This window comes from Apodemus sylvaticus, chromosome 23, assembly GCF_947179515.1.
Source record: "Apodemus sylvaticus chromosome 23, mApoSyl1.1, whole genome shotgun sequence".
Classification (NCBI taxonomy): Eukaryota; Metazoa; Chordata; class Mammalia; order Rodentia; family Muridae; genus Apodemus; species Apodemus sylvaticus.
The window spans coordinates 2881076-2953164 of record NC_067494.1 but is presented as its reverse complement, the minus strand read 5'-3'; positions in this window follow the sequence as shown (position 1 = coordinate 2953164).

The window sequence follows — 72089 nt, the reverse complement described above, 5'->3', positions numbered from 1 at the left end:
TTCCCCCAGAAGTTTTATTATTATTATTATTATTATTATTGAGAATACTTTTTGCTATCCTAGGGTTTTTTTTTTTGTTATTCCCAATGAATTTGCACATTGCTCTTTCTAAGTCTATGAAGAATTAAGTTGGTAATTTGATGGGGATTGCATTGAATCTATAGATTGTTTTTGGTAAGATGGCCATTTTTACTATATTAATTCTGCCAATCCATGAGCATGGGAGATCCTTCCCATCTTCTGAGATCTTTGATTTCTTTCTTCAGAGACTTGAAGTTCTTCACATACAGATGTTTCACTTGCTTGGTTAAAGTCACACCAAGGTATTTTATATCATTTGTGACTATCGTGAAGGGTATCATTTCCCTAATTTCTTTCTCATCCCCTTTATCCTTTGAGTAGAGGAAGGCTGCTGATTTGTTTGAGTTAATTTTAAGTCCAGACACTTTGCTAAAGTTGTTTATCAGTTGTCGGAGCTCTCTGATAGAAATTTTGGGGTCACTTATGTATACTGTCACATCTGCAAATAGTGATAACATGACTTATTCCTTCCCAATTTGTATTCCATTGATCTCTGTTTGTTGTCTAATTGGTCTGGCTAGAACTTTGAGTGCTATATTGAATAAGTAGGAAGAGAGTAGACAGTCTTGCCTAGTCCCTGATGTTAATGGAATTGCTTTACATTTCTTCCCATTTAGTTTGATGTTGACTACTCATTTGCTATATACTGTTTTTATTATATTTAAGTATGTACCTTGAATTCCAGATCTCTCCAATACTTTTAACATGAATGGGTGTTGTATTTTGCCAAAGGCTTTTTGTGCATCTAATGAGATAAACATGTGTTTTTTTCCCCTTTGAGTTTGTTTATATATTGGATTATATTAATGGATTTGCATATATTGAATCATCCCTGCATCCCTGAGAAGAATCCTACGTGATTATGGTGAATGATCATTTTGATGTGTTCTTGGATTTGGCTTGAGAGAATTTTATTGAGTATTTTTGCATCAGTATTCATAAGGGAAATTGGTCTGAAGTTCTCTTTTTTTGTTGGGTCTATTTGTAGTTTAGGTATCAGTGTAACTACGGCTTCATAGAAAAAAATTGGGTAGCATTCCTTCTGTTTCTATTTTGTGGAATAGTTTGAAAAGTATTGGTATTAGATCTTCTTTGAAGGTATAATAGAATTCTGCACTAAACCCATCTGGCCCTGGTATCTTTTTGGTTGGGAGACTTTCAATGATTGCATCTATTTCCTTTGGGGTTATGGGGTTGTTTAGATGGTTTATCTGATGGTGATTTAACTTTGGTACCTGGTATCTGTCTAGAAATTCATCCATTTCATCCAAATTTTCTAGTTTTGGTGAGTATAGACTTTTGTAGTAGGATATGATTATTTTTTGATTTTCCTCAGTTTCTGTTGTTATAGAACACCCTTTCTTTTCAGAATTTGTTAATTTGGATACTGTTTCTGTGCCCTCTACTTAGTCTGGCAAAGGGCTTATCTATCTTGTTGATTTTCTCAGAGAACCAGCTCCTAGTTTTGTTGATTCTTCGTATAGTTCTTTTTATTTCTACTTGGTTGATTTTAGCCATGAGTTTATTTCCTGTATTCTCCTCTTGGGTGTATTTGCTTCTTTTATTCTAGAGCTTTCAGATGAGCTACTAAATTACTAGTGTATGCTCTCTCCAGTTTCTTTTTGGAGGCACTAAGAGCTATGAGTTTTCCTCTTAGCACTGCTTTCATTGTATCCCATAAGGTGGGTATGTTGTGCCTTCATTTTCATTGAATTCTTAAAAAGTCCTTAATTTCTTTATTTCTTTCTTGACCAAGTTATCATTGAGTAGATAGTTGTTCAGCTTACACGTGTATGTGGGGTTTCTGTTGTTTTTGTTGCTGTTGAAGACCAGCTTTAGTCTGTGGTGGACTGATAGCATTCATGGGATTAATTCTCTGGTTATATTTGAGAGTTGCACTAAACTATGGGTAGAATGATGAGAACTTTTCTACTGTGTCCAATAGGCAAAATAATGGAAGTAGGTTCTCCCCTGGGTTCTGTGAACTTACCAACCATGGGTTCTTGACCCAATTTGTACTAATAGGCATGTGCCACCTCCTGTAGCCGTCATAAAGTGGTTGGTTATTCCACAACACTCATGTCACTATTGTACCCATGGACATATCATACTACATACTACATACTACATGCATAACACAGTAGTCATTGCTTCAGCTCATAGGGTTTGCAGCTGGTTAAGGCTGTAGATGACTGTTTCCTACAGCAGTTTGCAGATCACCTTCCCATACTATGACATCTAGCCAGCAGAGAGGAAGCCTCAATCAGTGCTGACTTGATTTCTCCATGTACTATGGTCAATGAGTATGATGTCTTAATCAGTAGGATCTTGACTATAAAGCTATGGTAAGCAACACTCACTTTTTGTTTTAATGGTTTCTATTTATCCTGCAAAGTACAATTTTCATAGCACTACCTTTGAGAAACCATTTCTCCTAATTCTAGTAATAAGCAACCATTTTTTGGGCTACCATTTAGCTCATATATATTTTCATTTTTTTGCACTCACAATTGAAGTGTGTGTGCATGTCTACAGGGTAGCTAATTGCTTAGAAGTTGGGATAATATCCTTGTTTTTGAACTACTGTCTCTCATTATCCTGAGCTGTCAAACACATAGTAGGGTCTTCAAAAACATCTCATTAAATTGAAGTAAATATCAAGTTCAAGTTCTTTACAGGAAAATTGAATTCAGCCTCAAAGTTCATGCAGTCTTTCTCTGCTGTGGTTTGCTTTTGAATCAATGAAATAGAAAGGCATGCTTTGGCACAGCTGTCTGGCACACCTGGGTTAAGTTCTAAGTCAAACAGCTGCATTGCTGTAACTTGCTGTAAAACACCCACTTCACACAGAGACGTGTTCTGTGGTACCTATGGAGAGCAGCCAGGCCTGGGGCTGGCAGTCACCTGAAAACACTTGGGTTAAGTTTCTATGGTCATGGCCATTAGGAAGCCACTTATAATTATTCCCTTCAACTGGCAGGCCTACTGCACAGAATATATTCTGACAGAACAGTATGCTTTTGCCTTCTCAAATACTTCATTCCTGAAAGCTGCCCTCAGGTCACCTGGGAGCTGCCTTGGAAAGAGTTTAGGCCATGCTGCAGGACTGCAGGCTGTAAATTACTAGTCAAGAAACCATGGAGGAGAGCTACAGTTGGAGTATATGCTTCTATTGTTCTCAGGAAGCTACAGAGTTCTGGGAAATGAAACATCGAATTCTTATAAAGAGCTAGGCCAGGGCATGGCAGCAAAATAAAAGGGTAAGCCTTGGATACTGAAGAGAATGTCAGAAGAGGGTGGTAGCAGTGCCAGGGGTGGAGGATGCCTGGGAATTGTGAATCTTGTTTTGGCCTTAAAGGGGCAGTGTGTTAAATGAGGACAATCTGCAGCCTTGGTTGCCTGAAGGGCAGATGGAATCATACCGTGTCAAATGTCTTCATCCTATTCTTCTGAATGTCCTGTGTGACAGCACTTCCGAAGGCCACACTGGAGATTGACAGAGGTTTTGTCAATGTGATCAGCTCCTTTGCACACCTAAATTGAAAGTTTCATATAACACCCTATCTGTCTTGCACAGCATCTTAGCCCTGATATCAGAAAATAATGTTTTAACTTCCCAAACTGGAGATTTGTAAGTGCCATTGCTATAGTTATGAATGCTTACAACCCAGCATTCATTCAAGAAATGGGTTTCTTAAGTGCCAGGAGACAACACTGATTTTGAAGGAGAGTGCTAACTTGGTAGGTAAAAGGTACCTTGCCTTTGCCTTATTTCTGCTTTGGACAATGAAAATATATTACACACACTCCAGAAGCTATGCTGTAAGTGACTAGACATTGAAGTAGAATAAGATAAATTACAGTGAGGAAAAGTTTCATTAGAGGGTATGATACAGAGAGTGTAGTTTCTTTAATATTTATCAGTTGATAGTGAAAAGAATTGTATGGGAATCTTTTATAATATTTTCATTATGTTAGGTGTCATAAAGCATTAAAGAAATAAGCTTACAGCAGAGCACTCCATACTTCTAAAAGTCTATATGGAAATGTTACACTACAGAAAGAATCATGGGCCAAGCTTTGTTCTCAGATCTTGACAAGTAGGGTAACTCAGGTGGGCAGCACGGCCATCTGTATACTAACGGGTCCCCATGGAAGTGTGTCAAGTAACAAAGCTGACATGTCAGCTTTATGGGATGTTGCAAACATTTTTTTCCTGTTATAAGAGATCAATCAACATGTCTGCTTCCTGCATACAGCAAATTATGCAGGCACTCCATCTTTTTAGGAAGCCTGTGAATCAGAAGGGCCCATGAAATCCTATGATATGCCAAAAAAAAAATGAAGTAAATACTAGTTATCACTAATCACAGCTTCCTCTGAAGTGTTGGAGGTTTAGTTTGGGTAGAGAGGCAACATTTTGCTAACTTATATAAATATTTTTGACACCAAAAATTTGGTCTGCTAGTCATGCAAGAACAGGCTCTCTACTAACATTTGTGGTGTTACTTTGGCTTGGCTTACCTGAAACAGGCTTTATTGCTGTCATTGTGGTGGTGGTGGTGGTGGTTTTAAGGGGATGGTGTATTTTAACACTTACTTTTTTGCTTTTAATATTCTAAATAAAATGCACCGAGACATATGCATTGTTTAAGAAAGTGAAGACTGGGGTGAGGCTTAGGGGTAGAGCACTTGTCTAACAAGTACAAGCCCCTGTATTCAGTCTACCAAAAATATTGATTTAATCTGATTGATTGTATTAAAATAGACAAACTATTAGACTTTGAAACCTAGAGGTGGAAGTATTAAGAGAGAATATATAATATATTAGATATGTATAAAATCTCAATGAGAATTTTTAGAAAACTGTCATAAAGATTACCAAATCTGGGAACTGAAGAAGATGACTCAGAAGTTCAGCATGCCCAATAGTCTTGCAGAAAATTATCTTTGTACTGGATGGCTGAAACTATCAATTATTCAAGCTCCACCCTCTTATGACCTCCCCATGAACCTGTATGCACATTCACATGTGCAATAAACACATGCAAGTAAATAAGAAATAAAAGAAATAATTTTTAAAAATCATAAAATCCAGCTGTACATTTCAGTTTACAAGGAGATAAGGAAAACAAAAGGTAAATTTGACCCCCAGTTCCTATGAAGATTAAGAACTTTTTTTTTATTAGATATATTCTTTATTTACATTTCAAATGTTGTCACCTTTCCTGGTTTCCCCCTCCCCCAAATCCCATAACCCATGTCCTCCTCCTGAATCAACCCTCTCCAGCTTCCCTGTCCTGGTATTCCCCTACACTGTGGCATTGAGCCTTCCCAGGACCAAGGGCTTCTCCTTCCTTTGATGTCCAACAAGGGCATCCTCTGCTGCCTATGCGTCTGGAGCCATGGGTACTCTCTGGTTGATGGTTTTGTCCCTGGGAGCTCTGGGAATACTGGGTGGCTTATCTTGTTGCTCTTTCTATGGGGCTGCAAACACCTTCAGCTCCTTGGGTCCTTTCTCTAGCTCCTCCATTGGGGACCAGTGGCTGGATGAGAGTGATTAAGAACTTAACCCAAGAAGAATTAGGTTATCAAGATTTTAGGGGGTTCAATAAGTGATTTACAGGGAGCTGAAGCAAACAGCCATGAATGTGTTCAGCATAACCCTCACCTGCTGGGTGCTACAATTGTATGGATACTGTTCCTTTCCATTCTGCACCTGTAGGAGTCTAGAAGCACTTGCCTTAGTTCCTGTACTGTGGCTATTGCTGGACTCCTTTCCATTCTATTTAAGAATAAATGACTGAAACACCTTGGGTGTTTCAGGGTGTGTTTCACAGCACAAAAACTCCTGCATGCTTCCCAAGTATGACTAACTTTAAGGTAGCTTATTTTATGGCAGCTAACTTTAAGGTAGCCCTCCATTTTGTCCAGTTTCACAGAAATTGACTCTTGAATATAAATGTATTACATACACAGGTAGGGAAACACCAGACAGCTGAAGATCCATATTCCCCCCAAAAGAATTGAGCTTAAAGGCACTGAAATGTGGCAAGCAGGAAATATGAGAGAGTTGAGCTGTCACATAAATCCAGCATCCACATTATGCAGCAAACCAATGCTTATCACATTTGGGGGAAGCACACAGAAGCCTGAAACTAAAGAATACTGAAGAAACAGAAAGAATGTTGACAACATTTGTGGAATGGCAAGCAGATACTATCAGTCAGCCATGCAAACAAGAGAAACAGCTCCTTTCATTTCATACCTAGATGTAAAGATCATTAAGATAGTAAGACTATTTCCAGAGATAAAATGCCATTGCTACAGAATGCCCGGAAAAGTCATGGTAGAAACTAAAGGGTGCTGGCAAGGCCAGTCAGTAACAGGTTTTTTTCCTCCCTCTTGGCCACACCTAATGATAGCCTCCACAGTGTGGAAAGCCGTGCCTGTGGTGTGTTATAAGTCTCTTATCCATACAATCATAATCAAAACAACTCTGCCAGAGTGTCAGGGCAAACATTAGATAGCTGAGAACACGGCCATCAATCACAGACATTCTGATCAGCTCCCAGGTCTTGTCTAGGTCATGTTATGACTCCTTTATTAGTGTTTAAGGTCACCAAGAGATAGGCAAGTGCATCCTATAACAGGAAGTGTAGTGAGTCTCTGGAGTGAGATGTTTGGCTTTGGTAAGTCACTGTGGCTGTGAGTCGGAAATCCAGGGAAATGAGTTCAGCTCACTCAGACTCCAGGCGCCGCACTGCCTCGCAGCAGATAGAATGAGGCAAAATAATAGATGCCTTCCTGCAATTCTCCACATTCAGCTGAATTCCGGTCAGCCCTTCCAGTCTGAATGGTAGAAGGCTCTTTTCTATTCAGTCTTCATGCTGCAAGTTGTAATTCACGGGAAGGGGCTCCAGAGAAAGGCTGGCCCCAACTTCGAGCCAGGCAGTGCCAGCAGAGCCCTTCTGTAGGAAGACAGATTAAGGGGCCTGTTTACCACACAGTGGGTAGAACAAAATTTAGTGCCCACTTTGGGCTCTCCTCAGAATTAGTGTCTGGATGCTTTAGACCTTGCAGCCACATACAAACCAGATACTTACACTGCTGCACTCTCCCTTGCGCAGTGACTAACTGAATCTGCTCAGAGCAGTGGAGAAGAAAAGGCAGTAGCCCCCCACCTCCACCACAACTCTCTCCCCACTGTGGAACCCAGGCCTGGAAAGAACCCAGGCCTTTCAATCTTTCTATTGTGTACTAGGTTCACTCTTTATCCAGCATGATTCCTACCAAAGATATCGACAAATTCAGGTGGATTGGAAAATGATTTGTGGAAATTTTTATTACTGGTATAAAGGTGAGATTGTTAAGGGGAGTAGAATTGCTAGGAAAAGAAAGTTCTAAGAAGGGGCACTTCCCGGGTCCTTAAACTAATACAAAATTACACTGGCTCAGTTGTGGAATGGGTACTTAATGTCATGTCTAAGAATTTAATCTTCACACAAAGACAAAGCCATTTGCTGCCAAGCCTGAGAACCTGAGTTCAGTAACCAGAATACAAGTGGTGGACGGAGAGCAACACATCCTACAGGTTTTCCTCTGACCTGTACACGTGTGCTGTGGCAGACCCTGCCCTGTTATATACATACATTCATACATACTTTGATTAATTTAAAAAGACATAGAAGCACCAACAGACCCTTCCATGCAATGAAGGTTACATGTAAAGTTGCACTGTGATATTTAAGCACCTAGATATATGTGTGTGTGTGTGTGTGTGTGTGTGTGTATGTTCATGCATTTTGTCATTGGTATTGGGAATAAAGCTTAGAGTATTGTTGATCTTGTAAATGGTGAGCATAGCCTCTTGTCTCTGTCAACTTTGGCTATAGCTACACAAACAAGACATTTAAGAAAGGTCCAGCACTTATCAGCTAGTGTTATGTAGGTAATGCATAGGCAGGCTTTTACTCTAAAAGACTCTTCTGGGATTATGGAGCAATGTCTGACATAATATTGGTGGCCAGTAGATATTTATTGAGAGGAGAAGCCATCTTAGACCATAGCCACAGTCACCAAATGTTTAAAAGAAGAATGAACTCAGACAGAAAATGAATAATGTAATATTCACAAGAATGTGTACAGTTAACATTTTTAAGATCACGTTATCTTAAGGAACACTACTGGTGCTAAAACTTCATGACTTCTTTGGAATGGCAGACTGAATATTTTCTGTCATGAGAAAGAGTCATGCATTTAGTAGAATTTGGCACAATTTGTCTACCTGTGTCTGTTCTCTGTCTAAGAAGCCAAAAACTTGACTGATTTAAGAACTCATAGTTTAGTCACCACAAACAACAAACATGACCGAGCTTTGCCATGGGCCTGTTTATCCTGTGTGTGCCATAGCATGGGGAAGGCTACAGTGCCACATATGTGGATAAAAGAAATTTCAGATCATGGTGTTTGGTGGGTACAGATCCCATGCAAGGCGTTCCTCTGTGCAGGGGTAGCTGGGCCTTTGGGAGCAGACATGGCCCCAACAATGAACCATAAGGGCCTTGTACTTACCACACTGCAGATCTGGAACTACATGAGGATGAGAGCATTGATATTTAGTCAAGTACATGTTTCTGGTCATTCGTAATTATGCCAGATAAATAAAATACATCATCTTGATTATGGCTGGAGCTGCAGAGAGACCGAGTGGCAGGCAGGGAAGTTCTATGAAGCCTTAAAAACCCACCAGGCATTTTGGACATCAAACGTCAATTACAAAGGACTGCTTTGATGCATTAAGAGTAAGGGAATCAGAACCAGATGGACTAAATTTTCCTTGAAATACACACAGGATTAAAAATTAAGAGGGTACACAACACAATGCATTGTATCCAACACTAGCCAAAGCATTTGAGAAAAAAATTACTACAGATATTTGACTATTAAGTAACCATTTACATTCTAAATTCTAGTTTGGCTATGTGCAGATCTAGAGAAAGAGCTTTATGGGTAAGGGAAAGAAAAGTATTTCCTGGAAAACCAAGAGGGAAGGAAGAGAGAAAGAATACGCTCAGCATGTGTTCTGTTTACTTGTTTAGGTAAATCAATTCATGTGAAATCCCACTGTGAAGATTTACCAGGTTACAAGCGGGAGTGAATGAAGAGTTGCATATGGCTGCATATAGACTGGCCAGGCCTTTCATTTAAAAAGCCTGATTGTGTTTGACAGATCTTAATAAGGGCTTAAAATACACTATTCCCTTAATACAGGCAAAAGCTTTACATCTTGCGTCATGATCCCCCTGTGGACCGGCCTACCAGAGAGCTCTTTTTCTGGTGATTTACTCAGGACACTTGACTCCAAGGCTGCCCATCCTGTGAGTGACAGCAGGCAGGACTGTGCTCAAGTTCTCAGCAGCTTCTGGTTTCCATGATAATGAATGAACAAACAAGGTTCAATTCTGTGCCCAGTAGCAACTTCTCTTCCTGGGGCCCATGCGTATTTACTCAGAGCCCTTTAGAATGTCTGACGCCATGGATCCCAGATGATCTGTAAATAGTGGTGATTTTAGGAAACCTGTTACCTTGTCCCATGTCCTCTTTATGTTCCCATGGTACTGCCCTCAAGGGTCTCTCTCTCTCTCTCTCTCTCTCTCTCTCTCTCTCTCTGTGTGTGTGTGTGTGTAAAAGCAGACATTACAAATGTAAGGTGCAGGCATACAGATTTGACCTAAGTCACAATTAACCATTTGCATGTCACTATGGCTCAGAAAAATGTTTCCTAATGGCCCATGAATTTAAAAGCTTGGAAACCAGTCAGAGATGCTATTAGGAAATGTTTATGCCTTAAAAAGCAGAATCTCAATAAAGGAAATTAAGTCCCTGGGGATGTGCCTTAAGGGGAATGTTAGGACCCTACCTCTTTATGTCAACTGTTCATTTTCTGGCTGCCTTGAAGGGAGCCACTTTCTTACTATGTGCTCCTTTGATAATGTATTAAATCACCAAATGGACCAAAACCACCAAAGTGCTAATCGACCATAGGCTGAAACCTCCAAATCTGTAAAGCCAAAATAAACCTTTCCTCTATTTAAGTTGATTTGTCTAAGATGTTTACTCCAGCAATGGAAAGCTAACTGATACAATATGACCTCATCATTTTCTTCAGACTCTCATCTTAATTTTTATTACAGAGGGTTACATAAGGCCATGCTCTTACAAATACGACCTCATCTTTAAACCCCAGTTTCTATACTATATATAGGAGCTGAGCAGAGCCTTACGTCCAGAGAGGTTAATGGCAAGAGGGTACATAAAAAGTGCTCAGCATGCAACTCTTCTTCAAAATGGACACTGTCCGTTTTATTAAGTAGAATAATCTCCCCCCTCCAAGATTTTGTTTATAAAATGTGGTTGCTCAAGCACAAAGCCTTGCTCAGAGCCTATTCTTCAGCCACTGAGGCAAACACAGTAAACTCTAAAGTAAACTCTGAGTTCAACCCCTGAAATCACAATGTTCTGTCACCTTGCTATCATTTTTGCTATTTCTGAGAACATGTGCTATCCCTGAGCACAGGTATAGTTTCTATTCATAAAGTATGTATTTATGTTATCAATCATTTAGAAATGAGTCGATGAATATATATGGATATGTGTGAGCTACTTGAAAATGCTTTCCATTCCCACAAGATACTCAACTCCATGAACTTTTGTGCCTTAGAAGGTACTGGAGCCAATTCTACAAAGATACTAAGAGTAACTGGGAGATTCTCTTATATGCTGTCATGATGGAGACATTTTCTAATACTGTATTTGGTTTCTTTGCTTTGCTTGTTACCCTAAGGTACAGAATGATATATGTGTTATAAGTTGCTCATGTTATATGTTGCATATGTTTATTCTGTTGATGCACATGCATTTACTTCATTAGAGACCTTAAAAAATAAAGGTCCATATGTGTGATAAATTTCTAACAGTGGCCACAGAACAATGTCTGCAACTTGTCTGGTTTTGCTATGTACTAGCAACGATTTCAGTATAGTATATGCGTTGATCTTTTAACCTTTGAGTCACTTCTGAGAACGAAGCATTTATTACTCATATTCTGCAGCTAAGCAAGCAAGACAACATGTTAAGAAATTTTCCTAGGTCACTGAATTTCTGAGAAATACAGAAAGTAAACCTGGGCCGTCTGGCTCTAGAGTTCACATCCATGGCCCAGACTGATCAAATATTTTAGAAGGTAGCAGCAATAAATGATGGTGGTGGGACAAACATGAGTCTGTGTGTGTGTGTGTGTGTGTGTGCTTGTTTAAGTGTTTAATTTACATTTGCTAATAACTACTAAAAAAGAATAAAAGTTTGGAAACTTAGCAGTGTCATAAAGCTCTTTTAATATTGTTTGTTGCTCTTTTTTTTTTTTTTTTTTTTTTTTTTTTTTTTTTTTTTTTTTTGGATTTGGGTTTCTCGAGACAGGGTTTCTCTGTGTAGCCCTGGCTGTCCTGGAACTCACTCTATAGACCAGGCTGGCCTCGAACTCAGAAATCTACCTGCTTCTGCTTCCCAGAGTACTGGGATTACAGATGTGTGCCACCACCACCCGGCTGCTCTTTAATTTCAAAAGTAATATTACTTAGTAATATTGCAACTATCATATATTACACTTTTCATTGTGTCTCAGAAACTATATTAGGCATTTTTACATGACATGAATTTATTATACTATGTAGTACAATAACACTTCAAGTCATACTTAATTACTTTGATTTGCATTGAGGAAACTGAAGCCTGCAAAGTTTAAAAGCCTAGTGATTTTTGGATTTGGTCTGAGATTCCTTGAGTCATGAATCCTTAATCTACCTGTTCTACTTATTACCACCATATTCAACAATCATTGGCAGGAGTTTGAATGAATTCAGAAAGCAGATTTATAATCACAGAGAAAATTTGCACAATGAAAATTTTGATTATTCTAACTTTAAAAAGCATCAGTGAAAATAAAATGCTCCTATCCACTTGTAGTCAGAACAGAAGAACCACTCAACTGGAAGATCTCTTCAAGCAATGGATTACAATTCCACTGCAAGAGCTGCAGTGAATGTGGGTTAAGCGTACATCTTGTGTAATGCTGCCAGATCCTGGGGCTGTAAGGTTCTAATTCTTCTCTTTAAAAATCCACTTTGCCATGTCTTCCTAGCTGTGTTCACTCTTCCTAGCAGTGTTGGAACCAAACAGTAATGAGACCTATTCTTTGTACCATCCAAGTTTATCACTCACAGTTTGGTCTTCTTATATAAGTCAAAGCAATAATTCCTGGCATGGTTAGTGGTAGGGACATATAGAGAAGAGAACTCAGGTTTTACTGTTAGAAATTCTGTTAGGATTCTGGCTCCATGACTCAAGGCTTTTGCATTTCTAGAAGTGTTTCATCAATGTCCACATCTTCATAAAGATCTTACAGTCCTGTTTTGGAGGAGGTTGGACTGAGATGAAGTCAAATGCTATGGTACAGTATGTGCTCAATAAATACTGGCTCTTACTTTTAGAGAAACATCTCTGGTAAAACAGACAACAAAACTTATGAATTTTGATAGCCTGAGTTATTTTTAGAACAATAGCCAAGAGTTCCATAACATGGGATACATGGACATGTTTCTTCTTGTTTGTGTCAAAGTCTTGGGTTTCTACTCTTTTTCTCTTTCTCTCAAGATTGGGAAGATTACTGTGGCCATGGAGGTGTCTCAGAGTAGATGGCAAAATTGCCATCAACCTAAGTCCTTAAAGAGCTTCATAGATAAGAGCTGCCCACTTGCCTGAAATACTGGCCTTGACGTTATTGCTAAAAGAGAAACATAAGAAATCTTCTCTGGGCTATACTCATATTACATCTGTTTAAAAGCATATGCTATCTCTAGTGGAGCTCTGAGATTTTATATAAATGCTGAAATAGTGACACGCAATTGTTTCCTTTTATTCAAAAAGAATTGTCTTATTATCCCCAAGAGAAGAATAGAGAAAAACATTGACTCAGTGGGTCTTTAGCTCTGGCAATAGTAGCACTCAGAGAAGATCTTGGGATTTTCACTGAGTTCACCCTCTGAACAATGTCAGTCTGGAGTCCGTTTCCAGATTTGGTTAAGATGAAGCCAATATAGTGAATGACAGCTAGTTAATAATGTCTTTGCTTTATTCTTTTTGTAGTCCTCAAAAATAACTCACCTCAGTTTTTGCTTAAACTCCTAGACTCTCTTGAACGTTAAACCATAGGCATATGCAAAACATAGACCTATCCAATGAACTATTTCATCCAACTGTGAACCCTTTGGTTTCTGCTACTTCCAGCACTAAAGAACATGAACTGCTTTGACCTGGAAAGTATCTGTTGGGAAGAGACGAGTCTTTTTTTTAAATCTGTGCTCTAGATCTGCCTGCTTCTATAGGATCTATAACCAAGAACCCCCACACTTTGACACCATCTTTGTCATGCTCCGTACACAGAAAGTCCTGTGAGACTCACAGGATATGGAGAAATCACCACCAAATGTAGATGGTCAATTTCCTCAGGTAACATTCAACAGCATTAATATGACTCCTTCAGATACTATTAGGTTGATGTATATAACCCCTGGGCTGTTTTTAATCTTCCCAACTGACCCTTCAGCTGTCCTAGCCATGAACATAGTACAAACCACAGTGGTTACAATCTTTAAAGTATTAAGTCAACATAAAATATTTCCCAATGAGTTTAAATCAATATTAAATGATAGGAATATATTGAGCTCAAGGCAATGTCAGACATACATTGGGTTCCAACTTCTCCTCTACTGGTTTTCCCCATCCCAGATGATGGCAAATCCATCTTGTATAATTGCTTAGGCCAAAGACTGGCAATGCCATCCATAGTCCCCATTCTTCTAACAACTCATCAAGCAGAAAATAATTCTAGCTCCACCTCCCACGTTTAACCAGTATCTGATGCCTTTGTACCACCTCCACAGTCAGTACTGTGATGGGGCTGCCAACACTCTGGTGTGGATAAGGCAGCCCCTTGGCTCTTCTTGAGGCTTCTTCTTCATCCCCTCCCCCTCCACAGAGAGTGTATTCTCAATGTTGTTAGCCTCTTTATGTGGAAGTCAGGCTATTCCCTTCCTCTGTTTGAAAACATTAGAATGTTTCTGTCACAGTTTAAATGAGAAATGTCCCTCATAGACTCATGTTTGAAAACCTAGACCCCAGACCTTGGGACCATGGCCTGGTCACTAGAATGGGTGGATTTTGGAATGTTCTATCTGCCTGCATTGCATTCTAGAATTCTCTGCTTCTTTATCTGTCAATATGGAAAAAACCTACTAACCTCACACTTGGACTCCTGAGACTGAATCTTGCAAATCCATCTACTAAATTCCTTTCATTCATCTGGTGTCCTCTAGAAAAGCCTGGATAATATGCTTGCTTATTGTGCTGATTATGTGTTTATCCATTTCTAGAACCATACATGAAGATCAGAATCACAGATACACTTCAACTGCCCAGAATAATATGCAACACACACTAGATACCTTATACATGCTAACTGGAGGAATGAACAGATGAAACCATGTAATAGAGATAAATATTTAATGAATATGCAAAGATCTGGGTTCCTGGGCCTTCAGAAAACACTTTCCTAACAGGAAAAATATGGTGCAAGAAAGTACTTAAACTTTTTAGAAAGAAGACTAAAAAGAAAAGGAACGGTGGAAGACAGCCCTACTAAGTTCTCCTTATGTTTAAGTTTTGGTTGGTTGATGTGGGTGTCAAGAATATTTTGTTTGGGGAGTTAAGACTTGTCCTTGTTATTCACAAGAATCTGAGCAACTGAGAAAAGCTTTGTGGATCGAGTTCCCTGCCTCCTGCACAGGCATTTCCTGATGTGCTATCAGGTGTCCTTTCCTTAGGTGGGTTTGTCAGTGAGGGATTAAAGGCTCTGGAATTCATAGCCAGGCTGTGCTGCTGCAGCACAGCAGTATCTTGGATCTCTATTAAGCTTCCTAGATTCAGTTCTTCATCTACTTTCTAGCTAAATTGGTGAACATGATCAGTGGATGCCGAGACGTGCTCTGGGCGTGCTCTCTTTCCTTCTCCGACCCCAGGGAATCTGTGCCTCTGGTAAAATAAGGCAAGGTGAGAAGGGCCGGCAGCTGGCAAAGAAGAACCAGGAGGGCATTTTCAACACAGAGGCAGATGACAAAGCTTGGAAGAATAATGTGGGCAGACACTTAGAGTGGGAAAGACAGGCTGAGAAATATGTGCAAACATGGCATTGTTAATTTGCTGTATGCCCTTACTGACTGACATATTCAATTATTATATTCTCTGGGGAGAGCATACTATTAATTATTTTCTCTGTAAAAGTGAAAAAAAGCTGTATCACTCAAAATGAAAATCATTGGCAGTAAGAGAAGAAAATATTTTTTTTCAAATCTGCAGACAAGAGTTACTTTAAATTGTCCAAGGGTCAGCTGGCAAATGACCTTTAGACTTCACTTTCTGAGATGGTTGGCATTGGCTTGAGAGACCAAGCTGGTCTCAGGGATAGAAAAAATTCACAAGGGGCAAGTTATTTAATGCACAGCCACCCTATCAATATACCACTGTGAGAGCAGCAGGCAAGATCTAGAAGCAATATATTGGCAGAGTTAGAAGATTTCCTTTTTCTTCTCAGTAACAGCCTATGTGACAGAGACCTTTCAGATCTGGGGGTGTCCATCCTGCATTCTTCCTTCATGCTAGAAAGGCCTGTGCTATGTAAATAGCCTTCTGCAGGGAAATTACCATAGCAGGGCATATAAAAGGCATAGTGGAAAGGTGCAAAAGTCATTAACAGGAGAGAAATAGGAAGCAATCAGCAACACTTGAAGCAAATTATTACCATGAAATTATACTCCCAGCTTGAGATAAGTGTCCTGGCTCTGTGAAAGCTATATTCACCACACTGGTTTCGCTGTGGCTGAGGAAACTTTTCCTCTTTGGTTTATTGATGAAGTGTTAAGTCATGATGGGCAGGCTGTGAGGCTAGTGAAGGAGAACTACCTGCGTCTTCCAGGGCTTCCTTCAAAGTCTTGCTTCCTGCACAGAGGACCTGTGAAGGGAGGCTAGAGGAGCACTCCATTGGACAACGGGCCACATGTGGGGGTAGAAGAGAAATCTAACTGGGAAGATATTTACCTCCAAGTTGCTTTGTGGGGAAAAGCTCACACTCTTTCCTAGGGTGTTGAGGACAACTAATGTGGGAGTAGGCAACCGGATTCACAAGGCATTTTCATGGTCCCCTCCTGCACCTGGCTAAGCCATCTGCACGATGGAAAAGGATACAATCCACTCCTGACAATCCTGGGCTGTCCCCCATCTACTCCTCCAAGCTGAAGGTTCCTCCCATCATCCTGTCTGGCCCGGCCTTTTCAGTTTCTTTGTCTCAAGTTTGTTCCTGTTTGCTCTCCTATTCACCAGCATAAAAAGCTCCAGATGCTGAATTGAGGCTGATGAGGATTGGTCACTTAGCCCTCCACTGCAGCAACACGGGAGGGGAGGCACTGAACTGGTCAAGCGGTTAGAATAGCCAACTCTTCAGAAGGTTCCACTCCCATCAGATAGCTAGCTGCCTTTGAGCCTTCACTCTTTTTGTGTTGGTGCTTGAAACCAGCATGTTTCACTAATGTCCTGCTCTTGATGGAATTGGGTTGGTATCCTGTGGATCTAAAAATGTTCCTACTCAGTGAATGTTTCTGGCTGACATATCAACCTCTCCTCACAGTGTCTGTGGACCTGGCCCAACACTCTCATCACATAAGATCCAGGAATGCATTCTTCTAGCTCCTAGCAGCCAGGTGAGAAGCAGCACTGTCCTCTGTTACACCTTCTCTGTTTCTTTTCTTGTACCAATCACAAAAACAAAACAAAACAAAAAACAAAAAACAAAAAAAACAAAAACAAAAAACAAAAACCTCAAGAAATAATGCAAAAAGGCATATTTTAACTTTTTCTCACCTTGGTAATGACTTGAATTTTGGGTGCTCATTCTGCCAAAAAGCACTGTGGCTTTGTAATACACACCATGCACTTTGAAGGAAATACATGGAAAAAGGAAGGTAAAGGCATAAGAAACGTAGTTAATGGATCTTGGCATTGCTGCAATAAACACTCTTCCTACCTATTACCTGTGCTCTGAAATCTTAACATTATAAAACCTTAGCTTTGGAGACTCTTTTATTTCCTTTTGCTGTTGTTGTAATCAAATACCTTCCAAGAAGCAACTTTAGGGAGGAAGGACCTATATGGGGTCTATATTAATGGGTAGAGACATTCTAAATGTGTTTCACTCCTGGGTGTCTGTGCAGATAACACCTTGGGTCCAGGAAGCCCCAGACAAATTTGTGACTGAGGAGCCATTATCTTCTTGGTCACATATGCTGGTTTCCTGTAAGGTAACCAGAACCACTGACACAGCCCTGTGAGAATATCATGAAAACCAAGTATATCCATCTTACTGTCATTGACAAACAGGGCTGTCAACTTGGTAAAACCACCCTGATACTAACCTCAAGTTTGTGGTCACAAAGTCACACTTCACTCAGCAATCACATTGCCTGCGTTGGCCAGGGCCAGTACTGTGGAGATACGGCCTGTACTTTCAATAAAACAGTTCAGGCTAGCCAGTTTCAGGCTTCTTGGAATCACGACTCAGGTGTGGTCTGATTAGTTCAGCATGTAGTAGGATAATGTCCTTCGTGTTCTGGTCACGACCAATGACTAGTCATTTTAAAATATTTTCTGAGCTTTAATTTCTCCTAAGAAATCACTGACCCCTCTTAAAGAGGCAAACTACAAGTGAGCCAATCTCGTTGAAGCGGAAAGTCAGACTAAGTATTTTACATCTAAAAATGATCTTGTCTAGCAATCTAAACATCCTGGTGGCATTATGCCTACTTGTATTTGCTATAGCCCTGGCTACTTCCCAACCCTTTACAGACTGCTGAGTTTCTTGTACTGGAGTCTTCCTTGAGCTCTACTAACCTAGGCAAGACCATAGTGAGTTGTAACACTGCTGCCAAATCCACCTATAATTTAAGGTCTTTCTGAGAATACATTTTTCTCCAAAATTGGTATTCTAACAGGAGACATCCCTCTCCTCCATCTTCAGGTCAGATATCTTTAAGTTGTCACGCTGTTCTGAAGTAATCCCTCTAGGCGTTGGGCTATCTAACCACCCTGGTATGATATCTTTCTGGCTTTAACTGCCTTAGTCATTTTCTACAGCTATAGAAGAGAGGTAGGTGCTGGGTGTATGAAGAAGAGATATGTGTGATTAAATTTCGGGTGGCTGAGGACAGTGGCATGGTGCTGGCATTGATTGAGCTTCTATCGCAGCCTTCTGCTCTATCACGACATGGAGGGAGGTTGGTGAGGAGAGGCGAGACTGGCCAGACCGGCATGGTTTTATGATGGTTTGTTCTCCTGGCAGTTTTATTACAGCTGCACTCTGCAGTCAGTGAGAATTTGCACCTGTGAGAATTAACTCGGTCCCTGAAGACCAACATTCATCTTTTTATGGGAACAGGGCCATAGTGACCAAAGCACCTTTAAGAGTTTCCACTTCCTCTCAACACCTTTACACTGGGTATCAAGTTTCAATGTGAAGGGGACAACTCTTATTCAAACCACAGCACTAACATACTTCTAGGTGCTGCCTTCTTACCACTCAGTCTTATTAAAACTTTAGCCTGCCTCGTGTCTGAGCAAGCCTGGATTAAACTTTCAGACAGGAATAATTCTTAGAAAAAAAAAGCTAAATTAAGCTGGCAAAACACCTACGAAAACAACCATAAAGTTTTAAAAGGCAAATGCAACAGAGATTATCCAGCCAGGTGGTTTTTTGTTTTTGCAAGTAAAACCTTTGCTTTTTGAAATGGAATAATTCAGATGGGCATTCATATGCAATTAATTAAAACTGACATTAAGGAAGGAGAGAGACTAGGAATTAGGTTCACATCCTCTGCACAACAGTTGGAGAACTCTTGGCCTTTCCTAATGGCTTCTTTTAAAAAGAAATCCACTAAAAAACATGGATGACAGTAATTTTCATAGGACCAAGCAGAGTTTTTAGTTAGATATATTGTTTGTGCATGTCAGGGTTCAGAATTCCAAGCAATTAAACCCACTGGGCTTGTTCATTTTGGTCATACACTTACATTTTTGAATGCAGTGCATGTAAAATAGTGCACTGGTATTTTGAGGGGCAAAGGCAAAAATCACTCTATGGGCTTGAGCAAATGAACACATCCACAACTGTAAAGGCAAAGGCACAAATAGTGCAATGGAAACAGTAATCAAATACACAGATAAACAAGGCTTTAAAAACAGTCATGTTAGAGTTCTCCAGAGAAACAGAACAAATACAACTTGCAGGTTGGGAGGAAAAATGTTTTTAAGGATTTGGTTTTTGTGATTGTAGCAGTAAGACCTCTAAAGCTGGAGACACAAGCTGTTGCTATTACATGGGCTAGAGGAAATCTGAAGGGATCTCCTATCTTTGGGGAAGGTCATTATTTTTATTATTAATTATTATTATTATTATCAACTGATTAAATAGTCTGTTCACATTATATAGTTTTGCTTTACACAAAGTTCGTTGATTTAAATGTTAATCTCATCTAAAGTTATCTTTATAAAGATGTCTAGATTACTGTTTTACCAAATATCTGGGTACCATGGCCTTGCCAAGTTGACACATAACAATTAACTATTGAAGTGCAGAGAAGTATATTTTGGGGAAATAATAAGGAAATCCTCAGATACAGTAAGGTATGAAAGAGTTAGCCTGTTTTGGAAGGGGTGATACAGGGAGTGGCACTAAGGTGTATGAGAGTTTGTATAGTTACAGCTTAGGAGGTTGTTTAAAAACCTATGTAAGGAGCAAACAGACAACATTCTTAACAGATTAATTGGGGCCAAGTTCATACAAATAAACTTTAAAATCAATTGCATCCAGGCAATAGCTTGAGATTGGTTACTTTTACTGTTCCCTTCCCTACATCGCTAACTCGTTAATGTATAGACATTACTTTCTAATTTTAACCCCATCATTAGAGTTCACAGTTACAAATTCTTCCTTCATCTGGGACCTAACTGCCAAACTTCTTTGTGAAAAGAGGATCAAAGACTTTTATAAGGTGAAAGCCTTCATTTGCTCCTGTTTGCTGTGTTGCTGTGTGTTATAAAGAAGCTGAGAAGTCTCACCAGTTTTCCAAGAAACCATAGTGATTTACTTCCAAAGGCAGGTACCTCCTCACTTTACCACATAGAAACTTAAGAAACAAAAGTATCAGCTACCTTTTTTAGGTTAACTATTTGTTTTTGTTCCTTTTACATTTAATTTTTTTTGGTGATGTTATACTGACTTCTATATTAATGCTATTAAACAGTTTGTTGCTGTCCTTTTAAATGTGTGTTCAAAGCATGGCCAAATATTGGAGATTTGTAATATTTAAGAAACAGCAATGACATTTTGATATTACAATGATGTCCTACAATACTTTTGTGGTAATGACCATAGAAGGGGAGCATTATGCATTGAGTATTGGTTTTCCCCCAAATTTGAATGTCCTAACATCTAGCATTCTGGAACCAGTAAGTAGAACCTTAAGAAGAAATAAAATTTAGTTTGTGGCCTTATTAGTGGAATCCCCTTGATTAGATCAGTATCAACATGAGAAATATTGGCAAGCTTTCTATTGTCACCCCTGTAGGAATAGACAAGAGCAGCCATCTGCAAGCAAAGCCCCAGGCTAAACCTGCTGAGATCGTGACCTTGGTTCCCTTTTCTTTTCTTCCTTTTTTTCAATGCAAAAGCAAGAAGAATTTTATTTAATCTAGCATTCTGGGGTTGCCCTGCACATGGGGCAAGAACGGCCCCCATGCAGCCCATGCATTGGGCCTTTATACAGTCCTCAGGGAAGCCTCCATTATGTACACTGTGATTGGCAAAACAGTGTGAATTCCCTAATTGGTCATTAGGGAATGAGGTAGGTGGGCAGAGAAGATAAACGGAACCTTACACAAGACCTTAACTAAATTGACCTTGGAGACTGGCTCAAACTGGATGGTGCTCCTTCTCCCTTGGCCCTGTTCTGAGCCCAGAACAGCCCTTACCTAACCTGATCCCTTTAGAGATCCTTCTTGGTACCCCAACTCCTTTGGTATCCAGTGAGCCCTGCCAGGAGGTATCCCACAACATGAGATTTTTAGCCCAAACTGTTTGCCTTAAATGCTCCAGGGATGCCAGAGACCCCTCATAGCTTCCAGACTTGTGACTAGATCTATGTAAGGAGGCTTCGGGGATAGTCGCTGTACCCTGATGGAAGGGATTCTTCCTGCCTCTCCCATAGCCCTCAGGGTAGACAGTATTTCTGGCTGGGTGCATACTTCCCATGTGAAACCTGCAGATGCCCAGCTCCCCAGAAACCCCCTCTGGATGGTGCAGAAGATGGACAATCTGCTCAAGCTCAAGATCATTCAACCTTGATCATGACTGCCTGGTGGTACCCTTGAATTCTGGTTCCTTCCCCCATCCTAGATGCTCATCCAACAAACCCGTTACAGCACTCACTGTCTCCCTTCTTTTGGGGTTGGGGATGGCCAGGGCAGCCACCAGGACTTCTGATCTGACCTTGGTTTTCTAAACCACTCAAGATACATGTCTCCTGCCTTAAGACCCTAAATCCAGCTAACTAGAATTTTAAAGTCACACGTCATTCAAATATTTTAACTTTTATATGTTTTAGCCTCTGGGGAAGATCCTGGAAAACTGTTGGGAATGAGGAATAAATCTAGCTATAGGATTTGGTTGCCAGAACCTGGTAGCTACAGGACAGTAGTAACATGCTAGAGTGACTTCAAGATTGCTGGCCCCAGAGGATAAAGGCATCTTTCCAGAGAAGGTGGTGCTTATGTTTCTTGGAACCTAAGAGTGGTGCCCTCAGAGGTAGTCAGTCACTTCCTATGTAGAGAAGCATGAGCCATGTTGGCCAATCATGGTATGTCTGGTTTGCTCAGGGATAACCAAGCCCTTGCAGAATGGCTGGGAGGGATGTGTGATGGGAGGAAAGAAAGAATGAGAGACTGCTATGGTAGATAAATGGACAGAATCATGTTGATAATCATTCTAACACTACTTTTGTCTGGTATATTTATAGTGTATTAGTCATTGAATTTTTTTATAAGACTTATAACATAGCCCATACAAAATCTTCTCTTTGAGACTTAATTCTTTTATATTTTAAAAGTTTGTACATTTATTAGTATTATTGTACATTATTTTAATACTATTTTAATTTTGTACTCTATTAATCATTAATTTTTACAAAAGAAATGCATACAACTCATACAAAATCTTTCTCTCTAAGGCTTAATTCTTTTAGGCAAGTGTGGCTATATTCTAAAACTTGAAACTCATTCTTCTGTCTCCTTGGGTCAATGTAGGACTGAATTTTAGTCAATTTAATTCCTGAATATAAATATTTTGTTCTTGCAATGGAATTTTTACACCACTTTTTTCATGCCTAAAATAACCCCTCCATTCCATTTATCTCTTAAGAGAGACTGTTTTAATCTGCATCTTCCATAGCAGACCATTTGTCTGTCTACCTGTCACTACCTACTACCTTTAAATTAGCACACAAGTCATTTGGTTATGATACTCAATTCCATTCACCTCCAAATTTACAGAGCTCTGCCTGCCTCTGCCTCCTGAGTGCTGGGATTAAGGGCCTATGCCACCACCACCTGGCACACTCTTAATATGGGGTGACCATAAAGGCAAAGATTCCAAAATCAGCTATTGTCTTATTATATTAAATATTTTTCAAAGTTTAGTTAACAAAACAGAAAATATACTTAAGTGAAAAACAAAAGAAAACATCAAAAGTCAAACATTGAGAGAAAGAAGCAGCACCTCAGACATCTCAGTAGTTAAAGCAGTCTTGTGTCCCATGCCACCACTGTGGCACCCATTGGCTCTAGAGTTTCTCTGGATTAAAGTGTGATGCAACTCTAGGGGTAGGGTAAATATGCAAAATTTGTGCAGAGCTCTTAACTGAGAATTTGAATAAACCAGCACAAGAACTGAAGTCCAGGGCGTGGTCTGTATTTTATAAGTAAACATTTTTCTACCCCTGGATGTATCAAGCATCTCTCAAATGTGGTGTCTTTAACCTCAGTGTGTGTGATGTGTGGAAGAAAAGCCACCAGAGACAGATCTGCACCCAATAAGGCCTTTCTCTGTAGAAAGCATCTCTCTTCACATATATAAAATGTGAGTCAAGTGAGAGGATTTGAATGCTCTCTGAATTAATTTTAACTCGTCTAACAAGCACCACGACCACACCATTCCTTCTACTTTCTGATTCCTCTCTTTACCTATGATTCTGACACATAGTCATGAGGATTGTTTCCAATACAATTGGACAATTGTAGCAGCCAAAAGTCAAAATTATTAGAAACAAGGATTTAATGTGGCATAATATAAAGCAACCCTCATGTTCTTGTTTTTTTGTGATAATGGAGACAAACAAGATGGCAGATGCACTGCACATGCGTGTGTGCATGCATGTGTGTGTGTGTTTGTGTGTGTCTGTGTTCGTGTGTGCAAGCACACACACACATGCACATGTGTGTAGACTGGAGGGTGGGCGTGGAGTGAGGGTAGGGAGTGGGTAGAGGAAGGGAGTGGTTAGAGGAAGGAGACCTGGGGAGGAGAACAAGGGACTGGGAAATAAGCCCAGGGCTGGTATCTGGGGAAAGGAGAACCAATGCCCCTTTTGTTGTCAGGAAAACCCTGGGCACAAAGGGTGAGTTTGAGTTTCGCTTCAGGTCAGCTGAGGGCATTGTGCAAAGGCAGCTTTAGACAGCAAAGGCAAGTAACTGACTCTGAGGTAATTAAATCACTACATTAGGCTGCTGACCATGAAAGCAGAAAAATGCCAGCACACAAAAGGAAGAAAACCAAACTTTACATTTGTATCTAATTATATAATTAAAATGTTTACTGTTCCATGTAATAATTACGTGGCTCACATTTGATCGTGGTGGAGTTACCCTAATTGGTTAAAAGTTTTACCCATTCTTCTTCTGGGACCAAATTGGATTTTATTTAGTCATTTTTCACCCAGGCATGCAAGACTTCATGCCATCTGACTTTGTTTTATTCTGACTGAGATTTTGGCAACTCCTGTGGTAATTTTCAGTTTTATTTCCTCCCATCATTGATGTCTATAATTATGGGTAGCCAGTTACCTGAGAAAGGGATTATATATCTCTCCCATCCACTTCCATTGCTAATATAAGTTTTCTTTTTACTGGCTTCACAGCACAGCAGGCTTGTAGGAGAACAGTCATCTGAGCCATTCTAGAGAAAGGCCCCTATGAGGACCCGTTGGCCTCTCATCAAGACAACCACCCATTCTCTCCTTCAGCCTGGTGTCTCCCGCAGCTGAATATGTTGATTAATGGATGGATTAATCACATTGCAAATTACCCAAGTACTTTATTTCTCCTCTTCTCCTACCTCATTTTAATCACACACACACACACACACACACACACACACACACACGCGTGTGTGTGTGTGTGTGTGTGTGTGTGTGTGTGTGTGTAATTCCAACAGATCAGAGTAAGTAAGTATTGTGAAAAGAAAAATTGTAAAAGGAAAAGTTCTCATATGCTCTATTGGTTTTTGATGTTTGTTTGTTTTTTCATTCCCCTTTCGCCATTAGTAATTGAAGAAAGTATGTGTTTAGTATGGGTGCTATGTCTTAGATTTTAATTTTACTTCTGGAATTTATTATCTGTTATCAGTTACTTGAAATAAACAATGATGTATTAAGAATTCACAAAAATCAGGTGCTAGAAAGTTGGCTCAGTGATTAAAAGCACCAGCTGCTCTTGTGGAAGATGTGGGTTTGAGACTCAGTATTCACCTGGAACCACACAGTCATCTGTGTAACTCTAGGTCTAGGGATCCAATACTCTTATCTGGTTTCTGTGGGCCAAGCTTATGTGTAATGCACATGGTATACCTATATGCATTCAGGAAAATGCTTATACACACAAGGTAAAATAAATTTATTTTTTCAAAAAAGAATTCATAAAAACATCAAAGATGAGACAAAAAAAGTGTTTAATTCAAGGCAGGTGCCAACAAGGTGGTTTGTAGTGTGATATCCAAAAGGGACATAGAGAGCACGTTGATGTGAAAATGCAGTTTGCTAGTCTTCTAATATGCTTTTCATCATGGGTAAAAACAGTGTGGTGCTTCCTAGAGATAGATATCTTTAACAAAGCAGAGACAGCTCTGATGTCCTGACCACTCACTCAAACCTTGGAGTGAGGGGATGGATAGAAGACAGGCTCAGAATAGAGTTATCTAAATGGACACAGCTGCAGATTTTGCACTACCTAACTCCCCTTCGTCCCAGTCCAACATGAAGCTACTGCCACAGACAAGAGTATTGATAGCTTTCAAAGTGACAATAAGTTGAAAGATCGCAGAATCTTCTTCATACTGACCAGAAAATACTAGAACAGGTGTTATGAATCAGGGCCTATTGTACTGCCCAGAGAACTCATGGCAATATGTGCAATCACTCATATGATCACTATTGATTGGTATCATGTGGTCAAGCCCAATGACATTCTCAACATCAATGCAGAAGACAAAGAATTATCTAATATGATATATCTGTAGAATTAGAATTTCCGAACTTAGAACTCTGCCTCCCTCCAGTCAGTTACAAGGGTCTCTCCGCCATCTTGGATCTCGGGCACCAGAGAAATCAGACAGACTGAGGTATGCAAATATAATCCAAAGCCAACATTGTGGGGGTCTAAGCCCAATGGGCGTTGGTCTGCACCCAGGCCCAGGGCTGTTCAGGGAGCCATCTGTGTGCGAACCCGGCCAGGAGTGTGATTGCACGGGACACCCAAAGAAGATAACCACTCAAATATAAAAATAACATCGAAAATGACAGGAAGTAATAATCATTACTCCTTAATATCTCTTAACGTCAATAGACTCAACTACCCAATAAAAAGACATAGACTAACAGACTGGATAAGGAAACAGGACCCTACATTTTGCTACATACAGGAAACACACCTCATTGTCAAAGACAAAAACTACCTTAGAGTAAAAGGCTGGAAGACAATTTTACAAGTCAATGGTCTCAGGAAATGAGCCGGAGTAGCCATTCTAATATCAGATAAAATTGACTTTTAACCTAAAGTCATCAAAAGAGATACAGAAGGACACTTCTTGCTGGTCAAAGGAAAAATCCACCAAGAAGAACTTTCAATTCTGAACATCTATGCGCCAAATGCAAGGGCACCCTCATTCGTAAAAGAAACTTTACTAAAGCTCAAAGCACACATTGCACCCAACACAATAATTGTGGGTGACTTCAACACTCCACTCTCCTCAATGGACCGATCAGGAAAACAGAAACTAAACAGGAATACAATAAAACTAATTGAAGCTTTGGACCAATTGGACTTGACTGATATTTATAGAACATTTCACCCCAAAACAAAAGAATATACCTTTTTCTCAGCACCTTATGGCACCTTCTCCAAAATCGACCATATAATTGGTCACAAGACAGTCCTCAACAAATATAAAAAGATCAAACAAATCCAATGCCTCCTATCAGATCACTATGGAGTAAGAGTAGTCTTCAATGGCAACAAAAATGACAGAAGGCCCACATACACATGGAGGCTGAACAATAATCCACTCAATGACACCTTGGCCAGAGAAGAAATAAAGAAAGAAATCAAAGACTTTTTAGAATTTAATGAAAATGAAGGCACAACATACCCAAATCTTTGGGACACAATGAAAGCAGTGCTAAGAGGAAAACTCATAGCCCTGAGTGCCTCCAAAAAGAAAATGGAGAGTGCATACACTAGCAGCTTAACTACACACTTGAAAGCCCTGGAACAAAAAGAAGCCAATTCACCCAGGAGTAGAAGACAGGAAATCATCAAACTCAGGGCTGAAGTCAGTCAAGTGGAAACAAAGAGAACCACACAAAGAATCAACAAAAACAGGAGCTGGTTCTTTGAGAAAATCAACAGGATAGATAGACCCTTAGCCAGACTGACCAAAGGGCAGAGAGAAAGTATCCAAATTAACAAAATTAGAAATGAAAAGGGGGATATAACAACAGAAACTGAGGAAATTAAAAAAATCATCAGATCTTACTACAAAAGCCTATACTCAACACAACTGGAGAATCTGGAGGAAATGGACAATTTCCTAGACAGATACCAAATACCAAAATTAAATCAGGACCAAATAGATCATCTAAACAGCCCCATAACCCCTAAAGAAATAGAAGTGGTCATAGAAAGCCTTCCAACCAAAGAAAGCACAGGACCAGATGGCTTCAGTGCAGAATTCTATCAGACCTTTAAAGAAGACCTAACACCAATACTCTTCAAACTATTCCACAAAATAGGAACAGAAGGAACACTACACAATTCCTTCTATGAAGCCACAATTACGCTGATACCAAAACCACACAAAGACCCAACAAAGAAAGAGAACTTCAGACCAATTTATGAACATCGATGCAAAAAGACTCAATAAAATTCTTGCCAACCGAATCCAAGAACAGGTAAAAAATGATCATCCACCATGATCAAGTAGGCTTTATTCCAGGGATGCAGGGTTGGTTCAATATAAGGAAATCCATCAATACAATCCACTACATAAACAAACTCAAAGAAAAAAACCACATGGTCATTTCAGTGGATGCTGAAAAAGCATTTGACAAAATTCAGCATCCTTTCATGCTTAAAGTTTTGGAAAGAACAGGAATTCAAGGCCCATACCTAAACATAGTAAAAGCAATATACAGCAAACCGGTAGCCAGCATCAAACTAAATGGAGAGAAACTTGAAGCAATCCCACTAAAATCAGGGACTAGACAGGGCTGCCCACTTTCTCCTTATCTTTTCAATATTGTACTTGAGGTACTAGCTCAGGCAATTAGACAATATAAGGAGGTCAAAGGGATACAAATTGGAAAGGAAGAAATCAAACTATCATTATTTGCAGATGATATGATAGTCTACCTAAGTGACCCAAAAAAAAACTCCACTAGAGAACTCCTACAGCTGATAAACAACTTCAGCAAAGTGGCAGGTTATAAAATCAACTCAAGCAAATCAGTAGCCTTCCTATACTCAAAGGATAAGCAGGCTGAGAAAGAAATTAGGGAAATGACACCCTTCACAATAGCCACAAACAGTATAAAGTACCTTGGAGTGACTCTTACCAAACATGTGAAATATCTGTATGACAAGAATTTCAAGACTCTGAAGAAGGAAATAGAGGAAGACCTCAAAAAAATGGAAAAACCTCCCATGCTCATGGATCAGCGGGATTAATATAGTTAAAATGGCCATTTTGCCAAAAGCAATATACAGATTCAATGCAATACCCATCAAAATCCCAACTCAATTCTTCACAGAGTTAGAAAGAGTAATTCTCAAATTCATCTGGAATAACAAAAAACCCAGGATAGCTAAAACTATTCTCAACAAGAAAAGAAATTCTGGGGGAATCAGTATCCCTGACCTCAAGCAATACTACTGAGCAATAGTGTTAAAAACTGCATGGTATTGGTACAGTGACAGGTAGGCGGATCAATGAAACAGGATTGAAGATCCATAAATAAACCCACACACCTATGGCCACTTGATCCTGGACAAAGGGGCTGAAAACATCCAATGGAAAAAAGATAGCCTTTTCAACAAATGGTGCTGGTTCAACTGGAGGTCAGCATGCAGAAGAATGTGAATTGATCCATCCTTGTCTCCTTGTACTAAGCTCAATTCCAAATGGATCAAGGACCTCCACATAAATCCAGACACTCTGAAGCTAATAGAAAAGAAACTGGGGAAGACCCTTGAGGACATCGGTACAGGGAGAAAGTTCCTGAACAGAACACCAATAGCTTATTCTCTAAGATCAAGAATTGACAAATGGGATCTCATAAAATTACAAAGTTTCTGTAAAGCAAGGGACACCATCAAAAGGACAAATTGGCAACCAACAAATTGGGAAAAGATCTTCACCAACCCTACATCAGAAAGAGGGCTAATATCCAATACATACAAAGAACTCAAGAAGTTAGACCTGAGAAAACCAAATAACCCTATTAAAAAAAGGAGTACAGAGTTAAACAAAGAATTCTCACCTGAAGAACTTCAGGTGGTGGAGAAACATCTTAAAAAATGCTCAACTTCACTAATCATCAGGGAAATGCAAATCAAAACAACCCTGAGATTTCACCTTACACCAGTCAGAATGACTAAGATTAAAATCTCAGGAGACAGCAGGTGTTGGCAAGGATGTGGAGAAAGAAGAACACTCCTCCACTGCTGGTGGGGTTGCAAATTAGTACAACCACTCTGGAAATCAATCTGGTGGTTCCTCAGAAAACGGGGTACTTCACTTCTGAAAGATCCTGCTATACCACTCCTGGGCATATACCCAGAGGATTCCCCAGCATGTAATAAGGATATATGCTCCACTATGTTCATAGCAGCCCTATTTATAATTGCCAGAAGCTGGAAAGAACCCAGGTATCCCTCAACAGAAGAATGGATGCAAAAAATGTGGTATATATACACAATGGAGTACTATTCAGCCATTAGAAATAATGAATTCATGAAATTCTTAGTTAAATGGATGGAGTTGGAGAACATCATACTAAGTGAGGTAACCCAGTCTCAAAAGATCAATCATGGTATGCACTCACTAATAAGTGGATATTAGCCTGGAAAACTGGAATACCCAAAACATAATCCACACATCAAATGAGGTTCAAGATGAACGGAGGAGTGGCCCCTAGTTCTGGAAAGACTTAGTGTAGCAGTATAAGGCAAAACCAGAACAGGGAAGTGGGAAGGGGTGGGTGGGCGAACAGAGGGAGGAAAGGGAGCTATGTGACTCTCGGGGAGTGGGGGACCAGAAAAGGGGAAATCATTTGAAATGTAAATAAAAAATATATCGAATAAAATTAAAAAAAATAAATAACACATAATCCAAAAAAAAAAAAAAATAAGATAAAATCTATCTCCCTCTGAAAGAAAGATATTCCCTCAATTTTTTTAAATAAAATTCAGGACTTGTAGGATGATTAAGATGAAAAGCAAGTAGGTCTGTGGCCTAGTGCTGCCAGATTGAGTTCAGCTCCAGACACTGTACATCTTCCCTGTACAGAGCCATATTGGGGCAGTCTTGCACTTGGTCAGAGTTTGACTTTGGTCAAGGTTAACTTCTACCAGAAAGCCAGGATCCTGCTCCACCTAGGGTGGAGCGCTCGAAGTAAAGGTTAAGTTCATTGTTCCTCCAGGTCTAGGAATTCCTGAATTAAGCAGGTGACCCACCCAGCCGGAGCAGTCAAGACGAGGACCTCCAAGAGAAGCTAGACAACTTCCACCGGAACTCAGCCTGGAGTCTGGGGGGAAGGGTTTGCCCAAACTGTTAAAAGGTCTGGCGCCATTAAAGTTTACAGCTTTGATCAGTGAACATTGTCTTAGCCGCACTTTCTTTTCACCCCTCTTCCCTATAACCCCAAAATTCTCTCAACAGGTAACCCGGTTTACATGTGGCTGCTGGCAGCTACTAATTGGCGCCCAACGTGGGGCGACCTGGTAAGAGAGAATTTCCTGAGGTAGCCCTATCCAGCGAAGCTTCGCAGAAAAGGTGGTAAGAAGTAGTATCCACACGGTAAGCAACATAGAGGTCAAAACTAGCGCTAGTGAATTCGTGTCTATTGTTGTGAGTGTAGGAAGGATACGGTTTTTCAAGCAAACTGTGCGGGCCCGGCACAGTGGCTGCTTGGGTTGAAAAGATAGGGAAATATGGGGAAGGAATTTGGTAGGCATTTGCCCAAAGCTCGTAAGAGCTGATTTCGGCGAAAAGAAAGGGGTTTTTAAAAATAGGAATATGTCCACAGCCTCTAAGAGCTGTTTGAAGAGAAAAATGGATGTAATTGCTTAACAAGTGCGCTTAACTTTCTGTGTATCTTTCCGTGTTTGTCCCGGTGCACCGACTGTCTATGTGTATGTTTATGTCCTCTCTGTGTCTTTGTGTGAATGACTGTTTCATGTTAAAAAGAAAAATTGGTAAGGATTTCATCTGCTGGCAACCTCTTGAGCCAGCCACAGTTTGTGTGGAGATTGATTCAAAGCCACGCCGCGACAGCGCAGCTCACTCAAGAGGCAAGCATGGCTGGGGAAAAAGCCGCTTTTAAAAGCCCAGAAGCCTCAAGATTTGGGAAGACCTTGGTTTGGCTTGTGAAATTCATGTAGTCGCTTTATACTTGTTTCTAATTGGTTTTAATGCTATAAGGCTTTACATTTCTTGACTAAAGAGTTATAAATTAATTGGTTATTATGTAAAAGGTATAGTGTTATTAACAAAAGTTAGGTTAAAGCTGGTAGTTTAGGGTAGTCACCATTTTTAAACAACACGTGACATGACGGTTAAAACTGGTAGTTTAGGGTAGTCGCCATTTTTAAACAACACGTGGCATGACGCAATCCAGGAAATACAGGCCTTTAAGACGCTCCTAAATTGGCATGGTGTTTCATGTGAATCTTGGCCTAGAGATTGGACTTAATGAAGATTAAGATTTAAAATATTGTCTCTTTAATAAGTTACACTGTCATACACTTGAACATAAGAACTGGCAGACAAACCTTGTGCTGTAAATATGTGTTTGCCATTGATTTTAAAGAAATTAGATTGTTTAAAATTGGGATTTGCTTCCAAAATTACAATTGTACTCTAATATTACAAGAAAACATTGAGTTACAATAAAAATCAGTGTGTCATTGGCTACAGTTTTCAGTTTGCAGGCTCGTAATTGTTAACATTTTGTAATTATGATAATTTTGAGAGTGATACAGCTATGGGTTTTAGAGGCCCATTGCCACTTTTCCACAAGTTTATTGGCTACAATGGTAGGAACAAAATTTAACCCTCCAAGATTAAAAAGGAGATCTCTGTAGAAATGTATTTGATATCAAGTAGGTTCCTTTGACCATGGAATTACAGGTTTCTTTTGTTTAATCCTCAAAACACAGGTTTGGGTCTGGTCTTAGATAAAAGGCTCAGATCTAGTCCTTGCCAAGGACTAAAGGTGGATCCTAGGACAGATAAAAAAAAATGTGTTTTGTCTCTGTTTCAATACTAGAAGTTAAGATCTTAAAATTTTCAGTGTATAATGTTCATAGAATGTTTGTTACAGGCCCTTGCTCCTATGGACTTTTAGAATTTTTAGGTAAATGGCTTTCAAAGGTTGTTAGGATATATTAATTGGCTTTATCTTATATTTACCTCATTTTAAGCTTGCCACAGAAGGTCTTAAACCTCTGTTTTCAAGGTAAGAAACGTTTGTTCCTTGCTTCAAGCAGCAATCAAATTTATTATTAATGGTAGATCTATTACATGGCAAGCATTTTTAGGCAAAATTAATAATTGTTATCCAAAAGATAATTTGTACTATTAGATCACATGTTTATTCCTTTGTTTCTCCCTGCTTCAACACAGATACCTAAATTGGGTGCTATAGCAGCTATTTTTAAGATGTTAAAGGTCAAGCTTTTAATAATAGTAGATATATATATATAGCTCATGGTTTATAATTGCTTAAAATTGGTCCATTTTTAATACTGCTAATTCTTAATTTCTACAGTTTATACAAATGTGATTCAAAATTCTAAGAACAAAGGATATGTTCTCTAAATGACTGTCCTTTAGGTATTTGAAATAATTTTATATTTTGTGCACATCAAATTATAAAGATTTGTTCTTTATGTCCTCAATTTCTACCTCTACGTAATGGTGTTAATCCTAGAGGACTTAGTTATTACAGATAAATGATACATATTTCTAAATTAGAAGATTAAAAAATATGTGCATGTGACTAATGATTCATTTTTAGGCTGTCTAGTTGCAACTGCTCTAACAAAAAAAGCAACTAAAAATGCTATGTTTATTTTATATAATTACATAGTTATTGCCTATGTTATAGTGTATACTTTGTGTTCCAACTTAAATTAATTTTAAAGTTTGGATGCCAAGAAACTCCTTGCTAGATGTATATGACATCTTGTAATTAGGCATATTGATGTCTAGGTGAAATGAAGGAATTCACTTATTGACATATGCCATGATCCTGATTTAATATTGGGGAAGGCATGTCCCCTATGTTTTTTCCACAGAATGCTGCAGAAGATATGCTGACTGTGTGCTTGCTGAATGCCCAGACCATGGTAACATAAGACCTATATTGGGTATATGTTCTTGACTTACCTCAATTGTTAAATGTCCCAGGTTAGATAAATTGCCTAGCTTCAAGCTTTTAGACTTTGTGGGACAGAACATGGAGACTGTTAAGCTAGCTTAGGAAAAATTAATCTAAAGAAGAGTTAAAATGACTCTTCTCCTTACTGTGTTCAGCTGACTCAACCATAGACTGGTCTAGAAATAATTCCAATATTGAAGATTCCAATTTTGAAGATGGCTAACAATCTTCAGCCAGCTGTGTTAATTTAACATATAGTCTCCACTTTTCCTGAGAAGTAACAGCTTATTTCTTGATACACAAGGCTACCTCTCCCACCTCAGAGGCCAAGCTTTGGGTCCTTAAAGTTGTTAATTTACAACTGAATTGGATACTTCTGGGACAAGTTAATCCTATTCCACCTTTAACTCTTGACCTTGTCTGTTAAGCAGACTGGCTGTCTCCACCCAGGCTCACCTGGATGGAGAGATTGCATGTCTGTTAAAGACACTTGCAGACCCCCCTGGCTTCAAAACTTACACAAGTGGATCTCCAAAGAGGGAGCCACATAGAACTCAGATCTATGTGTGTTTGTTTATGAACAAACATGGGTACCAGCGAGACGTGCGAGGCAAAGCACTACATGGGGAGGTGAATTTCTGCTTCTGAGTCCCCAGGAAGTACACCTAATTGCATAGGGGTTAACGTCGAGAGGCTGTCCTTAAAATAATAAGGGAGCCTATTACCCCTCCTCTGAAAAAGACGTTATACAATATTTAAGAGGAATTACGGTCAATGCTTCCCCTCCTGGTTAAGGCCCGCCTTCTTATGAAGGATATTTATCCACTTGTTTTCTACCTCCTCGTGTTCAAATTAATAAAAAAAAGGGAGGACATGTACAGAGCCATATTGGGGCAGTCTTGCACTTGGTCAGAGTTTGACTTTGGTCAAGGTTAACTTCTCCCAGAAAGCCAGGATCCTGCTCCACCTAGGGTGGAGCGCTCGAAGTAAAGGTTAAGTTCATTGTTCCTCCAGGTCTAGGAATTCCTGAATTAAGCAGGTGACCCACCCAGCTGCCGGAGCAGTCAAGACGAGGACCTCCAAGAGAAGCTAGACAACTTCCACCGGAACTCAGCCTGGAGTCTGGGGGGAAGGGTTTGCCCAAAATGTTAAAAGGTCTGGCGCCATTAAAGTTTACGGCTTTGATTAGTGAACATTGTCTTAGCCGCACTTTCTTTTCGCCCCTCTTCCCTATAACCCCAAAATTCTCTCAACAGGTAACCCGGTTTACATGTGGCTGCTGACAGCTACACTTCCCAACATGTTCTTATAAGCTGGTCTGTCCTTCAAGTCAATCAGACTAGACCTCTGTGCTGTCTTCACAGTGCAAGTGGTATTCCTTCTGCTGAGAATGCTCTTTATCTTCCACGCTGCCCCTCTCATCTGCCCAGTGTTTTATCTGCCTAAGTGTCTAACTTAATCAGCTTCACATAGGATCAGGAGCACACTGAATAGTACTTGAGAAACTATACTTTTGCTTCTTGATCCTCAATTTTAATCTTTAATTGTCTGATTAATAGTTCAATGTTTGTTTCTCCAACTGTAATGTATGATTCTTAAAGGCAAGGGCTTTGTATATATTACTCATAGTTAATTTTCATAGAGCATCAAGTTTTGCATTTGTATTTAATGATATTTTGAGATAAGAATTTATGATGTGACTCAGGCTAGCTTTAAACTCAGAATTTCACCTTGGTCTCCCAGGTGCCTTAAATATAAATGGTTACAAAGACGTCATGTTTTTAAATGCACAAATATGATTTACAGAGAATCAGCATTATAAGCAAAAGAAACAGATATTTAGAAGAATAATACTACATGATCTTACTTAGGTAAACTTTAATAGAAGAGTTGAGTATATCGATATTAACTAGAGATGGGAAAGGGAAGTAAATCCAGGGATGTAGGTCAAAGGTCACAATTGGCATTTTTGTAGTATAACTTTGCAACTTGGATATATAGTAGGACAACTATAGTTACTATTATATTGCTTCCTTGGAATTTGCTAAGAAAGTAAACTTTTTAAACTGTGACCATAAGTAAAAGCAAGATAAGGGTAATTCTGCGAGACAATGTATGTGCGACTCTTCTTGACATATATTAGTCATTCCACTGAGTATGAGCATCTAAGCTTCATATTGGAATCTTAAGTTTGTACTATAGAAAGAAAGATGGTTTTCAAAAGCTTGACAGAGTTACCAAAGGCCAGTTCCAAGCTGGGAGACCATTCATTTTTCTAAACCAAAAATCCTGATTCTTAATGCCACAATCTACTTCTGAATAAGGCAGAACCATTTGGACTCCTAATGCTTAGCTGTTCCTTTCTTACCAGCAAGCTGAGACTTGAGGTTTCAGTCCTGGGAATTTTTCCAGATCTTTAACAATGGGAAATGATTAGTACTTTGGGTCTCCTGCCTGAAGATTTCACATCATATTTTGTGCAAAAGAGAACATATTAAAAGTTTGCTCCATCTCTGGGAGCTACTGTATTATTTTGCAGCAAGATATGAGGAAAATAATGAGACCTACTTGCCATAGCTTCATCAATAGAATATAAGAAGATGAAAGCTTAGCTATAGATTTAGTAAAAAAAACATTCTTTAATTTTGAAATTGAAAAAAAAATTTGGGAAGCAGTTCTGCCTTTCTCTCAGGACATATCTAGAACTTGCACTAAAACATTCTTTGTAGTGTACTTGGCCTTTGCACAGTCAGGCATCATACAGGATGATCTATTTGCAGTAAATGTTTAATAAAATGAACATTTTTACTTCACATTTCCACAATCAAACTTCAATACAAGTAAATACATGATTGATACATAAATTTCAAATGTTAGTAACAAATTAGACTATAATTTTCATTTCGCTCCACAAAAATACCTCTCCTGGGTTTTCCTCAAGCCATTGTTCACTTCTTTCCAGGTTACTTCAAAGGTACTGCTATCTTCAAGAGCAACTTTATTGATTATTTACTTGGAACTTTGATTAGGTGATCTGCTTGGACTTTGTCGTTGTTTAACAAGTATCTTTACTCTTCTGGTAAAAGATCACACTTTCTTGCCTTCATTTGCTTAGACATGTGACATGCTGTGACCATCATGGAAATATAAGCAGAAGCTGTATTGTCATTCTTGGAAAGAGACAGGGACAGTTCATATGTCACCATGTTCTCATTACCATAATGATAATACTCCTTATTATATTTCCTTAAGGATGCTGTGCCCAAGAGACTACAGTAAAGTCAATAGCAAACAGCAGAGGCAGCTCTTCATTACTATAAATAGCTGGGGTTGGAGAGCTTGTTGCCCTGGCCATTTCTACCTGGAATGATGAAACAATTGTATATTTTCACTCTATTCCTGTCTCTGTAACCTTGCTTTGGCTGCTACCTATGTCCTACTTTCTGAATCTCCTCTAGATTTATTTGCTTTATTTTTGTGTTTTGCCACCCCACATGATCTTCCTGGCACCACTGGAGGCCAGCAGAAGGCATTGGATTCTCCGTAACTGGAGTTAGATTGTGGTGAGTTACTAAGTACTGAAACTGAACCTGGGTTCTCTCCCAAACCAAAAGTGCTCTTAACCACTGAGACATCTCTTTAACCCTCTTTAATTTTTTTAATGAACTGCAAAATATTTATTAAAATAAATTACTCATGAGTGTTCCAGAAACAATATAGCTGCCTACACAAAACCGGAATCACTACACCACCAATAGACTTGCTACCACGAAAGGGGAAATTCTCACGGGACCCCACTCCTACACAAAGAACTAGAGGCTTCTAAGGAATACAGAAGAAGAGAGAGAGTCTTTTCCAGTCATGAATTTCCTAATTGGTTACCTAATACCAACTGGTCGGGTTTGAAATTATATACTTAAAAATTACTTACAATTTACTTAGAAATTTCTTATAAAATATTTCTAAATTAAAATTTAAGTAGATTAAGCAAGCTGTATTTATATATTTGTGCATATATATTATATATAAACATTTGAAGAAAAACAGGTTATATGACGGAATTATATATTAATTTCAAAAAAAAAAAAAAAGAATTTCCAAACTTAGGCCCCTACTTAGAGTCCTTAATTTGTTTCCAAGGTAACAGATGCTTTTTTTTGTGACATGCCTCTATGGATATCTCAACATGATGAGAAATAAACCTATTAAAAATAGATAATATCCATTGAAGCCATGGATGACACCATGACAAAATCTTGATATGGAGTCTGATTAAATAATGATTGCATTCACTAATAAACTCTGGAGAGCTCAACAGAGGAATTTAGGCTGAATATCCTTAAATATGACACATTGCTACAAGATTTCAGCTTTGTTTTTGTTTGTTTTTAATTTCCATGTATTATAAATTGAGAATCTTTAATTGAAAAGACTAAAATCTTTGGTAGAACATTTAGAATTTTGAATCAGGATTCTTTCCCCCGCAACAGTCACACACATACACACACACAAACAGTCACACACCCATATATTCACATATACACATACTCACACACATACACACACATATACACACACTCTGACACATACACTCATACACATACACACTCTCACACACACACACTCTCACACATACACTCATAAACACACACACACACACACACACACACAAACACACGACTGTGTTGGTTTGAGTATGCCTAGCCCAGGGAGTGACACTATTTGGAGGTGTGGCTTTGTTGGAGGTGTGGCTTTGTTGGAGGTGTGGCTTTGTTGGAGGTGTGGCTTTGTTGGAGGTGTGACTTTGTTGGAGGTGTGGTTCTGTTGGAGGTGTGCTACTGTGGGCTTGGGCTTTAGAACCCTCATCCTAGCTACCTGGAACTAGTCTTCTCAAAGCAATCTTCAGATGAAGATGTAGAACTCTCAGCTTCTCCTGCACCATGCCTGCCTGGATGCTGCCATGTTGTCACTTTGATGATAATGCACTGAATCTCTGAATCTGTAAGCCAGCCCCAATTAAATATTATCCTTGTAAGAGTTGCTGTGGTCATGGTGTCTGTTCACAATAGTAAAACCCTAAGATACTCATACACACACACACACACACACACACACACACACACACGCACATATTATTCTCAAGGCAAATATGTATTGTTACCACTGTTCAAGGAAACAACTTGATCTTTAAGCTCATTGATGATTTTAAAGGTCTTAAAGTTTTGTCAGCCTCAATGGCTTTATACTTTCTCATTCTGCCTGCTAAATATAAACACATACAAACACAAAACAAACAAATAAATACGTCTACTACTTACCAACAAAAACTTACCTTAGTATAGCCTCCAGGAGAGTCATAAGCACCAAAGTTTGTCTGTTAGGGTTCCTCGGTTGTTATGACAACTCACCAGGCACTAGGTGGTTTAAAACAGCAACAATTCATTCCACCACACTTCTCCAGGCTGGAGGACAAATGTCAGGTTATCAACAGAATTATGCCCCCTTGAGGGAGATGAAGTTTTCTCCTGGAGAGAGCTAGCAATGCTCCCATCCCTGCCTTTGTCTTCATATCATGTTCCCTGTGCCTGTGTATGGCATCCTCTGCCCCTCATAAAAACATGTGTCACTGATTTAAGGACCACTCTAAATCCAGGACAAACTCACCTCCATAATTTAATTACTACAGCAACCTCCCTTTCCTAAATATAGTGACACTCACAGGTTCTAGGGATTTGAACTCTCTCTCTCTCTCTCTCTCTCTCTCTCTCTCTCTCTCTCTCTCTCTCTCTCTCTTTCTCTCCTCATGGGTCAGTTGTCACTTTTCCATAGACAATATGACTAGCTGTCAATCTTGGTGCTCCTCAGCTACAATGACTGTTCTCCCCACCCCATGAGAGGTTTTGGGGGATGTAGCAGTTTCAGTAAAAGGCTTCCTAGAACACAAAACAGGGGAATGGGAGTTCCAAACAAATCAGGGTGCTTAGCAAGCTCAGAGCACAACAGAGCCTTTGTGACTCACAGTCTCAAGTCTACAGGTCCAGAAGTCATCGATGTCTGTGCTTATCTTGTTGGTGAAGGTGTGAGATTTCAGCTATTCTTGCTCCCACTTGTTGCCTTGCCTCCATTTTGTCACTGTAGACTCAACCTCGGGAACTGTAAGCTAAAACGAATTCTTGTATAAGGCTGTGGGAACAATCTCAAAACACAAAAAGGTAAGAACCTCTTCGAAGAAGAAGTAGTAGCCAGGCTGCGGGTTGGCAACTGTCCTGATAGATGCTTGAATGAGAGCCCTGACCAATGAGAGTTCCTCCCGACCCCAGTTCCTTAGGGACAGTGTGGTTTGAGAATATCCTCCAACAGATTGAGTTTGTGGCGTTTGCAGGAGGCTCGAAGGTGTGGCTGTTCTGAAGAAATCATGTCACTAGGCTTTGAGAGCTTATGGCTCCCAATTTGCTATCTCTGTTTTTGTGTTTGCAGGTTAAGGTGTGAGCTCTCAGATGTTGCTACCACACTCTCCACTGTTGTGTCTCCATTTTGTTATCATGGATTCTAACTCTCTGGAACCAGAGCCTATAGTAAACCCTCTGTAAGCTGCTTTGGTCATGAAAGTTTCTCATAGCAATAAGAGTAGCTGTTATGACACCACCTCCATTTGTGCAGCTGAGGCATGGATCACCGGCTGGTTTCATTTTAGCTACCCACTCAGATCTACTTCAACAGAGCTTGTAGAAGTAGCAGTGGTTGATGTGGGTTGCTAAGACACCCATCCTCCTTTTTCTGTCCACCCCAGATCGCACAGCTCCATCAATGCCCTCAGCTGGAGAGCAGAGAAAGGCTGTAAGGAAAGCCAGGGCTTTGATCTTCTACAGAGGCGGGCTCCTTTCTCTGTCCACATGAGTAGGGGGTCACTGAGGGGCTGACCCCAGTCAGGACCTACAGGCCTAGTGACCTGCTTTGAAGAGGTCCTCAAAGCCAAGGACAATGAAAGGGATCCGACACTTGTTCACTGTGCAGACGTCTGGTTGCAGCAGCCCTGCACCCTGTTCTAATGACTTCTGTCTTAGGAGGAGAAGATAATCCTGCCTTTGAGCCAACTTTATGAGCTCCTCCCTCTGCACATCTTCTTCTCTGACTTGGGGTCTCTGTAGGGATGGGGGCTGTATCTGCTTGCATTCTTAACCCTGTTTTATTCCCCATGCAGAAAAAGTTAAGCCTCCTTGTGGGAAAGCAGCTGCTTTGGATCAGGATAGAAGCAGTAAATCTGGAAACAAACATAACATGAAGGAGCCAGTATCAGGACGCGATGTGACGATGATGGAAGCACAGGTGTTCGGCCCCTTACACAGTCAGCCTGCTCTCTTCTTCCATTCACACAGACTTCACACTGTTCTGTGATGAAAACTTTTCATCGCCTGATTTGGTAATTTACAAAAGATCCTTTCATCAATGCCACATACAATTTTGATCACCTTAACATTCTAATGGGTAATTGCCTTGATATATAACAATTTAAATAAAACTGTGTTGTACTCCATAGCTAATTTTTATTTATCCACTTTTCCCTAATTTAAATATTAAATCGTCACTTTAGGTATGTATTGATTTAAATATAAAATATAATCAGTGTTTTGAGCATATTTTTCCCAATGTTTGACCTCCAGCCTATGATACACATATATAACTAGCATTAGTGATGTTTTGCTATCTCAGGTGCAGGTTAGAAAACCAACTTTTATTTTAGCTCCATTACTGCCACATTTAAAAAGTGTAATAATTTCTACTTCCCTTGTGTATACATATCACAATATCTGATAGCTTTATAATATTTGGTCAGGCATCAAAAAGGGTCTCATAAAAATTGTTTATTTATAATAATCCATTTTGAGTATATTTATAATATTTATGAATATCCCTTATAATTATCCACTTTCCCTTTTTTTCTTATGGAATTTCAGGATGTCCTTTGGCATTGTTTCTTTCCTATACAGAGAACATTCTTCAGCCATTCTTGGCTAGCAACAGACTTGCATAGTACTCCTTCACCAGAGGATATCTTCATTGCCCATCTGTTAATGAAGACAGTATTATTGAATTCAGAACTCAAGTTTGACAATTATTTGCCCCTTTTATGTAAAAATTATTAATAAAAGTTGTTCTTTTCTCTCTGGTAATATCAGAACACTCATTTTCTCTAGATGCTCTGAAAATGTTGTTCTCTGTCTTCCTCCTGCATGTGTGTGATAAGCTTTGGCCTGGCTTTCCTTTACTTAGTTCTGTTTGGGACCCACTTAATCTCTATAATGAATACAGGTTTTACTTTACACACTCACAATGTTTGAATAATTTTCTATAATCTCCTCTACAGATGAAATTGATTTGCATTCTTTCTGCCATTTAGGAGCTCCTGTTTTCGTCTATTCTGTCTTCTTTGTTTTTGTTTTTGTTTTTCCTTCTTAAAAATATTACATGTTTTATTCTCCATCCCCAGAGGGTGGTTTATCCAGAAACCAAGAAAACAAAAATCAATCAGAATAAATTCAAGAGGGTTGGTGGAGAGAAGCCCATTAAAGACCAGGCAGGCAGGCCAGCAGCCCACCTCCACCTCAGGGGGTCTCTAGAGACCCCCCACTCACAGCCACAAGGGGAAAATCAGGAGAGGACTGGGGAGGTATTGAATCAGCTATGTCTTCATTACGAGAGTGAGAGAGGTGGCAGAGATATGCCCCTCCAGGATTTTAGGCCTCAAGCCTTGGAGCCATCCACACATTGAACATCAACTACTACTGTGATATTATTTTCAAAATCTATTTTGCTCTAACTTTGGCCTAGCCACTACCATCTATTCCTTGTCATTTTGTTTCCTCCATGTTCTCTGTCTGTCCATCCCATTTCAACACACTTATTCAAAATGTTTTTTGTCCTATGTATTTAGGATTCATATTGTGTTTAAAACTCATCTGCAACTTGACATCTCACTCTGAGGACACACAAAAGTTTTTATAGTGGTAAGCAAGACTCTCTGCTGTTTGGATTACTTGTTTCATCTTGTCCTTTCTTATGGCTATTCTTACCCTGACTCAGTTTTCCACTAAAGCTGATCCAATATTTCTGAGAGCACAAAGTGGTATCCAGTCATTTCAGAGCATTTGTTTGATTGTGCTTGGTTTCTTTTATCTAGAATGTTCCATGATGTCCTGCTTCTTTCAAATGGTACCTTCTCAATAAGGCTATCCAAGGCCCTATTGTTTTAAATAACAACAATCTACTCTAGTGTCCTTTGCAAGTACTGATTAGCTCAATGCCTCACAGTGTTTAATTGGATTCTAAAGGCTATCACTGAAGGGTATCAGTATTGAATTGGCCACCATAAGTGCCAAGGAGGATATCACTATCAGTTTTCAAATGCATGCTGTGTCAGTTGACTTTTTCATGGTTGTGACAAAACACCCATGTCAAGGAAGGAATATTGATTTTGTCTCATGGTTTCAGATATTTCAGTCCACTATGGTGAGGAGGACATTCTGTGCTGAGCAGACACAAGATGGCAGCCAGGAAGCAGGTGAAAGCAGCACACATGGCCAATTACAAAGGGATTAGATGCGTCCTAGGAGCTCGTCCCTTGCCACTGGGTTCTAATTCCTCCAGCCCTTTCCATCCTCTGAAGTTTCACCACCTCTCAGTTGGTGCTCTCCTAAAATGTTGAATCCATTCTTAATCTCTTCATCAAGTTAAAGTTCTTATAATCCAGCCTTCTCTGGGAAGACCCTATTACATTTCTGCAGAGGTATGCTTTAGCAGTCTTGTAGGTCCTTGTCAATCTTACTCACACATATTAATTTGCAGATGTTAAAATGTGAAAGGATATGCTATATCAGTGGAATGTTGTATCATATTTACTCATTATTGTTGTTAAATGCCTGATTTGTCAGCAAATGTATCAATTCCAGAGGAGCAAGGGTTTTTGGTTTGTTTGTGGTCTAGAACAGGGTCTACAATTTAGCAGGTACTTAATGTGAGTAACTGAATGGATGTTTATGTAAAACACAGATCTGTCCCAAAATGAGAGCATTGAACCAAGGGGGTCAGCTTAGTTGCAGACCCCCAGGCCTGTGCTCTGCAGATCCTCAGGGGAAAGGAACAGAACATGTTTGCTTACACTTTTATTTTAATTACAAACATATTGTGTAGCTAAGCCCAATAGGTATTAGTAAGACACAAGACTAACTTTCATTCTTCTTTGCCTGGATAAGGAAAGAGGTCTCTGGCATGGGTTAATGGCTCTCTGAACACACATACACACACCATGGGCTTGCATACATATATAAATGTGTGTGTGTGTGTGTGTACACATAATCATGTGCTTTTTCTTTCTTTTCCTCACTCATGTGCATGCACTTGACCTTTGCTTCCCCCTTTTCACCTGGAGCTCTGCAACAGCTCCATGACAAGGGCACATAATCGTTACTAGCATGCAACAGCATTTGGTTTAGATTTCCTTATCACCGTTACCTTTGCTTGGCTCCCACTTGCCCCCTCTACCCCCCACCTTAACAGAGACAGGGAATGCAGCTCCGAGATCAGTGTCACGTCCACCGCTTCTTCAAACACTTCACACAGAGAATCTTTTAGAGCTGTGATTATCGGACCCTGGACCTGGAAAATACCTGTCATCAGGACCTGTACATCTGCCAAGGGGGCTCATTCCAATGATATTTGTTGGTGTCTGGCACTTATTTTGTAGTTAGGGGAAGAAAAAAAATCAATGTATACTCATGTGCTTTATAAAAAATAGCTTAAAATAAATGCAGCTACTCTTAATTTACTTCCATTTGGTATTTATAAATCAGTTTATTTAAATAATTTGAGAACTCCAATGTGATTTCTTTTGATGATATGTATAAAGGAGGGCTCAGTTATGTTTGGAGAACTGAGGGTTTTGTTTTTGTTTTTTACTTTGAAAAATGCATGGATAGCATTACTTTAAATATGCCTCATATTTTCAGTAAATTTTCTTTATGTACAATTACTATGAAACTGAATTATTTCTAGTATGTATTTTTAAAAATATATTCCCCTCATTTCATCACTATATTAGCATTTAGGGCATCAGCTTCAGCTACAATGAAGCGTTTAACACAGCATTTAATCTACACTTAGGAAATGAAAGGTGTTGAAAGGGTTGTCTTCTAAAATCAGAGTCGTCTCCACATTTCTACAGCGTCTTTACTCTGTAAATGCTTCAAATATGCCAAATTCTGTGGGAGGACAAACTGGAATCTCTCACCCTGTTGACCTTTGAATTTTTTTTTAATGATTCATTTGAGAAATATCACATCTTTGAAATTGTAATGCTCTGTGTAATTCCGTTATGATTCAGTGTGAGCCATGGATCCTAACAGAGAATAAGAAAAGTGCCTCACAAGCGAATGTGCGATGTCCCCACAGGCACTCAGGTTTCTAAGTAAGGTGAAAAAAATGAAATTAAGTTGTCATACGAGTCCATGAGCTTTCAAGTCATTTGATTTTTAGATTAACTTTAAAAATGTAATCTTATTTTTATGAAACTATAAAAGGTGAAACCGGTACTTCATAAATGTTGATTGTAATTCCTTAGAAAAATGACTTATTTCCTATGGTTTGTTTTCTATACTATTGAGAGGTAAGCAGTAGATGGGTAGAAGGAATCTGAAAGAGTCTGAAAGTCTGAAGAGTCAGCTTCAGCTACAGTGGAGCATTTAACACAGCATTTATACTCACTCCAGCCAATGGTGTATCTTGGCATAATTTTAAAATTTGAAAAAATTATATTGATTTTTTTGCATTTTCTTTTATTTTTTTTCTCCATTTTACCCTCAAGACAGAGTCTTATGATGTATCTGTTTGGGCTTAGAACTTACTGTGTAGGCCACACTGGCCTAAAATTCATAGAGTTCCACCTGCCTCCGTATTATAGGTTTTTGGATGAAAAGCATCACCACTATGCCCAGCTCTGAACATTGTTTTTAGTGTAACTCTATCTTTAAGTTAGTTGCTTTTAAATGTAGTTTTAACTGCAATTACATATTTTATAGTCATTTTTTTTGTAATTCCTAAAAATGAGATTGGTATCCAATCCTGAAACTTATAAGTATGCCACATTCCCAGATTCCATCAGGATGAATATAAAGAGGACAGTAAAAAAGAAGGCACAGGGAAATAAAATATCTCGATGATATTTGAATTTGAGTTAAATAACATCTTCATCTTGAGAAAGACTTACATATATTTTCTTCAAGGAGTTATGGTTTTCTTCTTGTGACATTAAACTTGGATGAGGTTATGTTCCATTTTAAATGCATTTTAAAAATTTGGATGTTACAAATTGTAATACTAGTTAGATAATACATGAATTTACTGACTAGAGATGTTGGGTTTTTTTGTTTGTTTCTTTTTGACAGGGTCTCCCTGCTTTGCCAGGGCTGGCCTTGAATTTATGGAGATGTACTTGCCTCTACCTCATAAGTGCCAGGATTAAAGATGTGTGCCATTGTATCTGGATGAATGACATTTTTGTTTTGTGAGTAGCAATATTATATCCTTCCTTTCATTGAAAGTAGATGTTACTTTTTTACATAATATGTTTTCCCTCCCTCTACTCTTCTTACCTCCTCCCCACATTCTCTCCCATCTGGACCCACACCTTTTCTGTCTTTCATTATGCAAAAATTAAAGAGATGTCTTGGGAATAATAATAAAATAATATAAGATAAAGAAAGAACGAATCAGAAAAAACAAACAAAAGGAAACAGAACAAGCAAGCAAACAGAAACCAAAGAGGAAGAAAAGGAACCAAAGAGAAGGCATCAGAAACAGAGATCCAGTCACTAAACTGGGAACTATAATATAAGAATCTGTAGGGTAAAAGAGAGAAGAAATAAAAATAAAAATAATAAGATACTTTTTTTAAAGGAAGAGTCCTGATAAAACACTATGAGACAAGAAATCTTCAAAGACGCCTTTTAATTCATTTTCTGTTGGCCACCTCCTGCTGGGCATGCAGCCTACACTTAAGAGTAGTTTGTTTCCCCAGAGAGAAGTCCATGCAAAAACTAAATTTTCATTTGCCAGTGGTTGTCAATTGGAGATTGTTTCTGGGTTAGGCATGGGGTCATGTGCCCACTTCTCCCTTTATCTATAGAACCTTAACTGGTGCAGACCTGTGTATGCCCTATGCATGGTTCCTCAGTCTCAGTAAGTTTCCATGTGTATTGGTTCTGTATATTCAGAGGGCCTGGTTTTCTTGATGTCCTCCATCCCCTCTGGCTCTCACACCCTTTCTACCTCCTCTTTCACAGGGTTTCCTGAGCTCTGAGGAGCAAGGGGTTTGATGGGAGCATCCCATTTATGGATGAGTGTCCCAAGGTCTCTCACTCTGCACACACTCTGGCTGTGGGTATTTGTTCCCATTTTCTGTAGAATGAAGCCTCTCTGTTGATGGTGGAGCAAGGTGCTGGAGGATATCATTAGGAGTCATTTTATTGCCACAGTTTGTTGTTGTGTGTTGGTTTGTTTTACAGAATAGTAATATTTAGCTTTATCCTAGGTCTCTAGGCTACCTATTTTCAGTTTCTTAAGTCACTGAAGTAGTCCTAGATTTGGGTTCCATTTTGTTGAGTGGGCCAGTCTTCAGTCAAATCAGATATTGGATGGCTACTCTCACAGGTTTTGTGCCACTACTGCCCCAGCATATCTTGCAGGCAGGGCACCATTGTAGATTAAAGAGTTTGTTGATCAGTTGGTGGTTATGTTTTTCCTTTAGTAACATGCAGAGTACATTCCTGTTCTAAAGACACTAGATGTTTTGAAGGCTCTAGGTAGATACCAGCTGGACTTCTCCTTGTTTAAGGAGTTGTGCAGATGTTATCTTCAGCAATGGGGACTCCCTGTCAGTTTATGGAGAACACCCTATAGTCTTGACAGTATCCTGGGTTGTTTGGGGGTTCCTAAGAGACTCATTTAGCCAACAACTCAATTAGATGTATCTTAATCACAGTACTGGAAGCTTCATCTGGTGACAAGAGGTGCCTAGTTGGGGTTTTGTATCATCTGTTCTTTGGAGATTGCAATTAGATTCCTTTACATATGAATATTATTTTACCAAGCTTCTACTGCATTAAGTTTTTATGATATCTCTCAATGACCCTTAATTTTAGCTGTCCCTTCCCATATTCCTTTCCTTGTCTCTCCCTTTCCTCCCTGCCCCCACTTGATCCTACCATTCCAGCCCCACATCCAACCATAGCTATCTACTCTATTTCCATTTCCTAGGGAGATCTAATTATCCCAACCTAGTTCCTTACTCTATACCTAACCTCTGTAGTTCTATGAATAGAAATTGGTTATTGCTGACTTAACAGCTAATATTCTCATATAATTAAATACATACCATATTTGTCTTTCTGGGTCTGGGATACCTTACTCTGGATGATTTTTTCTATTCATTTACCTATGAATGTCATGATTTCAATGTTTAATGACTGAGTAAAATTTTATTGTATAAATGTACCACCTGTTCTTTATCCATTCATCTGTTGAAAGTCATGTAGGTTTTTTGTTTGTTTTGTTTTTTTGTTTTTGTTTTTGTTTTTCTTTTTACAGTTTCCATCTACTAATACAGCAGCAATGAATTTAGTAGAGTATCTCTGTGGTGGGCTGTTGTGTCCTTTGAATATATGTCCAAGAGTGGTATAGCTGGATCTGGAGGTAAAGCTATTCCCATCATCCTTAGGTACTGCCACACTGATCTCCACAGTAGTTATAAAATTTTTTATTCCCACCAGCAATGGATGAGTGTTCCCCTTGCTCCATATCCTCACCACAAATTGTCTCTTGTTTTACTGACATTACTTAGCCATTTTTACTGGTGTGAGGTGAAGTAGCTTTTTGACTTGCATTTCTCTGTTGACTAAAATGTTGAACATTTCTTTAAGTGTTTCTCAGCCAGTTGAGTTTTCTCATTTGAGAATTCTGTTTAGATCTGTACCCTATTTTTACTTTTCTGGGGATACTGTAGTATTTTAAATTCTTTATATTTTTGAATGCTGTACATCTCTAGAGAATATTTAGTTGGCTAAATTGTATCCCCATTCTTTAAACTGCTGCTTTGTCTGAATGATGATTTCCTTTGGTATAGAGAACTTTTTGATTTTATGGTGTCCCATTTATGAATTTTTTATCATAATGCTTGTGGTTATAGTGTTCTGTTCAGAAAGCCTTTTTCTATGCCAATAAGTTCAATGCTATTCCATACAATCTCTTTTGTCAGGTTCAGAGTATCTGGACTATGTGAAGGTCTTTGATCCAGTTGAGTTTCATATAAGGGGATAAGTATGACTCTATTGAATTCTACATGCAGCCTTTTTTGATTTTGTTGGTGTGAGATTACTTACTCCCTGTGTTTTCTTGGGTGAGTTAACCTCTTCAGGTTGGGGTTTTCCTTCTAACATATTCTGCAGGGCTGGCTTATAGATAGACATTGCTTAGATTTGCTTGGTTTTTTGTTTGTTTGTTTTGTTTTTCAAGACAGAGATTCTCTGTGTAACTCTGGCTGATATGGAAATATCTCTGTAGACCAGGCTAGCCTCAAACTCAGAGATCCATGTGCCTCTGCTTCCTCAGTGCTGGAATTAAAGGTATGCACTACCATGCCTGGCCGAGATTTGTTTTTATTACGGAATTCTTATTTTCTCCATCTATGATGATTGAAAAAAAATTTTGCTGAGTAGAATAGTTTGGGCTGGCCTCTATCTGTGGTGTCTTAGAATCTGCAGAAGATCTGTTCGGAGCTTTCTGTCTTTTAGAGTCTCCATTGAAATGTCAGTTGTTATTCTAGTATGTTGACCTTTATATGTTAACTTGTTTTTTTTTCTTTGCAGTTCTTAATATTCTTTTTTGTTCTGTACATTTAATATTTTAATTATTATGTCCTATGGGGACTTTCTATTCTGGTCGAGTCTATTTGGTGTTTAGTATACTTTTTGTACCTTGACAGGTACCTCCTTTAAAGTGGGTGAAGTTTTCTTCTATTATTTTGATGAAAATACTTTTTGAGCCTCTGACCTAAATTTCTTCTCCTTTCTCTATTTCTCTTATTTATAGACTTGTAAGTCTCCCAGATTCCTTGGATCTTTTGTGCCAATAAATTTTTAATATTTATCTTTCCTTTTTATGACCAAGGCATCCTTTTCTTTTATCTTGCCTTCAATGCCTGAAATTATCTCTTTCATCTCTTGCCTTCTGTTGGTAAAGCTATTCTCTGAGGGCCTGTTAGAGTTATCTCTGAGGGCCTATTAGACTTCTGACATTTTTCATTTCCAGTTTGACTCAGTTTGGCTTTTTCTGTTTTGATTCCATTTCCACTTTTATACCTTGACCTGTTTTCTTTCATTCCAGTGTTTGTTTCTGTTTTCATAAATGTCATTAATGTATTTATTCATATTCATGTCCTTAAGCTCATTCATCAGAGATTTGTTGAAGTCTATGTCTTATGCTTCATCTATATTGCATTTTTTCAGGTCTTGCCATAGTAGGGTTTCTGGGCTGTAGTGGAAATGTCTGCCCTGGCTGTTGTTGACTGTGTTTTTACACTGGCATCTCTGTATCTGGGTTTGGGATGATTGTAATTCTAGCTTTTGACATGTGATCTTGTTTTTGCTGGGTGGTTGTTATGTTCTTTGGTTTCTGTTGTCCTGAATGGATCTTAGGAGAGTTTGGTGCCTGGGGGTTGCCTTGTCAGGAGTGCTTCTGAGTCCTTTCCAGGTGTGACATGGAACTGCAGGTGAGACTGCATGTTGAAGATCCATACTTATCCCCTTATACAAAACTCATCTGGATCAAAGAACTTCACATACATCCAGATACTCTGAATCTGACAGAAGAGAAAGTGGGGAATAGCCTTGAATTTATTGGCATAGAAAGAGGCTTTCTGTAAGTTCATTATAACCAAAGGCATTATGATCAAAAATTAATAAATGGAACACTAGAAAGTGTTTCTAGGTATTGGGAGCTGCCATAAATAAATAAGTATTGGCTGGAATGAGGGGGTGGTGCTGAGACAGTCCACAGTAAGAAGGAAAGTTAGGTATACCAAGATCATTTCCATAGGCCCCTGGCAATGGGAGCAGAGAGGAGGGAGAGGCCATAGTGGGTGGCCCAGCACAAAGGTGGGGTAAGACTTGAGGATTGGAAGTGAAGTACAGGATGGAGATTGAAAATTTCCTATCTGATTCCCTGACCAGTGTGGTGACCAGGTGTCTTGGAAGTCAATACATGCATATTTACATTTCTTCTAAACTAAGGAGTAGTAGCCATATGGAGGGGCTAGAGCAGGTGGTCAGCTACAGAGCTGGAGACTTAGAGATTACATGTGGAGAAAAAGAGGGAGAGTGAAAATCTGAAGTGAGCTTACATGCTTTGCTGGCTGTCTTGCTTCTCAATCAGGCTTGGGTGCCGAGTTCCCAGAAAGTGTGCTTGAGTTCAGAACAGGTATAACAGTAGGAGTGAGGCAGAAGTTTCTGGAGATCTTTATGATATGCTGGAGATGGGGCCAGAGAAAAGGAACATGCTGCAACAGGTGGTCTGATACAGAGATGGGGGTAAACTGGATTTGGAGGAGAGGACAGAGTGATGATTTGATGATCTTCAGTTAAGCTCCTTGCTTCACTAGCCAGAGTGGCCTATGACTTCCCAGAGGATTCTTGCTGGAGTTGGAGACTAGAATAATGGGATGAATGAGTGGAAGGAAGGTTTGAAGAGAAGGTCTATGTGACTCAGGACCTGTTGGAAATGTGAGTCAGAGTCTGCAATAAGTGGTTTGCTACAAAGGTGTGGCTAAGACTGGGTAACTATACTCAGGTGAAGATCTACAGTTAGCCTACCTGCTTCCCTGGCTGGCATGTATTGTAGGTTCCTAGAGAATGCCTGCTGCCATTTTGGGCTGGGATAAAGCAATCATGAGGGTAGGGAAGTTTGGAGGGCAAGATCTGTGTGACCCACTGGAAATGGTTTGATAGGAGTAGAGGGAGAGGAGATCTGCAGGTAGCCTACCTACTGTGTCCCTTAATAATACACTTTGTAAAGTGTGGAATTATAATGGAAGTTTAAGGTAGAATACCATTTAAAAATTAAATGGTAAATATTGATAGAATAAATCCTGACAAGACTTACCAATACACAAATTAATTAAGATATTACAAAAATTCCAGACAAAAAGAAACTCTATAAAGTTGTTTTTGCCAAAGTATTAAAAGGCACAATCACTGTATTTGTAGCTGATTGGAAAGCATGGGTTGAATCCTATAACCGTTACAACTGTAACAAATTACAATTGGCACCTGTTTGTTATCTTTTCAATTTCCTAATCAAGTATGTCCAGAAGCACTTTGCTCTTCATAATTTTTATGGAATATTTCTATTTATTATGAAATTCTATGAAAAACTATTCCAAGATTTTGAAAATATAAAATAACATTTGAAAACAATGCAACCATATATATTTTTAAATGTTCTTCTTACATACAGTCATAAGCCAGGTTCATAGCTTACTCAAGCCAGGAACTTATAAGAAATCATATGTCTGCAACTTAATTTTTTAATGTATTGTGACACATTTGAAAACTAAACTGTCTAGTACAGCTCTCTTTAAACTGCTTAAAAACCCCTCCAAGTTGTCCTTAGTAGCTTCCTAAGTGGTGTTGTTAGTGGTTAGATATCTATTTAATAACAAATTAGTTCTTTCTCATTGTATGCCATAGATTTTTTTTTAAAAATCATCATATTGAAATATAATTTACATACCATGAAAGTTCCATTAAAAGTATAACTCAGTAAGTCGCCATGCATGTATAAAGCAGTTGAATAACCATCACTGTAGCAAATTCTAAACTGTTTCCTTCACTCCCCAAAGAAACACTGCTAAAAGCTTCCACACAGGCTTCCTGTCCATTCACTACCACTAATTTATTTTATTCCTATAAAGTTTCCATTTTCTGCATTTGATATAAATAGAATTTTAAAAATATGCGCCCTATCGTGATCAAATTCTTTCCCTTGACATAGTAATCCTAAAGTTTATCTACATGCTTTTATTAACACAATCAGTCTTTTTCATTATTAAATAATATTTTAATTTTATATCACAGTTTATCTTCATTTGTTAAATCATTGCATGTGACATCTTGTTACAACCAGAATAACTTTCTAGTTTGATTCTGGGCAGGACCAACCCCTATCCTCCCAGTAAGGGGGCTATACATTACTTCTCCTGTAGTCCATGTTCATTCATTTGTATCTTTCTCTAGCATTGGTATTTGCATAACTCTGATTGGTGGTTGCACCAGTCAAATGGGATAAGCTGCCCTACAAGTGTTAACTCAGTTTTCCAGATGGGAGCCTACAGTTCTGTGAAATCTGTCATAATTTGTTTCTGGTCACAGAGTATAGGCGAGGACTAGAGGACTCATGACTTCCTTCTGCACCACCCACTATCATGGTGCATGGGGGCTAGGACAAGAGAATTTAGGTTTTGTGGCCAGCCTGATCTAAACAGCACACTCTGAAAGAAGCAAAATCTAAACTGAAAATAAACAATACAAAAAAAGATCCTGAATTTATGGTAGTTGGCAATGTGCTGTCCACTGCAGGAGTCATAATTTCCATATTAGTACAGAACACTCTCCCCCCCACACACACACAAATAAATAGAGCATAAACATTCTTTGTTTTATAGATGTGAAAGTAGGACAGAGCATGGAAACCCAGGGAAGAAACAACAAAGTAATCACTACTGGTAACCCCAGAGGCACTAGCCTCAAAGGATATACCCGTCTTTGCCTCTCTGGCTCAAGGTGATGAGCTGATACTGGCTGATATACCAGAGGAAGATGGTGTAATGGCAACAGTATAGAGCACAGTTATCAGCTTCTTGCCTAATGAGATCTCTGCCTATGCAAAGTAAAAAGAGAAACATAGAAGCTTTTTTCCCCTTGAGCTTTCCATACCCCCTTTGTCTTAAAATATTTTAATATAATCTGAGAAGGAATATGAAATTTCATATACATTTGCATACATAACCATCCCATGGAAAATACTAAAGCACAGCAATTGCTACTTGTTATGTTTTACACTGTGAGTGTAGGATTGGAAAGGTATCTCAGCAATTAAAAACACTCAAGTACTGACCTTGTGGAAGATCTGAGTTTGGTTCCCAGTACCTACTTGTAACTGCACTTCTAGGGAACATATCACCCTCTTCTGGATTCTTAGAGCAACTGTACTTAAACAGAAACATTCCCCACAACACATGCGTTATTTCCACAACACACATGCAGGCATGCATGCACACACACACACACACATACACCCTTAAAAATAAATAAATAAATAAATAAATAAATAAATAAATAAATAAGTTACAGGACTGCAGAGATGGCTCATCTGTTTGGAGCATTTGTTGCTCTTGCAGAGAACCTGGGTTTAATTCCCATCACTCATATGGTTGCTCACAACCATCTGTAACTCCAGTTAGAAGGAGCTGATACTCTCTTCTGACCTCTGCAGACACAAGGCATGTGAGTGGTACAGATACTTAAGTACATGAAAAACATTCATACATATAAAATAAAATAAAAAAATCTTTAAAAGTCTGAATTAAATAAATAAATAAATCTTCAACTTTAGAGAGTAGTTGAGAGCTTTGGGGTTCCTTGTGTCCTTTCCCCCACAATCATGTAGAATCATAGGAAAAACCCTGTTTTAATAAAGAATAACCCTGAGGCAGACTCTTGGCTGGTCTGCTCCAGTGAAGACACCATATCCTGACCCATCATAGAGGAAGGACCCGCTGCACTCAGAGCAGTTGAGAACCTGCCGCACCCAAAGCAATTGAGGATCCACTGTACTCAGAGAAGTTGAGGATCAGCTGCACTCAGATCAATTGGACAACAGCTTGACTATTCCACTGAAGACCAAACAGTCTGAAGGCCTCCCAGGAGATCTATTGCAGCCAGGGCAAAATATCAGCAGCTTCTTTGCCCCTGTGAGGAGCCCCCAGATGGAAGGCCCCACAGGTGATCTGCTACAGCCAAGGCTGCAGGCCTACCAGGAGACCAGAAGCAATCCAAGGACAAAAGGGGCAGACTCCAGACAGTCACCCAGACTAACAGACACCAGTGATATCCAGATGGCAAAAGGCAAGTGCAAAAAAGAACAGAAACCAATATATGTGGGCATCATCAGAGCCAGTTCTCCCACCTCAGCAAGCCCTGAATACACCACCACACCTGAAAATGAGTAATCTGTCCTAAAAGTCTATCTCATGAAGATAATAGAGTCCTTTAAGTATGATATCAATAACTCACTGGAAGAAATACAGGAAAACACAGGTAAACATGTGAAGGAATTGAATAAGCGATCCAAGATCCAAGTGAAAGTAAAAACAATAAAGAAAACACAAATGGAGGCAAACCTGGAAATGGAAAACCTAGCAAAGAGGTCAGGAATTGCAAGTGTAAGTATCACCAACAGAATACAAGAGACAGAAGAGAGAATCTCAGGTGTAGAAGATACCATAAAAGAGATTGACACAACTGTCAAAGAAAATTGAAAGCATAAAAAAACGCCTAACCCAAAGCATCCAGGAAATTCAGGACACAATGAAAAGACCAAATCTAAGATTAATCTGAATAAAGGAGAATGAAGATTCCCAGCTCAAAGAACCCGAAAATGTCTTCCAAAAAAAAAATCATAGAAGAAAACTTTCCCCAACCTAAAGAAAGATACAGCCATAAAGGTGCAAGAAGCCCATAGAACACCAAATAAATGGGATCAGAAAAGAAAATCCTCTTGTCACATAGTAATCAAAACACAAAACACACAGAACAAAGAAAATATTAAAAGTGGCAAGAGAAAAGGGCCAAGTAACATACAAAGGTAGACCAATCAGAATTACACCAGACTTCTCAATGGAGACTATGAAAGCCAGACGAGACTGGTCAGAGGTCATGCAGCCTCTAAGAGAACACAAACGTCAACATAAACATCACCCCAGGTTACTAAACCCAACAAAACTCTCAGTCAACACAGACGGAGAAACCAAAGTATTTCCCATAAAAATCCCAGCACACTTCTTCAACGACATGGAAAGAGCAATTCTCAAATTCATTTGGAAAGGCAAAAAACCCAGAATAGCCAAAACAATTCTTAACAATAAAAGAATGGCTAGGGGAAACCAACATCCCTGACCTCAAGCTTAATTGCAGAGCAATAGTTATAAAAAACTGCATGGTATTGGTACAGAAACAGATACATAGATGAATGTAATAGAACTGAAGACCCAGAAATAAAACTACACACTTATGGACACTTGATTTTTGACAAAGAAGTCAAAAATATACCATGAAAAAAAGAAAGCATCTTCAATAAATGGTGCTTGTCTAACTGGTTGTCTTTATGTAGAAAAATGAAGAGACCTATATTTGTCACCTTGCACAAAGTTCAAGTCCAAGTGGATCAACATAAAACCAGATACACTAAATCTAGTAGAAGAGAAAGTGGGAAAGAGCCTTGAACTCATTGGCACAGGGGAAATTTCCTAAACAGAACTCTAATGACTCATGCTTCAAGATCAAGATTTGATAAATGAGACCTCATGAAACTGGAAAGCTACTGTAAGACAAAGGACATAGTCAATAAGACAAATTGGCAACCCACAGATTGGAAAAAAATCTTCACTAACCCCACATCTGATAGAGGGCTAATATCCAAAATATATAAATAACTCAAGAAGCTAATCACCAAAAATCCAACAACCAAATAAAAAATTGGGGTATTGAACTAAACCGAAATTTCTCAACTGAGGATTCTCTAATGGCTAAGAAGCACCTAAAAAATGTGATCAGAGAAATGCAAATCAAAACAACCCTGAGATTGCACCTTACACCAATCAGGATGACTAAGATCAAAACCTCAAGTTACAGTACATGTTGGAGAGGATGTGGAGAAAGAGGAACACTCTTCCATTGCTGGTAGGACTGCAAATTGGTACAACCACTCTGGAAATCAATCTAGAGGTTCCTCAGAAAATTGGAAATAGATCTAACTGAAGATCCACTGAAGATACTACCCTTGGAAATATACCCAAGAGATGCCCCACCATGCCACAGGAACATGTGTTCTACTATGTTCATAGTGGCCTTATTTGTGATATCTAGAAGCTGGAAACAACCTATATGTCCCATGACGGAAGAATGGATACAGAAAATGTAGTTCATTTACACAAGGGAATACTACTCAGCTATTAAGAATGAGGGCATCCTGAGTTTTGCAGGCAAATGGATCGAACTAGAAATTATCACCCTGAGTGAGTTGGACATGCATGGTATGTACTCGCTAATAAGTGGATATTAGCCAATAATAATGTTAATAATAATTAAGAAGAAGAAGAAGATGATGATGAAGAAGATGATGATGAAGAAGAAGATGAAGAAGAAGAAGAAAAAGAAGAAGAAGAAGAAGAAGAAGAAGAAGAAGAAGAAGAAGAAGAAGAAGAAGAAGAAGAAGAAGAAGAAGAAGAAGAAGAAGAAGAAGAAGAAGAAGAAAAGGTACAGAATGCCCAAGATATAGTCCACAGAACTCAAAAAGGTCAACAAGCTGAAGTGCCCAAGTGAGGATGCCTCAATCCCACTTAGGAGGGAGAAGAAAGCAATCACAAGTGGGGAGGCAGGAAGGGACCTGAGGGGGAAGAGTGGAGGCCGGGAGACCGGAAAATGATCTGGTATTGGGTGAGGGAAAAGGACTGAAGCCCTGAGGGCCAGCAGAAAGAATGGAAAATAGGCAACCTCAGGAGATTGCAGGTGGGGGGGGGGACCCTCCAGAATGCACCAGAGACTTGGAGGTGAAAGACTCTCAAGACTCAAAGGGAGGGACCTTAGATGAAATGTCCAATAGTAGTGTACTGGCTGGTTTTGTGTGTCAACTTGACGCAGACTGGAGTTATCACAGAGAAAGGAGCTTCAGTTGGGGAAGTTCCTCCATGAGATCCAGTTGTGGGGCATTTTCTCAATTAGTGATCAAGTGGGGAGGGCCCCTCGTGGGTGGTGCCATCCCTGGGCTGGTAGTCTTGGGTTCTATAAGAGATCAGGCTAAGCAAGCCAGTAAGAAACATCCCTCCATGGTCTCTGTATCAGCTCCTGCTTCTGCTTGAGTTCCTGATCTGCTTGAGTTCCAGTCCTGACTTCCTTTTGTGATGAACTGCAACATGGAAGTGTAAGCTCAATAAACCCTTTCTCCCCAACTTGCTTCTTGGTCATGATGTTTGTGCAGGAATAGAAACCCTGACAAAGACAAATTGGTACCAGCATGATGGGGTATTCCTGTGACAACCTGACCATAATTTGGGGAAGAGTGTGGAAGGACTTTGGAACTTTCAGCTAGAAGATCCACTCATTGTTAAGAGCTCTGTGGGATGTTGTGTAGGAGCTTTACACTAAAGCAAACCTTTGTGTTACTGGGACTATTGATGCTGGTTAGCTGGAGCTAAGAAATTAGTGGTGATTAAGAAGAGACCAGCATCACTGAGGTGAAATCTTCTGGGAAGTGTTTTCAGAGAGCACAGAGACTGTGTTCCAGCGATAGCCAAGGTTGTACCTTGTGCTGTGGCTGGACTTGGTAATGTGTAAGAGTCACCCAGGTGGTACTGGTTTTGAAGGCATGAACGGGTCATGAAGAGCAGCTGAGGCTGGGTACTGTGAGAGGCCACAGAAGGCCATTGATGAAGGTGCAGCCTCAGTTGCAATTGATGGCCCAGGACTGAAGGGTCATGCATAGGAGTTGAGGCTTGGCACCATGAAAGAGCCTATGGGAGGCTGTTGGTGAAGCCTAGTTACAGCAAAAGACAGCAAAGTTTTAGAGATGCCAGTGCCAGGTGATAACCACTAAGAACAGCAACAGCAGTGGAATACAGGCAGCTGGAGCCTAGAAGACAAGGTGTGTGCTACAAAGGGCAGATCTGGAGAAGTGACCCAAGTCCTTGGAGGAGCCTGGAAGATCGTGAGTTGGATCCCAGACATTGAACTATTAGAGTTTGAGTTTTGCTTTTGACTGTGACTGTGCCCTGATATTTTTCTCTCTTGAAGGAAGAAAGTATTTTAGTGGAGCCCACAGTTAAGGGACTTTGAATTTTTAAAAGACTTTGAATTTTAAAAGATACTGAACATTTTAAAGGGATTGAACTTTTAATATGTTAAAGGCTGTGGGACTTTTAAAGTTATTTAGATCTTGGGGATGAATAAGAAAGTAAGGGTTGAGGCTTAATAATGATGTGTTTGTGTGCCAAGTTGACAAGGGGTCAATTGTACTGGCTGGTTTTGTGTGTCAACTTGACACAGGCTGGAGTTATCACAGAGAAAGAAGCTTCAGTTGGAGATGTGCCTCTATGAGATCCAGCTGTGGGGCATTTTATCAATTAATGATCCAGGGGGGCAGGGCCCTTGTGGGTGGTACTATCTCTGGGCTGGTAAGTCTTGGATTCTATGCGAGAGCAAGCTAAGCAAGCCAGTAAGAAACATCCCTCCATGGCCTCTGCATCAGTTCCTGCTACCTGATCTGCTTGAGTTCCAGTCCTGACTTCCTTTGGTGATGAATAGCAATATGGTGATGAGCTTACATAGAAGTGTAAGCTCAATAAACCCTTTTCTCCCCAACTTGCTTCTTGGTCATGATGTTTGTGCAGGAATAGAAACCCTGACTAAGACAAGTAGGGAGAGGAAACTTATAGAAACTTCCTCTAGCATGAAGACAAGGCATCAAATGAGGGAGAAGGGAGTCATCTCACAGTCACAACTTTGACCTATAAGTGTTCCTGTCTGAAAGAATTACATGGATGGTAATGGAGAGTACCCTTAGGAAAAGAAGGTCCAGAGATCAGCCCAAAGTGGGATCCAGCTCAAGGGGAGGTCACAAGGCCTGACACTATTACTGAGAGTATGGAACACTCACAAAAAGGGACCTAGCATGACCACCCTGCTGAAGATCCAACAAGTAGCTGAAAGAATCAGATGCAGATATTTGCATCCAGCAAATGGACAGAAGCAGCTGACCCCTGTTGTTGAATTAGGGAAGGCTGAAAGAAGCTCCCTGGCCTCCATTCCCCTACACTGGGGCATCTACCAAGCCTTCATAGTACCAAGGACCTCTCCTCCCATTGATGCCTAACAAGGCAATCCTCTGCTGCTTATGCAGCTAGAGGCATGTGTACCCCTTGGTTGATGGCTTAGTCCTTGGGAGCTCTGGGGGGTCTGGTTGGTTGATATTGTTGCTCTTCCTATGAGGTAGCAAACCCCTTCTGCTCCTTTAGTCCTTTCTCTAACTCCTCCACTAGGGACCCCATGCTCAGTCCAATGGTTGGCTGAAAGCATCTGCCTTTGTATTTGTAAGACTCTGGCAGGGCCTCCCAGGAGACAGCCATATCAGGCTCCTTTAACCAAGCATTTCTTGGCATCCATGATAGTGTCAGGGTTTGGTGACTGTATATCGGATGAATCCCCAAGTTGACAGCCTCTGGATGGCCTTTGCTTTAGTCTCTGCTCTATACTTTATCTACATATTTGTTCCTGTGAGTATTTTGTTCCCATTCTTAGAAGAACCGAAGCACCCACAATTTGGTCTTCCTTCTTCTTGAAGGAACAAATATGTAGATAAAATTTATGTGGTCTGTGAATTTTAGCTACACTTTGGTCTTCCTTTATCTTGAGCTTCATATGGTCTGTGAATTGTATCTTGAATATTCCAAGCTTCTAGGCTAATACCCACTTATCAGTGAGTACATACCGTGTGTGTTCTTTGTGATTGGGTTACCTCAGTCAGGATGATATTTTCTAGTTCCATCCATTTGCCTAAGAATTTCATGAATTCACTGAAGAACAGTGATCTTAATTCATTTCTTTTTAGGGGAATTATCAGAGAAAACTTATCCTAAATATTTCTGGCAAGAATACAGTTAAATGACAGAAATAATTGAAATCAATGTTCAAAAATGGGACATGGTATATTGCAGCTTATTTACTTGAGACAATATTGCATAGCAAGTATAAAATGACAGAAGAACATGTAAAATATACCAGCATTGGCAGTTAGGTAAAAAAAGAAAGTAGTTATTTTTTTCCCATGTAATGTCTCTTCAGTAATGTAAAAATAAGTGCAAGAGAAAACCTGTTGAATCTGCCTGTTCCCACATTCGGGTTCCCACATTCAAGCAGACTGTATTGTTTTTGTGCATTAGGTTCTATTTTATGAGAAAGAAAGAAATCACAAGTAACCGAGTTAATGTGAAGATTTTGTTTAGACGCACACATCCCATGGTTGCTCTGTGGGGAGTGAGTTTATTCTCCCAAAGCTCTTAAAACATGACATGTTTAATGATGGCCCAGAGGCTCATTATACTCAGAGGCGCCTTCTGAATCAAGCATACTTTCCCTCAAAATGGTTTTACTGCTAGGTGTGATGCTGTCTTCTAACTTCTTTGAAAAGTAGTCATCTCTGTACAGGACATGTAGGAATCTTATGCAAGTAATAGAGTCAATGAAGCAGACGACACACTCTCCACTTTATGGTTAATGTGAGACTTACAGTCTATGGAAGCCAGTTTTGTTCACTTAAGAAATTAAATTTTTTTTATTAATATTTACTTAATTAGTGGATCTTACTTGGTTCCAAATGGACTCCCACATGAGAAGGTCTATGTGTAAATACTGAGAATAAGCCAGTGTCTTTGGGCAACTTCAAATATCACTTCATGCCAGCTTTTAAGTAACAGTTTCCACTGTTAACAAATGGAACCATGAGTCTGGAGACAGACCACCAGTGTGCCTCCCGCAGGCCACTGTGTCTTCCCTGTGTATCTTCCCAGTGTGGCCAATGGGAGCTTGGCATTTCTGCAGGAAGTGAAAGCTTCTTTTTCATATTTCAAGCTGCCACATGTTTTGAGTTCATGCTGATGCTTTCAAGGTTTAGCAAAGTGGCCACAGGGCTTTGCTTGTTGATGAGCCTTTGGACGGGTTTCTGACGACCAAGTCCTGTGGCCATTCAGGAAATTTTAACAGCTTTGTTTGCAATTAGGCATACATATGGCCTGGGATCAAATATAAACTTTGAATTGGAGACAAAGGATTAAATGGGCTACCAAAGATGTTTTCCTTCAAAGTGTGTCCAAAACAGCAGCTTGATTTTGTATGGCACATTTCTGGGTTACACAGGCATGGCTCTCAAGATTCTAAGTTCCAGGTGTTTGGAGAACCCCTCTTTTTGATTAATGACCCAACATCTGGTGTCTGAGCATCACCAGTTACTACTCCTATACCTTTTCTGCTTTTTGCTCCATCAAACCTCTGTATAACTGGATCCTAATGGTTAAATCGTTTAGGATCTATGTTAGACTCCAAGCAGTAATCCAAGCTACCATCTCTATAACTGAATTTCTCTGGAAGAGGAATCACTCATGGCTTAGTGTATCTGGTAGCAAGCAAGAAGCTAATGAACAGTGTCCTGGTTAAAGAAAGGAACAAGTTGCTTTGATGGAGGTCCTTTTATGTTTGAGTTACCAGGATGCAGAATCCAGAATCACAAGGATAAATGAATGTATATACATCACTTGATACAAACTGTAGAACAATGCCTGGATAGAAGCATACATGGCTTGAGCAGGTGAAGTCTGTAGGAATGTTCAGAGTACAGAGAGATTTAAATAAATTAGTCGGAAGGAATTTGAAGCATGTTTTATTTGGAGATATATTGCTTGTACTTTTGCTCATTGGAATGACACTGTATAATACAAGAAACAATATGCTGTGGACCAGGACTAATACAGGGTTTGCACATACATAAACTCAAGGGTGGGGTTGGTGGGGGTAGGTCAGGCACAACAGTAAGAAATGTATAGACTTAATAGCCTCAGGAGACCCCCCCTCATTCTTGGTCAAAGAAATTTCTCTGCAATTAACAATGATTAATACAGAGAGTCCTGACAGGTCGAGGGAAGAAGTAACTTGAGTGCTCAGCTTTACCTCCCCCCTCCCCCCACAGCCCAGAAAACACCATAGAGGAAGGAGTCACATGATGGGGAGGAGGGCTGTTCACTGATGTCTTACAGGTATGACAAGGCTGTGGCACCCACAGAACCGGCAATTGCCTCTTGTAAGAGTTTCTTAAGACTGTAAATGTTCAGTCATAGGTGGTAGAGGGGATCATGAGGCCTGAGCTTGGGAGAGCTAAAGGAAGTCAAGGGCTTCCAGGAGAGAGGAAATCATTGTCCACAGTGGTATATAGCCCCTGAAATTACTCATGCTCTAGCAGATAGTTCTGACCTTCCATGCCCAACCAGGTGGTCCTGAATAAACCATGTGTATCACAGAGAAAGAAAAACCAAAACAACAAAGATTAGAAAGTGGGAGGGAGTCATAGTGGGAAGAAAAAGAGTAGGAGGGGAATGGAGAGGGTAGAGAGATGAATCTGGCCAGTAGGTATTAGACACATGTATGTGAAGGACTTTGAGGTTAGGTGAGGACTATCGGCAGCAGGATGAGGAAGGGGCTTAAAGGGGGGAGTATAGGGGGTTAGGTGAGTGTGGCTAGGCGGCGTGGGGGAAGGTGTCCAGGCGGGCCCTTGCTTGAGCACCTCTGCCCCTGAGGGACCACACACACACAGACATGGTATAGAATAGAGTTTATTCAGAATAGGGGATGGGAGTTAGTGGTAGAGAGAGAGAGTTAGAGAGAGAGAGAGAGAGAGAGAGAGAGTGAGAGAGTGGAGGCCGGCCATGACCACGTGGGGGGGGGGGGAAGAGCCCCAGGGGCAGAGAGGTGAGAGAGTATGGGAGAGCAGAGAGCAAAAAGAGAGAGGAGGAGCAAGTAGCCCCTCTTATAGTGGGCCAGATCTCTGGGGCGGGGCATACCTGGCTATTGCCAGGTAGGTGTGGGGTGGAACTTAGACAAAACCCCAACATTCCCCAATGTTTGGTTAATTAATAAAAGAAAAAGAAAAAAGAAAAGAAGTGACGGCAAATACGGTGAAGCAGGAATAGGGTCGTTGTTGTGATCTGGCTGCTTCATGCTGACATTGGGGGGGCGTGTCTCTGGGGAACCTAGAGAAAGGGGTATGGGGGGTGATTGTCCAGTCTCATGAGGACTGGCTGCTTCTTTGCTGTCCAGGGTTTGTAGAGCCATTTGAAGATAGGTCAGGAGAACAGGTCCAGTAGAAGCTGTCTGCGTCTGGAGAAGCTGAGAGGAGATTGGAGCATCTGAAGGTTGCTCCTCTGGAGCTGTCCTGGATATAGCAAGGGCCTGGACTTGACAAGATGTTGGAACACATTAGTAAAGTTAGGGAATAAGAATAAGTGCATTTGGGAGAAAGGAAAATTTTCTTAAGATGTACAATTGAAACCCAGAGGAATCTCACCCTTTGGAAAGGTAGTAAAGTGGGAACTTGGGCAGATGTACTTATCTGGATGGAGCCCTCTTGGTCCATGAGCAGTAGATTTGGGTAGGTTTCCTGTAGCTAACAAGTTTATTAAAGAGATAACAACAGTATGGAACTGTCAATTACTAAAAATAAAAAGCTTGCAATAGGCTGGAAAGTCCTATGTCTACAACAATGTGAGCTCTTCTGATCAGGAATAGGACAAGGCACACAGCTTTGTACATGTAGTAAGGATGCACCTAGCTCTTAAAGGAATAGCTGAAAACCTTACTCTACTACTTTACTTTACATGCATAAACACACACACACACACACACACACACACACACACACGTCCAAATAATACCTCCTCCTACTGAGTTTCTATGATTTTACTTTTTTTTGTCTTTATTTTTTCTATAAATATTATCAAGAACATTCTGATTAGTGCTGGGAATACTAAAAAGACAGGATCCCTGACCCAAAGAGGCTGGGAGTCTGAGAAGTATAAATAAATATGCAATTAAAGTACACTGTCCCCAAAGCATCACTATTGAATTTATTTATGTAGATGTCTCTTCTGTTTATTTAGATGACTTAATTTGAACTACATGAGCACAGAGTCTGGGTCTCATAGATGTATTTTATTCATTAGCATCTGGGATAAATCATTTACACTTAAACACATTGCAACTTACTTAAATTAAATAAATTAAGTAAGTGGTATAGATGTAGTGCCCATATTTATATTTTGCTCATTTCATTATGACTCTTTTAGAAAAAAGGACTGTGTATATTTAATTTAAGTTGACACAGACAGATCTAAGTTTAAAGGGCACTTGGCAAGGGTTTAGGCAATGAAAATAATATATAAAGGCTAACTTACGATGCCAACCTAAATGCCCCAGAGTGATATCTTGCATTCCTGGGGTTAACTCTGAATTCTACCATGGAATCTGGGTAATCCTGAACACATTCACACATTCAGAATCTCTCAGAGCCCATGAACCCTCAGTTTGAAATGAGAAAATAAATAACACACAAATCTTTGCTACTTATTATCATCATTATTATTTATTTGTGTACATTGTATGTTGTATGTATGTATGTATGTACATGTGTAGATGACACACATACATTAATTATGGATATATTCTGCTATAGTTCTCAAACTCAAAGGAGTCAGGGTCCTTTCACTGAACCTGTAGCTTATGGTTTCAGCTACATTGATTAGCCAACATGGCTTCTATATCTGTCTTCACGCCCCAGAGGTAAGGCTACAGGCATTATCATGCCAGCTGTGTATGGGTGCTGAGATGTGAACTCAGATGGCCTGCTGCCTGCAGAGTGAGTACTTTATTCACTGAATGTTCTTTCCAACTCGTTCTTTATTACTTTTAGAACCCTAACCAACTGATCTCATTTGCCACACATTTACAACTGGAACAATGTTGATAAAGACAATGTTGACATCTCTTTTGCCAACCCAGAGAGATTCTGTTTGTAAACAAAAAGTACAAGTTGAAAGAAGAGTCTGTGAAGTCAGATCTTAAGATAAGGAGAGGGTGATCTCTGGAGTGAAAGTGGGCTACAGATTCATTTAAGCATATTTTCCCCTTTCCTGTTCACTTGAAAAGCCAATAAACATGTTTTCTAAGGTATATATAGAAGACTGTATAAAGAAGTAGGGTGTTTTTATTGGTTAAGGCCTCATCATATTTTTAGGTCCCTTTAGAATTGTCAAAAAGGAGAAAGATCTTGGTATGGAAGAAGTCTTTATGGTGAGCCCAATTTTAATGTGACCATTCTACAGGGATTGGTAGGAATCACCACGTTGGTACTATTTGAAAGTAGGCTAGCCTTTAAACAGAATATATGGGGCCAGAGGTTGTTTTTGTTCCTAATAGAAAGAGTAATGCCCTGAGGGTTAATCTTCACTGTCAGCTCAACTAGATTTAGAATCCTGGGAAGCATACTTCTGAGTGTGAGTGTAAGAGTGCTTACAGAAAGGACTGATGGAAGAGGGAAGATCCCGCATGCATCTGAATGGCACCAGACCAAGTGTTGGGATGCCAGACTGAGTAAAAGACGAAGGGAAAAAGCCACATGGGCACCAATACTGAGATAGTTCTTAATCTGAGAAGTGAGGTGACTGTGGCTACCATAGCTGTGAGCCATCCCTGCTGCCATGCTCTCTGTGACATAAAGACAAGTGTCTTCAAAATGTGAGTCATTCCTTCTCTGACATGAAGATGGGCACCTTCAAACTGTGAGCCAGAAAAGTCCTCCCAACCTTAAGTCCTTAAGTTGTTCCTTGTCAGGAATACCTCTCTCTCTCTCTCTCTCTCTCTCTCTCTCTCTCTCTCTCTCTCTCTCTCTCCTCTCACTTTCTATTTGTTTTCAAAATTTTCATGTTCAGGATACTACATAAATTTGAAATAAGTCAAAAATTATATTTTGAGAGATCTTAACAACTGTCACAGTGTTCTAGTGACAACTGTGAAGCCTTGTGACAAGCATGGCAGCCATATTTATTGCAGTTGTGCAGTTGTCACATTTGGTTTATGCTTTAAAAAAATAAAACAACTGAAATTCAGGAAACTGTTATCTGTACAACCACTTACTTTACAAAGTAACTACATGAATTATTAATCTGCTCAGTAACTTGAAGGCTATAAATTTTACAGAAGAGGAAATGGAGGGCTTAAACTGCCAAAGTCAACAGGACAGGAAGACTTGAACCCAGAACACAATTCTGTCTAGTTCAGAAGTTTTCATCACCCCTACTGGCACATTTGTTTATTTTGTTTGTGTATTTGCTTATTTGCTTGCTTATTTATTTACTTACTTATTTATTTATTTATTTCTGAAACAGGCTCTTAATATAGGGCTCTGCCTGTCCTGGAACTCATTCTGTAAACCAGGTTGGCCTTGAATTCACAGAGATCCAATTGCCTCTGCTTTCCAAGTGCTGGGATTAAATACCTTTACTTTAGTGAGAAGTCATCATGAATCACACATGTCTCCATCAGAAAAAGTGTGTTCCATCTGAGAAAAAGATAAGGCATGAATGACCCCAGAAAAAGCAGATGTGTGGGAAAAGCAGGTTAAGCTCAGGAAGCAGTAACTGTGTTCCGCAAGATGACAGTGATGGAAGAGAACTCTTCACTCTTAAACTAAAGTTTTGGGGGCCAATCATTTTTCTAAATTCTGTTATAGAAAACATTTGTTCATGGAACTGAAGAGAATGACTAGCAGTTAAGAGTGCAGATTGCTCTAGTAGAAGCCTGATACTTGAATACCAGAACCCACAATGGGCAATTACATATAACTCCAACTCCATGGGACAAGGTATTAGATGACCTTTTCTAACCTCTGAGGGCACTTACATCCATGTGTACACACCCACACATATACATAAGTTTAAAAATATGTTTCAAGTTGTTCAAATCACTGTCAGTAGTTGTGCTTGTAATGCAACAACTTGGAAGGTAGAGGCAGGAGGATCAAGAGTTCAAGGCCAGTTTTGGCTAGTAGTGAATCCAAGGCCAGCCTAGGCTAAATGAGACTATGATTAAAAAAACTGTTTCACTGTTAAAAGGTCTTCAAGAGATAGCACACACTCAACCCCATTTGTCTATTGGCAAGGTTTTGTTAATTAGTATTTGGCAATTGGCTTTGTCTGGGAAAGCTAGTGAAGGGTAAAGCAGATCAGGAAAAAGTGACAGACAGAAGAATAAAATTTTATGCTCAAGTAGGTAAAAAGAAGTTTGGGGATAGAAACTATCCAAAGGTGGAAAGATAGGGGTAGGTAATATGTTGAGGAATGTCAGTTGTTAAAGGAATTAGTGGAAGGGAAGGGGATTGATACTTGAATCAGAAAGAGGGACAATCTCACGAGTTTACATTCCTCATGTTATTTTTATCTTATTACTTAACAATGAATTGGGGATTAAGACAGATATGATGGGAAATCATATTTGGATCAGAACATACTAATTAATCTTGTAATGTCTGGCTTAACTCGGAAAAGGATGTAAGGCTAGGGAGCTATCGCTTTACCAAACTACAGACCTGGGGAGACAATGAGTCTAGAGTTTGATAATAGAAAATCCAGGCTTACTGGCAGATTGAAAAAAGCTAGAGACTTGTTACACAGTTAGGCACCTTCTCCTGCAGTGAGATGGGAAGTCAGAGACAGTAGGACAAGGCCACCCTGACAAGACATACATTCCTTAAAGAAGTTATCCATGGCACCATGCACCATAAGGAAGGACATTTCTGTTAACAGATCTGGGAAGCCTGGGAGCTGCTGGAGGACTGGAGTGTCCAGCTTGACCCCCACTTGACTCGTGGCACCTCTTCTGTGATGGAGACCATAAGCTGCTCCCAGGCCTCCACTTGTTGAGTGTTGAAGTGTTAGTCCCATAATCCAGCCTACAAGTGGTTTGTTATACGGGCGCTTGGAGCACAGCACAAATTCCGGCGCCTTCGATAAATCAACTTTTGGTCCCGGGCTTGGGCTGATCAAAAGGTGCAGACTGGGATTAAGATTCAAGATAAGTAAAAGCAGTATCTGGGGAGTGGCTCCTTAAGTCCTTGGTGGCTGACTGTTGGAACGTGTGATCTTTATTTAACCCATGTACAGGCAGGATTCTTTTCTATTTCTGCTCAGTTTAGTGGGCAGCTTGTCTCCCTACCGGTCTTAAATCTAAATACTGTACACACTAAAGTGAGGTATTTCCTCACACAAAGCCAGAGGCTGGTTTCTGAGTCTCCTCTGGGGAGGGAAACTCTAAATACCATGAATGTTAAAACAAAGAAAAGTAAAAGGCAATGTTGTCTGCTCCTTGTCTGAACCACCTAATGAAACTGACTGTCTCTCTGGGCTGAGATAATCCTCACTTGCTTTTCTATGCAGCCTGTCTGCTGCCAGTGGAAGTTTTGAAAATCATACCATGGGGCATCTTTAACCCTAAGAAAATTATCTCAATAATCCACCATTTAATGCTTGCTTTTCCTGTGTGTGCATAAATGTAATTTGGGTAAAACGGGTATAATTAGGAAACCAAAATAGCCTGAAAAGTAAATATTATAATAATTGACTGTAGAAGTGTTTGACTTACAAGACTCAGTCCTGAGCAGGACAGGGAAGGAACCCAGGAGAGAGTCCAAGATGTCCCGCCAAAAAATACAGATGTTCCTGGAGTAAGATAACCCAAGCATTTTCACGTGCTTAGGGAGTTTAATTCCCTTTAAGCAACTAAAGGGCTTCCTGCTGTTGAAGCAAATTCTGGAACAATCTCTGCTAAGCTTATAATGCTTGTTTATCATAAAACTGGAAACAGAAAAAACATATTCCTGAGATTTCTTTATCAATGATGTTATTTCTCAGATTCCCCCCTAAATCTACCTAGAAACTGACAAGGTGCTAACAATAATGGACTCCCCAAATACCATCACCACAGATCTCAAAGATCACTTTTGAAGAAAGAACCTAATGTGGACTGGGAAGAAGCTCCTTGACAGAGTAGGGGACCACCAACTACGTTCGTCATGTTAAATCATTAGCTTGCAGTTATGTATTTTGTATTTTTCCCTTGGATATCTGAAAAAAGAAAAGGATATTTTCTCAGAGATTTTTTTTTCCAAGTTTCAACACTTCCGAATTCCACCAGGAGGCAGCCCCCTAAAAGCATGCTCAGAAAGTACTGTTCACAGAAACTAAATGGAGATGATAAACTAACCAGTTTTTCTATAAAAGAATACATGTTTCGTACCAGCCACTAAAAATGCTTCATGTCTCCTTTTAGATAAATCCCCATCCATGTATCCCTTCTTGCTTTGAAGTAGAACTCAAAAGTCATTTTATTTCATTAAATATTTCATTAGTTAGAATGTGTTTAAAGCTCAAGTAAGGAACAACAAATTCAATCCCATCAGTAAATGGATTATTGAAAAATACCAACTTTTGAAAAAAGAAAACTTTCCATTTTCTTTTTTCAGATAGAATAGTTCCTTTAAAATTATTTTGAATCCTATGGGCAGAGATGGGAAGGATGGGGTGCTGACTGAAGATTTTGTGAATTTTAGTTTGCTCTTAGAGCAAATGGCAGGTATATTATTTTCTTAAAATGTAAATGATGGTTGATCTGTGTTTAAAGTATGTTCATATATCAGTAGCTTTGCCACAGGGGAACCACAGTAGGAATGCTTAAAACTCTTAATGAAACCACCATTTTATCTGAAGTAAAGGAGTCAGGTGTGTTTTTATTACATCTGTTTCTATGGCTCAAAACCCTGGAAGTGTTTGTGTTCTTGTAAGCACATAGCACTTTAAAACAGGAAATAAACAAAGATGTCTTTGCCAGGTGTCACAATGTTAAAACTGGTGGGAAAATGTAATGAAAAGAACAAGCAAAATCTATGAAAACATTATGGAACATGTTACCAAGATAGCCCACCAGGTTCTTCGAAGTATCAGGCAAAAATGAGTGAATAAATAGACTTTGATACATGTTTTAATTGAGACCAAGCCAAAATCACGAGTCTAGTATTACTTGCTCAGTTTACCTTGTTGGCTGTTTTTGTGAGCATATACAAACAGGCATGCACGCACACGCTCTCCATACTTTATTCATTTCATCATTCACAGTTTTCTCTCATTTGTATTTGGAAATCAATACTTAAATCTGCCACGGCCATTTCAACAGTAAATGACAGGAAATCTCAGTTCAGTTTCCCCAGGCAGCTACACTTCCAGTTCTTTCTCCCCGTGCTCAGGGAAGAACCAGGATCCTTGAGAGCTCCTGCAGCAAAGACATCCGATTAAAGCACCACCAAGAAAACATGCAATGCTTTACCGTGTGCCACAGGGCCCACTAAGTGGACAGTGGGATTGAGTTAAAGGCTGGAGCACTGAACAAAATGACAAGGGACGTCCTTTCTAAATAAGGGAGGGTCTGCACCTGAGTCAGGATCCCTGTAAGTACTGCTCAATCTATTTCTCAGCTTAGCAGCATTAAACACTTGGCAAACCCCCAGAAAGCTGACACTCATGGCTTCCTTTGGCACAGATGGTTATCAGCACTCAGGGGCCTCTCCAGTCTTAACTCCTGGGAATGTGACTCTGTTTAGATATCGTCTGGGGATTAACTGGCAAGAAGCTATCTACTGATACTGGTTTCTTCTGTCCAGGGCTGACAAGAGAATGCCACGCCCACCACTTCTCATTGCTGTTCTGGAGCTGAGAGAGGCCAGCACACAGGCCTCCCTAGTCCTGCTGTTGTTGCACACCTCCTTGTCCTTCCTGGGGACTAGAATTGCTTGCGGTTAGAAAGGAAAACAATGGCCTTCAGTGCCACACTGGAGAATGGTAATGGGAGGAAATGGCAAAGACACAGGAAACTAGGAGAGTGGCTTTCTTACACAAACAAGCCCAGGGAAAAACAAGACTAGAGAAACAAAGGTAAAGCTGGAGGAAATGGCCTGGGCCATAGGAGAATGCTGTCAGTGGAGGGGGCAGAACTGTGTGCAGCTGGCAACTCAGGGTGACCCAGTGTCCCTGGACTCTTGAAGTACAAAAAACAATGGAGTGGTTTTTTGTTTTAAGAAGTCATCCTCACTTCCATGAGGAAAAAGAACAGGAAGGATCAAGTTCAAGTATGAGGAGGCTGACATAACAGAGGGAGAGAATACTGGGAGAAAGAAATGGAATCTGTTGGGGGTCTGGTGGGGGTGAGCTAGAAACCTAGGACAACAGAAACGCCCAGGGATCTATGAGAATGACCCTAGCTAAGACTACTAGCAATGGGGGATGTGAAACCTGAAACTGCCATCTCCTGTAACCAGGCCAGACTTCCAATGGAGTAATTGGGACACTAAGCCAGCCGCAAAACCTTCCACCCACAATGTGTCCTGTCTACAAGATGTATGTGGGTAAAGTTGGAACAGAAATTAAGGGACCAGCCAACTGGTTCAGTCTGCGACTTGGCTATGAGAGAGAGCCCACCTCTCACACTATTAATGACATTCTGCTATGTTTACATATAGGAGTCTAGCCTAACTGACATCTGAGAAACTTCACCAAGCAACTCTTCAGAAGCA